The 56,021-nt window shown below is 48.1% G+C and overlaps 2 protein-coding genes across 12 annotated transcripts; both read left to right on the top strand.

Annotated features, from left to right (window-relative positions):
- The first annotated feature begins 5,529 nt into the window (after positions 1-5,529).
- On the top strand, positions 5,530-28,375 carry SGK2 (serum/glucocorticoid regulated kinase 2). Of its 9 annotated transcripts, none has more exons than XM_036418123.2 (15): positions 5,530-5,705; positions 10,288-10,484; positions 11,606-11,671; positions 12,172-12,221; positions 12,705-12,762; positions 12,946-13,029; positions 14,273-14,401; positions 15,340-15,452; positions 15,712-15,748; positions 16,651-16,737; positions 18,156-18,251; positions 19,703-19,858; positions 22,147-22,236; positions 25,836-26,041; positions 28,006-28,375. In XM_036418123.2, the coding sequence occupies exons 3-14, from the start codon at positions 11,630-11,632 to the stop codon at positions 25,998-26,000; spliced, it is 1,107 nt and encodes a 368-aa protein (XP_036274016.1). In that variant the 5' UTR covers positions 5,530-5,705; positions 10,288-10,484; positions 11,606-11,629; the 3' UTR covers positions 26,001-26,041; positions 28,006-28,375. The 9 variants fall into 9 exon arrangements, with proteins under 9 accessions (XP_036274016.1, XP_036274011.1, XP_036274012.1 ...); XM_036418118.2 differs by having other exon boundaries at positions 5,531-5,705; positions 14,270-14,401; positions 25,836-26,035; XM_036418119.2 differs by having other exon boundaries at positions 5,531-5,705; positions 14,270-14,401; positions 27,977-28,375.
- A 1,781-nt stretch (positions 28,376-30,156) lies between these two features.
- Positions 30,157-53,515, top strand: IFT52 (intraflagellar transport 52). 3 transcript variants are annotated; one of them, XM_036418112.2, is made up of 14 exons: positions 30,157-30,313; positions 32,972-33,096; positions 33,729-33,816; positions 36,922-37,051; positions 37,344-37,419; positions 38,785-38,856; positions 40,575-40,701; positions 41,763-41,849; positions 43,741-43,809; positions 44,380-44,534; positions 46,288-46,375; positions 47,011-47,119; positions 49,045-49,190; positions 50,122-50,391. In XM_036418112.2, the coding sequence occupies exons 1-14, from the start codon at positions 30,293-30,295 to the stop codon at positions 50,167-50,169; spliced, it is 1,341 nt and encodes a 446-aa protein (XP_036274005.1). In that variant the 5' UTR covers positions 30,157-30,292; the 3' UTR covers positions 50,170-50,391. The 3 variants fall into 3 exon arrangements, with proteins under 3 accessions (XP_036274005.1, XP_036274006.1, XP_036274007.1); XM_036418113.2 differs by lacking the exons at positions 49,045-49,190; positions 50,122-50,391 and adding an exon at positions 53,504-53,515 and having other exon boundaries at positions 47,011-47,187; XM_036418114.2 differs by lacking the exons at positions 30,157-30,313; positions 32,972-33,096; positions 33,729-33,816; positions 37,344-37,419 and having other exon boundaries at positions 36,920-37,051.
- Positions 53,516-56,021: the final 2,506 nt, after the last annotated feature.

Genomic DNA, 56,021 nt, shown 5'->3' with positions numbered 1-56,021 from the left:
ACTAAATCTGCACATAGCCAGCATGGTTCAGTGGTTGAACGTCGACCTATGAACCAAAGGGTCACGAGTTCAGTCCCCAGCCAGGCTGTGGGCTCCATCCCTAGTGGAGGGTGTGCAGGAGGCAACCGTTCAATGATTACCTCTCATCATTAATGTTTCTTTCTCTCTCCTTTCCTCTCTGAAATCAATTTACATATATATATATATATATATATATATATATATATATATATATATATATATATTTTCTCAACCAGCCAAGGCTGCTATAAAAGAAAAAGAAACATTAAGAGACAAGATAGGACTTTGGGATATTTAAAATGTGATTGCAAAGATAAAATAATTAAACATGTGGTGAAAGATAAAGTTGAGAATATTGCCCAGAATATAGGGTTCCCCCCACACACACACACAATGTATACACACACTTTGAATAATTATAAAGACAGTGTTCATTGAAATACATTTCATTTTCAGAATTGAGCTATCGGCTGTTCAAGTGTGTGTACACTTTTTGGGACACCCTGTATATAGCCAGGTTACAAACTTTTACCTCTTCTGCACCCTTCCTCAGGAAGCCATTGGAAGATGTACTCCATCAAAATGAGAGGGTAAGAAAGAAAAAAAAATAAAGGAATATCCCAGGAATACAAGGATAGTTCAACATAAAATCAATCTACATTATGCACCACATTACTAGAATGAAAGGGGGAAAACACATGATCATCTCAATTGATGCAGAAAAATCATTTGACAAAATCAACACCAATTCACAATAAAGACAGTCAGAAAACTAAGAACAGGTTATAAAACAATAAACACAAAAAACCCACAGCTGACTTTATACTCAATGGTAAAATACTGAAAGGTTTCTACCCAAGGTCAGGAGCAAGACAAGGAAGCCCACCTTCATCTCTGCTATTCAGTATTGGACTGGAAGTTGTAGCCAAAGCAATTAGATAAGAAAAATAAATAAAAGGTGCCCACATTTGAAAGGAAGAAGTAACAACTATCTCTATTCATAGATGATGTGATTTTCTAAATAAAGAATCCAAAAGAAAGCTGCTAGAACTAGTAAATTAAGTACAGTTGCAGGGTGTAAAATCAACACACACAAAAAATCACTTATATTTCTATATACCTGCAACAAACAATCCAAAAAAGAAATTAAGAAAGCAATTCCACTTATCATAGCATCTATAAAAATAAAATACACTGGAGTAAATTTAAACAAGGAGATGAAAGACATATACTGAAACGTATAAAATGTTGAAGAAATGAAAGAAGACCTAACTAAATGGAGAGACACCCATGTTCATGGGTAGGAAGACTTAATATCGGTAAGATGTCAATACTACCCATAGTGATCTACATATTCAATGCAAACCTTATCAAAATACCAATGGCATTTTTTTGCAAGAATAGAAAAGGTGATCCTCAAATTCATGTGGAATTGCAAGGGACTCCCCAAAACCAAAACAACCATGAAAAAGAACAAAGTTGGAGGATTCAATCTTCCTTATTTCAAAACTTATTACAAGGATAAAGTAATCAAAGTAGTCTGATACTGGCATATGGACAAACATAAAGACCAATTGAATAGGATTGAGAGTCCAGAAATAAACCTATATATCTATGGATAATTGATTACTTGATTTTAGATAAGAGTGTAATCTATTCAGTGGGGGAAAAACAGTTTCTTCAAGAAATGGTGCTGTGACAACTGGATCTCCACATTAAAAAAAAATGAAAGTTGAAAAAAACGAAGTCCAATGCCTACCTTACACCATATACAAAATGAACTCAAAATAGATTGACTACCTAAATATAAAAGCTAAAACTGTAAGACACTTAGAAGAAAATACAAAGGTAAGTCTTTATGACCTTGAAATTGACAATGCATTCTTGATGTGACACAAAAAAACAACAAGCAACAAAAGAAAAAATAGATTAGTTGAACTTCATCAAAATTTTGTGCATCAAGGACATTATCAAGAAGGCCAAAAGACAACCTACAGAATGAGAGGAAATAGTTGCAGATTGTATATATGACAAGGGTTTACTATCCAGAATATATAAAGAACTCCCAACCCTGGCCAGTGTGGTTCAGGTGGTTGGAGTGTTGTCTCACACCGAAAGGTCATGGGTTCAATTCCCAGTTAGAGCATATGCCCAGAGTTTTGAGCTTGATCCCCAATAGGGGGTATGCAGGAGGCAGCCAATCGAAGTTTCTCTCTCCCTCTTCCTTTCTCTCTAAAATTAATAAAAACATATTTTTAAATATAAATAAACAACATTAATAATAAAGAGGAAAATAGGCCCCAAGAAACAGAACATGCATCAAGAACAAAGACAAAGGGAATTTCCAGAGTGATGGCAAGGAAGGGCTAAGTTGACAACTGAGCAACTCTCCAGGTGAGAACCAAAAGATGAAAAAAAAACTCAGAAAAACTGAAACCTATGTATTACTGTATGAAGAGGATATTTTCAGCTGTACCAGAGAGCTTAAGAGACAATTAAATGTATACTAGAGACCTGGTGCACAAATCCGTGGGGTTTGTCCAGTGCTCGCGCCTGTTGGGGTTCCTTGGTGTAGCCTGCAGGGATTGAGCCAAAACCGGCAGTCCAATGCTGCCTGCTGCTCCTGCTCATCCTGGCCTTGCTGCACCTGCCATCGCCTCCCGGTAGGCTTGCTGCTGCCGCGAGCCCTGCGTCTGGCGCCCATCAAATCAGCTGAGCGGCACTCCCGCTGTGGGAGTGCACTGACCACCAGGGGGCAACTCCTGTGTTCAGCATCTGTCCTCTGGTGGTCAGTGCACATTATAGTGACCAGTCATTTGGTCATTCAGTCACTTAGGCTTTTATATATTTACTAGGGGCCCAGTGCACGAATTCATGCACCTTGAAAGGAACTGTGGGCCGTGAGGCTGCTGTAGGCACAGGGGCGGGTATCGGCCCATCCTCTGTGCACCTTTCCTGCCCCTCCCACCATGGCCTCTGGTCCCCTGTCTGCTGGCAACCCTGCTCCCACTGCCACTGCTCCCAAGTGCTGATGGCACCAGCCCCACGCGCACCCCCTGATGGTGCGGAGCATTTGGGGCCAGCACAGGCAGTGGGTGTGAGCAGCGACTCCAGCAGTGGGGGCAAGAAGGGCCATCACCAGCAATGGGTGCAAGAGGTGGCTACTGGCCCTGATTGCCCCTCAGGAGCAGGGGGACATGGAGAAGCCCTGAGGGGCAATCGGGACCAGCAGCCACTGCTCACACCCGCTGATGGTGCTGAGTGCTTGGGCTGGCACCAGGCACCGGCAGCAGGTGTGAGCAACGGTTTCAGTGCCGGCAACAGGTGCGAGCACTGGGAAGGACCGCAGCATGTGGGAGCAAAAAATTTTCAGTAACCATCAGAGGCTTGCCCCATGACAGCTACTGATGCTCCGCCTTGGTCTGGCACCCCCACTCACCTGCTCCACCATCCTGCCGTGGCTGATGTGTGATCACACATCATAGCTCCTGGTTGTTGGGTTGTTTGGTCTATTTGCATATTAGGGTTTTATATAGAGATATATAGATGTATATGTATATGTAGTCAATATTTCAAACCATCCAATGATGCAGTTATTAATTCACTTTAGGAAAGGCAGAAGTTGGGTTTGAATGGAAGAGATCTAAATATTTGTTCCATAGTTGGAAAGAAGAAGCCACTTGATAATTTTTAAAACTAAAAGGTGGAGAAATAGCAGAATAATCATGTTATTTAGATACATGCAGGTAAATGCCAAAACAAGCAGCTAAAAAAAGTGAGGAATGGGACAAAGCACTACAGCAGCGTAGTATTCCACTGTGTAGATGTACCACAGTTTTTTAATCCTCTCATCTGCTGATGGGCACTTAGGCTGTTTCCAAATCTTAGCTATGGTAAATTGTGCTGTGATGAGCATAAGGGTGCATATATCCTTTCTGATTGGTGTTTCTGATTTCTGGGGATATATTCCTGGAAGTGGGATTACTGGGTCAAATGGGAGTTCCATTTTTAATTATTTGAGGAAACTCCATACTGTTCTCCACAGTGGCTGCAGCAGTCTGCATTCCCACCAGCAGTGCACGAGGGTTCCTTTTTCTCCGAATCCTCACCAGCACTCGTTATATGTTGATTTGTTGATGGTAGCCATTCTGACTGGTATGAGATGGTACCACATTGTCATTTTGATTTGCATCTCTCGGATGATTAGTGACTTTGAGCATGTTTTCATGTCTCGGCTTTCTGTATGTCCTCTTTTGAAAAGTGTCTATTTAGGTCCTTTGTCCATTTTTTGATTGGATTGTTTGCCTTCCTTTTGTTGAGATGTATGAGTTCCCTATAAATGTTGGATACTAGACCTTATGGGAGATAGCATGTGTACCCTATACAATTCCGTGGGGTTTTAAAACCTGGCATTGGAAGTGCAGGGAGGGGGGGTGGTGGAGCAGGACAGGACAGCTCCAGAAGGGGCAGGCCAGGGCTCTGCCCTGATTTGCTTGGTGCACTTGGGCCAGCCACTGCCCCTTTGGGCGGAGGCCAGTCACATGCCGATGGGTGTGCTGGTGGAGGCGGGGACCGGGCACACAGGGCTCCTCTGGGCGCTGTTAGAGCTGCCAGCTTTTAAAGCGCTACCAGGACTGGGAAGTTGTTGACATGTTAATGACACGCAATTGGAGAAAGCAGAGTGGCACTCAGACCGAGTTGCCTGCTGAGGAGGGGTCACCGTGTGGAGCTTTTCTTACCTGTCCAGCAGGCCAGGCCCTGTCCTTGCCCTGGGTTAGAACCCTCCGTCTGGGCACCTTCCAATCAAGCAGTGAAAGCCTTCCCTCCCTGGGAGCTGGGGAGAGCCGAGTCCTGCTTCCTGGGACTTAGGCCTCCGAAGGGCAGAGCGGGGCCTGGGTCTCAGCCAGCTGTGGTTCTCCCCCGTTGATGCCCGGACAGCGCCAGCACAGGAGGGCTCTGGGCAGCAGGCTTTGGCTCAACACAAGAGAGTGCCAGAGGTGTCAGGCCTGAGGCTGGCTCAGGTGGGCATGAGCTGTCCCCACCCCCACCACACGGAGGTGTCCATGACAGGCTGACCACACAGGCTGGTGGTCCTGTCAGGGACTGGCGGAGGGGAGAGTTGTGTGCAACAAGCCTTTTGGGTGGTCAGTCCCCCAGGCTCTAAAAGGGAAGTGATTCAGCTGATGGAGCCAGGGAAGGCGGTGTGGGAGAATCAGCATATGCGCTGAACTGGGGAGGGGAGGGGAGAGTTCAGACACCAGAGGCGGGACGGTGTTGAAAGGGAGACCCTCCGTGAGGCAGGCTACACACCATCATCACCAATTTGTGTGAGGCTCCGGGAGCTGGAATCGCTTGCCCAAGGTCACATACGTTGTGCAGTAGCGTCTAAAAGTTCAGAGGGTCCCCAGGGCAGGGCCCTTGAGGAGCCAGAGGGTGCAGCCAGCATGGTGAATCAGGTCCAGTGGTTAATTAGTAACCGAGGCCCTGTGACCCGCTCTCAGCTGGCCTCGCTGGGAGGTTGAACTTGAGCTGGTTCGCAGTGTGAGAGAGTGGATGACAGGTCACTCCTGACTGGGAAGGTTGTTCCAGCGACTCAGGATTGGGGGACCATGCAGAGAGACGGGAGGGCAGAGCTGTGCTCGGGGCTGCTCCCCAGGACCTGAGCTGGGACCCAGAGTTTTCAGGTGAGAGGCTCAGCTGTGGGCAGGACACCTGCCTGCCAGCCTGCTGGTCTGCCAAACCTACTAACTAGTTACCTAGCCAACTTTCTCCCTAACTACCTGGTTCCTTCCTTTCCCTCCCAATACCCTTCTTCCTAATTCCCTTTTCTTCCTAACTCTCCTCTCCCTCCCTCCCTTGCTTCCTTCCTTTCTAATTTTCTTAACTTCTTTCCCCCATCCCTCCCTCCTTTGCCTCCTTCCCTCTCCACTCTCTACCTCTCAGCTACCTAATTGTCTTCCTTCCGAACTAACCAATTCACATTCTCACTTCCTTCCCACTAACTTCATGCCTTCCTTTTCTAAATCCCTAACTTCTTCCTAAAACTCCAGGCCCTGGAATCAGACCTGGGTTCAGTGACATCACTTACTAGCTATGTGGCCTGATCAAGTCCCTTCACCTTCCCCAGCCTCCGCGTCCTCCTCCTTCAAACAGGGACAGCGATAGTTCCTAACCCATGGCCTTGTGGGAACAACGTCAAGTCAAGCTGCAGAGAGGGATGACGAAGCCTTAGGAGCAGAGAGCTGCTCAGATGTGGGGTTCACCGTCCAGGTGGTGGGGGAGGGAGAGGGTGTGTGCCGTGGGCATGTCGAACTCCCCACAGGACGTGGAGATTTTACACAGAGGTACCAGGATACAAAATAAGCTAGCCCACTGTCCCCTTGGGCCATGGCCCTCAGTCTTTTCTCTGTGGCTCACACCGATGTCTTTCTTGTTGGGAGCACCTACCATTTTGAAATCTGGTTTGCTTGTTTCGCTTGACACTGTAGCACCTCTATGTTTCTGCGTCCATTTACACAGGCTTGTGTGTCAGTTTTGTTTGCTGTTGGGTAATATTCCATTTCACATATGTCCTGTCACTTATCGATTCATTAGTCAAGTATGTAGGGAGCACCGACGGCCTTCCAGGCCCCGTTCTGGATGCTGCGGTCCACAGTGGACAAGGCAGTCTGCCCTCCTGGGGCCAATGTTCTCCTCGGAGGCAGAAAACAAACAGCGCTGCGTGTGAAGGCGTCGGAGTGACGCGTGTCCCGAAGTAAAACTCAGCGCGGGAAAGGGGAGAGGCAGCGGTGGGACTGGCTTTGTAGAGCGACCAGCAATCCTGGTTTGCCCAGGACCTTACCGGTTTTATCTCTGAAATCCCACACCCTGGGAAACCTGGAAGCCCCAGACAAACCAGGACAGGCGGTCACCGGGAATCAGAGAGGCCTGAGCGGGCACCTGTGAGCAGAGGCCCCGGTGGGGTCAGCGGGAGGCCGCTCTGCAGAAGAGCGTTCCAGGCGGAGGGAGTGCGAGGGGCAGGAGGCCAGAGGACACGCTGTGTGTCTGAGGAGCAGCCAGAAAGCCGGAGAGGCTGGCGTGGCGTGAGAGGAGAGCATGGAAACGGGGAGCGGGGAGGCAGAAGCCGGGGCGCGGGAATCTCACAGGCCAGCCTGAAGACTTCGGATTTTGATCCTCCAAGCGATGGGAAGTCACTGGAGTTTTGAGCAACCAAGTCATATGATCTGATTTACATTTTTAAAGAGTCACTCTGGCTTTTGGTGGGAGGATGTACTGGGTAAAGATAGAAATAGAGAAGCAGCCCTAGCTGGTTTGGCTCAGTGGATAGAGCGTCGGCTGGCAGACCGAAGGGTCCCGGGTTCGATTCCGGTCAAGGCTCCTCCCTGGCCCGACCCCTGGTCAGGGAGGCAACTAATGGATGTGTTTCTCTCACATTGATGCTTCTCTCTGTCTTTCTCTCTCTCTTCCACCCTCTCTAAAAATCAATGGAAAAACATCCCCAGCTGAGGATTAACAACCAAAAATAAAAAATAAAAATAGCTGAAACCACTTGGCTCAGTAGATAGAGCATCTGAAAGGTCCTAGGTTCGATTCCGGTCAAGGGCATGTATTACCCTTGGTTGTGGGCACATCCCCAGTAGGGGGCGTGCAAGAGGCAGCTGATGGATGTCTCTCTCTCATCGATGTTTCTAACACTCTATCCCTCTCCTTTCCTCTTTGTAAAAAATCAATAAAAAATGTATTTAAAAAAATTAAAAAACTTAAAAAAAGAAAAGAAATAGAGAGTCGGCAGGGCAGTTATTGCAGTGATCCCCGCAGCGGTTGCAGCCCTGGGTTTGGGGGCGCCCTCGGAGGCTCGATCCTCAGGGGTTTCTTGGAGGAATGGGGGGGGGGTAAGGTGCCAGCTTTTCAGAATGAATTCCAGGTTGCCGGCTTGAACTTGTGAGTCGGTGGCAGTGCCAGGGAAGAGTGGAAGGAAAGTGCGTCAGGACTTGTTTCAGATCGTTGAGTCTGGGGTGCCTCTGGACACCTCACCCGTGTGGGTGTGGGTCAGCGTGTGTGTGTGTGTGTGTGTGTGTGTGTGTGTGTGTGTGTGTGTGTGTGTGAAGGGTTGAGGAGCATTTAGCTATTTCAGTCCAGAATTCAGGAGAGAAGCGGGACAGGGGAGGTACGTTAGGGAATTATCAAGTCCACTTGGTGCTCAAAGCTGTGAAAGTGCTTAAACTCAACTCGGAACAAGTGTGGGCTGAGCCCTGGGCCAGGCCAGTGTTTAAGGTGAAAAGAGGAGGCGAATCCGGCCGGAGAGATGGAGGAAGAGCAGGCAGTGAGGCGGGTGGGAGCCCAGCAGCCCTGAAGCCAAGCGGGAGCAGTGGGTGTGTCAGGTCCTCTTGAGAAGCTGAGCGAGAGGAGGGTGGAGGGTCCATGCCCGGCCCCGGCACACGGAAGCCCCTGTTTCAGCGCCGTATTGGGGTGGAAGCCTCTTTGTAATGGGCTCAAGAGAGAACAGAAAAAGGCATGGAGACTGAGTTCAGACAATTCTTTTAAGGAGTTGAACTGAAGCCCTGACCGGTTTGGCTCAGTGGATGGAGCATCGGTCTGCGGACTGAAAGGTCCCAGGTTCTATTCTGGTCAAGGGCATGTACTTTGGTTGCAGGCACATCCCCAGTGGGGAGTGTGCAGGAGGCAGCTGATCGATGTTTCTCTCTCATCGATGTTTCTAGCTCTCTATCCCTCTCCCTTCCTCTCTGTAAAAAAATTTAAAAAATATATTTATTTTGAAAAGGGGTTGAACTGAAAAGGGAACAGTGCAATGGACAGCACCCGGGTGGGGATGTGAGGTCAGAGGGAGCTCTCACAGCTGGCGATATTCCGAAGGCCTGGTGGTGGAGCAGTTAGGTTATTATCATCACTGCCATCTCTTCCCTGTTCTAAGCAGTGCTGCTTGTCATTGAAAAGCAATGTCCTTGTCTGCTCTGTGTTTTGTCAACATGACACCCTGCCCATCTGTGTGTTGGTTCAACATTTCTATTTTGCTGGAAGATGTAGGCTCTGTCTGACGTTGTTCACGCGGGTCTCCTTGGCTGGCACCTCCGTGCCAGGCTCTCAGAGCCCGCAGAGAACTCCTGGGGCCACCAGGCTCAGGTCCCTCCCTGACCAACCCCCGTGGCTCCAGCCCCATAAATCCCTCCACTGTGGTGAGTTGCAGAGGTCTGAGTGTGGCATGTGGCAGCCACACAGAAAGTTCCAGAACAGGGTCTGTGCCAGCCCATGTCAACTGCGTTCCCTAGAACATCCCTCCTGAGCTCCGGGGGAGAGGAGAGACCCAGGAGTACCTAATTATCACGCCAGGGAACAAGAACTCCATGAGCCACGTGCTGGCTGGGACCGTGTTTCCTGCCTCTCACATAGTCGCAGAGCAGTGGGCCATTCAGGCCAGAGTCCTGGAGGGGCCAGCAGGGAAGGGCTTCAGTGGCCAAGGACTTGGCATTCAAAGACCAAGGCCCGCCTGGGCTCCAGGCTCCTCTCAGGTTCTTGGGGGTTGGGGGGGCGAAGGGCTCTCAGCTGCCATGGTGGAGGTCCTGGGACCTCATCTTCAGTCCCAGATGGTTTACATCAGGCCTGGGTATACCGCGGGAGTATGTCTTACAGACAGGCACCTATACACACACACACACACACACACACACACACACACACGGGATTTACCAACTGCACCAATGCGAATGCAGACACACAATAACCTACATACACACATGTGGTCACACTGTCCTGCACATGTATCCATAGACACCTATACTCATCTGCGGACTCACACATGTAGGCACCCAATGCATACACACCAACATATTAACACATAGATAGATACACACTGACACACTGCACAGAGGCTCTCTGAGGTGCACACATATGCACACTGAGAACATAACAGAGTTGCATAGACACACAGAAAAAAAATCACACAAACAAGGTCCCCATGCCACACACTCACTACAGAGCACAGGCAGCCATCTACACGGACTCACACACTGACACAATACTTTGCCATACAGGGACACACAGACACACCAGATGGACACACAGGCTGAAGCACATCTTTACACGAAACACCTGCACGTACACACACACACACACAGACACACAGACATGCTGACCCACACCCACATGTCCTAACAAGCCCGGAGTCTCCCGGGCTCCCCTGCAGCTGCTGGTCACCCCCGGGGGAGCCGCTGTCCCCGAGGGAACCAAGGTTTCCCATCCCGTCCTTAGCTCTGCTGGGTCCTGCATGACATCAACGGCCCCCTCGGTGCTGATGCTGCCGGGAGTTCCGAGCTGGGGCCAGGCCGGCGCCAGGCACAGACACTTCAGCCCTTGTTGGGAGAACAGAGAGAGGCTGTCCTGTCCGTTGCCCGTCCTCCGGCTCCGATTGCGGGTTCTCTCAAAGGCCGCTTCTCAGGCCGGTGCAGGTATGTGGGGCCGGGGAGGCCGGGCCCGGCAGAGGGGCCGTCAGAGTCAGCGCAGGCGAGGGGGCGGCAGCATGGCAGGAGCACGGGCCTGGGGCACAGGCTGCGCTCCCTATGGGTCACCTGCAGCTCGCTGTCTCAGGGCTCCACAGAGCTGGGGGACTCCCTCCCTTCCCCTGTGGCCACTTTCTCAGCTCCCCAGAAGGCCACGGGAGGGGGCCCCCTTGAAGGATGGGCAGTGTCCGCCCAGAGAGGCCAGGCTGCAGCCCGGCCCCACAGAGAACCAAGGCTGTGGTCTTGGATGCACAGTACCCAGCCGTCCCCACAAGCAGCTGGGGTGTCAGATGAGATATCAGCTCTTGGCCTTGACCTCCCAAGCAGGGGTGGGGCTGTGGGGCCCTGGACATCCTGAGTCAGGGCCGAGCTATGCTCGCCTCCTCCGGCCTGCAGGGAGGGGCAGGGAGGACACGGTGCTCCCTCCTCTCCCCGGGCCTACGCCAGCTGGTGTGTTTAATCTCCGCTAGACCCCGGCCAGTCTGAGCCTCTCCACGGCGCCATCCCAGGCCCCCAGGGCGGCGCCCTTGCAGGGGCATCAGGCAGAAGTCCTTGTGGCGGGAGGTAGCACAGAGCCCGTGGGGGGACTCTCTACAGGAATTCAGGGTTACAGCATGCTTGTCTGAGAGCCTGGGGACCCAGCCTGCCCCGCACAAGCTGTGTGATCTAGCCCTCCTTCCCGCCTGTGAGATGGGGGAGAGGGTGCACACTTTTATGCTCTGCCAGAGTCCTTCCAGGCCTAGCCACCCTGGACTTCTGGAGCCGCCCTGGCGCACAGGGACCTTGCTCCCTTGGCTGTCCTTGAAAAAGGCTCAGCCTGGGAGGAGCCGCCCTGACCATGCTCCTTCCTTCCCTCCCAGGATGTCTGACTGGCGGGGCTGGGTCCGGTGGGTACCCTCTCCCGTCCCAGGCAGGGGCAGCTGGCCTCTGGGGTAGGAGAGCTCAGGCTATGGCCGGCGCGTGGACGGGGCTGGGGAGGGAGGGATGGTGAGGGCAGCGGTGCTTGAAGCTCTAGGTGAAGCTGACTCCCCAACCGGCTCTCTCAGGCCAGCTCCTCCTTGTGCCCCCAGCGCCCACCCTGTCACTGTTACAGAATGGACTCTAGTGCCAGCCCGGCGGGGACTTCCAGTCCACAGGTGAGTGGGTCTTGATGCCGCTGCCCACCAGCAGGGGGCTCACTTCCTTACACGGCCCAGGAAATTATAATATGCCAGCACCCATCAGGAAGGTGGGTCATCCCAGACAGGACTGGCGGGTCGACAGGGGTCACTCTGAGCTCACAGAAGCGAGCCATTTGCAGGATAAACAGAGAAGAGACTTGGGCAAAGGCTTCAAGAAGTAAGTGGGGTGGGACAGTCATGGGATGGGCCCCGAGGAACAGCCTGTAAGTCCTTGGTCAGCACTCTCTGGGCCCGTTTCCTCACCCGCACCCCTGGCATGACAGCAGCCTCCACGGGGGTTGGGAGAAGCAGGTGGGATGGTGGAGGGGAAGCCCAGGGGTGGGGAGGAGGGTAGAAAGAAGGAAGGAAGGAAGCAGGTAAGCTAGTAGATGGATCAGGGCCCGGGCCCAGAGAAAAGGGAGCCACGGAGTAGGAACCCGTTGACATTAATCTCTTCTTTCTGTAAATGTTTTCAGCCTTCACGGGCCAATGGGAACATCAACCTGGGGCCTTCAGCCAACCCAAAGTGAGTTCTGGTCTCCAAGGCAACTCTCCTCCCTGGCTCCCCTCAGGCCTGGGAGTAAAATCCAAGGTCTCTGGTCTACCTTCAAGCCCCTCTGTGACCTGAGTTTACCTCCCACGAGGGCCCAGCCTCCGCCCATGCTGAGCCCTGGGCCTGGAAGGTGCCCCGAAGTCTGCATTGTTAGCAGCTCCCTGCCCTTCAGCCTTTCTCAGGCTCTGAGCCGGCTGCCGCGCCTCTGTGCAGCTGTGTCGGGTTTCTCCCCACCTTACCTGCTGTTTGCCTGATCGTGAGGTCCCCAGGTCAGGGCCAGTCTTACAGGCCCCTCTGGGCTGGGAGGACATGTCGTTCTTCAGTGGGGAGGGGGCTGGGCTGCAGGAGAGCTCCCTGCATTCCCCACCTTCAGAGTGAGAAGGAAGTCTGACCTGACCTCAGGATGGAGCTTCACAATCTTGCAAACACTGACCCGAGTTCTCCCCTCTCCCCCAGCGCCCGGCCCACCGACTTCGACTTCCTCAGAGTCATCGGCAGAGGCAACTATGGGAAGGTGGGTAACGTGGTGAAGTGGGAAACCCAGGCCTCCCCCTTTCCAGCCTCCTCCACCCCGTGCCTGTCGCCTGCATGTGCAGAGAGGGCGCTCACAGCCTGCAGATCCAAGGATGCAGGGCCGGGGCTGGGGCCGCCAGAGGCGTGCTCCCCAGCGGGACCTGGCATTTCTGCTTCCGCTCAGGTCCTCCTGGCCAAGCGCAAGTCCGACGGGAGGTTCTATGCGGTGAAGGTGCTGCAGAAAAAGTTCATCCTGAAGAACAAAGAGGTACCAGAGCTCAGGCATAAGCGTTTCCTCTCCTATTCCCCGACTCCCAGGCTCGGCGGCTTCCCCAGGCGGGTTCCACCGGTGAAGGGCCCATGAGCTGGTGCAGAAGGGGGTCTTAGTCGGGGGCCAGGGGTGCCTGGATGCTTACCATTTTTTAAAAAATATATATATTTTATTGATTTTTCACAGAGAGGAAGACAGAGGGATAGAGAGTTAGAAACATCAATGCTAGAGAAACATCGATCAGCTGCCTCCCACACACACACACACACACACACACACACACACACACCCCACTGGCTGGGGATGTACCCACAACCACGGTACATGCCCTTGACCAGACTCGAACCTGAGACCTTTCAGTCTTCTTCCATCCACTGAGCCACACCGGTTTTGGCTGCTTATCATTCTTAAGAAAGGCAGGCCAACCACGCCAGCCACAGGCTGCAGGAGGAGCCAGTCCCAGCCCTGTGCCTCCCTCCGATGAGATTTGGACCCCACAGTGGACAGCCCTTCACCCTGCCTGGGTGCCCGGCACTCCATCTGTGCAGAGTGGGGTCACACCTCCTACTCTCCAAGGGCCCTTCCGGCCACAGCCATCCTGGAGATCCAGATGCTTTAGCTCACATGTGTCAAACACAAGGCCCGCGGGCCAAATCCGTCCCGCCAGGCCTTGCAATGTGGCCCGCACCGCGCTGTCATCACTGCACTCCGCTGCGTTTCCATCACAATGACAGTTTATGACTGTTCAGTAAACCATTCGGCCCGCGATTTAGGCTGGATTTCAGATTTTGGCCCCTTCTCTGATGGAGTTCGACACCCCTACTTCAGCTGATTCAGGTCTCTTCACTGGTCACTTTAGCCCCAGTCGGAGAGCGCAGGCCCATAGAGGGCTGGATGTAAAACCAGAGGGAGAGGGAATGAGCGTTCACAAGGACACCATGAGGGTGGGGAGGGGAGGTGGCCTTGCAGCCGGCCTTGAAGGCGGGGTTCTGTGGTCTGAAAAGAGGGCGCCAGGGCAGGGAAAACGGCATGAGCAGAGGCGTGAATGTGGCCTCCTGTATGCAGTGATTGTCTGTTCTTTGCTTGTCACCCCCGATCTGGGGACTGGGGCTACACCCACGTGAACTGACTGGGGCTGAGACTGGCAATGAGGAGCCCCCGGGGGTGTCTGGGGAAGGGCGGGGAGCCCCCCAGCGGGCGGTGGGCGGTGACGCGGCCCCTGCCTGTGACCCCGCAGCAGAACCACATCATGGCGGAGCGCAACGTGCTGCTGAAGAACGTGCGGCACCCCTTCCTGGTGGGCCTGCGCTACTCCTTCCAGACCCCTGAGAAGCTCTACTTCGTGCTGGACTATGTCAACGGCGGAGAGGTGGGCGGGCTGCCGGGCTCCCCGGGCTGGCTCTGAGCCGGGAGCATCCATCCTACACACCTGCTATGTACCAGGTTCAGGAATGATCTCACAGGATCCACACAACAGACCCGCTTTGTAGGGGAGGAAACGAGGCTCAGGAGCTAAGCCCTTGCTCAAGGCAGAGCCAGGACTGGAATGTGGATCTGTATTGACTTCCCCTGCCTCACCTGGGAAGGTCATGAGCTCAGTGGTCAAGGTTTTACAACAGGGGCCACTGGTGGGGATGGCCTGCCGCTGTGATAATGGAGACCTGAGGCCCCCTGTTGACATAGCAGCGCAGCTGCATGAGCTGAGTTCCCTTCTGGCTCTTAGTGAGGCCCCTCAGCGATCCCAGATCTAAGCTCTATGACATCGCATGCCTTTGGCCTGGTGCTGAGAGGGAAGTTTTTGTCCTGCATCCCCAAGGCCCCTGATGGAGTTTTCCATGCTCGCAAAACACACCAAAGCAATGGGCCCACGGGCAGAGCTATCCTGGGCTGAGGGAGGGCATGGGACTTGACCATGATAGTCTTATCACCTGGGTTGGAGGAAAAACCTATCTTTGAACCACCCAGTTTCAAATCCCAGCTCTGCCAATTGCAAGCAGTCACCTGACTGCTCTGACCCATCCCAGATTCCTCTTAGGTGAAACTAGCATCATATTTGATACCTTGAAGGCTGTCATTAGATTAAATAGGAGATGCGAAAGGTCCTGGCTTGGAGCTTGGAACACAGTAGGTGCTCAATCCATGTGAATTAATCTCTCCTGCTGAGCCGGTGGACCCCCACAGCTGCTGTGTGGGGTGGGGGTGGCATGCCCTTTGTTGTCTGAGTACTCTGCTGTTCGGAGAGGGGTGACCTGGGCCGCTGCCCCCCTGCACCCCGGTAAACCCTCTCACCGTGTCCTCCTCCTCCAGCTGTTCTTCCACCTGCAGCGGGAGCGCAGGTTCCTGGAGCCGCGGGCCCGTTTCTACGCTGCCGAGGTGGCCAGCGCCATCGGCTACCTGCACTCCCTCAACATCATCTACAGGTGAAGCCGGCCTGTGCTCAGGGCTGGGCGGGCCCCGAGTCCTGATGAAATGCCAGCGAGCTGGGTTCTTGTCTGAGGAGATGCCCCCAGCGGGGGAGGGAGGGAGCCTCCTCCTCTCTCGGATCAAGTGCCCATCCTCCCGGACTCCCCAGTCACGTCTGTGAGCCTCCGTGAACAGCCCTCCCGCCTGGGCCCCAGGTCCCCACTGTCCTCCCTCAGTGGCTGAGCCATCACAGCATGCTTTTCTCATTTCATGCAGGGACCTGAAACCAGAGAACATTCTCTTGGACTGCCAGGTTGGTGTGTGTGCGTGCACATGTGTGTATGCGCATGATTGCATGTGAAGGTTGTGCGCCCACATGTAGGTGTATGGGTATGCATGCCTTGGGTAGAGATGCATTCAAATATATGTTTTCACATACCCATACATGTGTACATCTGTATATACATGCACACAGACCATGCATGTATGTACATGTGTGTGCACACGTGCATTCAGGAGGTCTGTAGAGGGCAGGGGGGCCAGGTGGAGGCTTGTGGGTTGTGTAAGTCCCTCCATGTCTTAGGCTGGGTTCCCTGGACATGGACCCTGAGAGGAAGCACTGGGTGCAGGTTATGAGGGACCACTCTCAGGAGATCTACCTGTAAGGGGGTGAAAGGCAGGACTGGGCAGAGGAGGACACAAGAGGGAATACTCTTTGGAACTGTTCCCAACTGAGGCAAGTCGGCCGGGCATTGGTGCCTCTGCATCAGTGAGTCATTGGGAGGGACTGCCCCTAGGGAGGGGCATAACTTTGGGTGAGGGCAGTGTCCCAGCACGGGTGGGGGGATGGGCACGACAGCTCCCAAAGGGGAGATGTGGGCAGAGTCCCGCAGTGCCCACTCACTCCACGACCTCCGCCAGCCACCCGCCTGCCCAGCTGCCCACGGTGTGGCTGCTGGGCCCCAGTCCTCTGCCAAGGGACTTCTGCCGCCAGGACATTCTGGAGCCGCCAGTGTAGCAGGGCACGGGTGTGAGTCTGTGACGAGCTGGGCAGACAGGGGAGTGCCATCTCCCCTCCTTGCCCCTGTGCAGCCTGTGCAGGAGCATCAGACTCCAGAGGCGCTGCCCTGGGGGTGGGCATTGGGCACTGGGGTTCGGCCTGGCCATACCATTAACTTAGACCACTCTCCTGTCCCTGACTCCCCTCCTCTGCAGGGACACGTGGTCCTGACAGACTTTGGCCTCTGCAAGGAATGCGTGGAGCCGGAGGAGACCACGTGCACATTCTGTGGCACCCCCGAGGTGAGCTAGAACTCCGAGAGAAGGCAAGCGGCGTGGCTGAGGCTCCAGCTCCTGATGAGAGGTGACAGGTTACAGCTAACGGGCTCACTCCTTCTGCCCGAGCACTCCTCCTGAGCTGCCCGCACTCAGCCTTGGTTTCCTCATCTGTATAATGGGGGCATCAGCTCTGGGGGCTGCTGGGACCCGCCAGCCGCTGCTGACTCTGCCACAGTGATGTCCACCAGAAACAGAAATGCAAACGATGTAGGCAATTAACATTTTCCAGCAGCCATGATAGCCCGTTGGGTTTTCCTGAAATAATAAAATTTTCCAGCAGCCATGTTTAAAAAGTAAAAAACAAACAAGTGGAATTAATTTTAATAATATATTTAAATTAACCCAATATTACACTGAGTGGCCAGATTATTATGATCTCTGAACGCATAATAATCTGGCCACTCAGTGTGTGTGTGTGTGTGTGTGTGTGTGTGTGTGTGTGTGTGTATTAGAGGCTGGTGCATGGATTCGTGCATGCCTGGCCAGGGGGAGGGGACATGGACAGTTGGCCAGCCTGCCTGCTGATTGAACTCCTGGTTCAATTTGCATATTAGCCTTTTATTATGTAGGATTATTATATAGGATATACACTGAGTGGCCAGATTATTATGCGTTCAGAGATCATAATAATCTGGCCACTCAGTGTATATAAAATATTGTCATTTCAACATACCATCAATATAAAATTGAGATATTTTATCCTTATTCTACACTGATGGGCCATCTCAGCCACACTGTAAGTGTTTGATAGCCCATGTGGACCATGGCTGTGGTACTGGACAGCACTGTCCTACAGGGCGAAGTCCATATGCAGCAGGAGGGCCTAGCCTGACAATTAAGATCAGGGCTTGCCCTTTATTTCTGCCCTCTCTCAGCCACAAAGAGCCCGGGGGGTTAACATGTATTATATGTGTCTCAGCAGTAATTCACACCTGTCTGTCTGCCCAGCCACGGCCTCTAGGCAGCCTTACACTCCGGCCAGAGGGTCCCTGGTTGCTTGGACAGATGTCTGGGTGGGGTTGTGGGGCTGAGGCTGTAGGACCGGGAAACTCGTCCAGCCTGGCCTGGGGCAGGGCCTGAGCGGCTCCACTTTTCTCCCTGTGCTTGAAAGTCCGGGCTTCCGATCTCAGCTGGGCCTCCTCGGTCGGTTTTAGGGTAGCCGATGGACAGGTGACCGCTCTGAGCAGGAGCCATTGTCTGTGTTGTGTGTGGCGGGGTGTCTGCTGGACAGAGCTGGCCTCCCAAAGCCCCACAGCCCAGCAGGGGGCATGGCTCGTGTGGGAGATGTCATCTCTTCCACGGTCCTTTCTCCAAGTGCCTTGTTCACAGATGGGGAGACTGAGGCCGAGGGTCTTTCAGACAAGTGTGTTTCCCCTCGACAGTACCTGGCTCCAGAGGTGCTTCGTAAGGAGCCCTATGACCGGGCGGTGGACTGGTGGTGTCTGGGCGCGGTGCTCTACGAGATGCTGCATGGCCTGGTGAGTGGGGTGTCGCTGTCCGCTGGGGACGTCTGGCTCTGGGGAGAGAGGGGGTGGGTCTCTTCCGTTCCGTTCGCCACCTGCTCAGGCTCCTCCAAAAGCTGAACAGGCCACTCCAAGCTAAAAAAGATGACACCAGCCCTGGCCAGGGTGACTGAATGGTTAGAGCACTGGCCCGCGGACTGAAGGGCCTCAGTTCGATTCCTGGTCAAGGACGCATACCTGGGTGGCAGATTTGATCCCCACTCAGGAGGCAACCAATCGATGTATCTCTCTCACACCGATGTTCCCCCTTCCCCTCCCCCTCTTCTCCTCCCTGCCTGTCTCCCTCCTTCCCTCCCTTCCATTCTCTCTCTAAAAAAAGAAACAAATTAATGGAAAAAGTATACTCAGGTGGGGATAAAAAAGAAATGGCACCAAAGTGAATATTACAAGGATTATATGTAGTTTTTCAATACCGTCAGCTCAGCGCTTTATAATACCCTATCTCTTACGTGACTCCTCTTGTGCCTCAAAGCAGCCTTGGGAGGGTGGCTGCAGGAAATGGAATCGTTCTTGATTTCATTAACGGAGAGGGAAACTGAGGCCCAGAAAGGTCACAGTGCTGGTAGGTGGTGGGTCCAGCCCGGCTCCCATCCTAGGCTGCCTGCTTGGATGGAGGCAGCGCAGAGCGGCGCCAGGCCAGGCTTCCCCCTGGGGCAGCTTCGCGGGTATGAAGGAGCAGGCTCCGTGGGGCCTGGAGAAGGAAGAGCTGGCAGAGGCGCAGGGAGGAGGAGCATCAGGAAGGGCGGGCTCTGGGTATGGCTGGGGCCTGGCTCTCTTCCTGGCTCTGCCATAGGCTTTAATCTCTTGGAGCCTTGTCTTCTCACCTGAACAATGACTGCCTGTCTCTAAGGATGGATGTGAGGCTGGGATGAAACGATGAAGGGAGAGCCTGACCTTGCAAAGTGCAAAGTTGGTGCACAAGCCAGGTTAAGAGAGGTGGGTGGGGGATGCTCCAGGAAGTCCACAAGTCTTTTTTTAAAAATATATATTTTATTAATTTTTCACAGAGAGGAAGAGAGAGGGATAGAGAGTCAGAAACATTGATGAGAGAGAATCATCAATCAGCTCCTCTTGCACACCTTCTACTGGGGATGTGCCCGCAACCAAGGTACATGCCCTTGACCGGAATCGAACCTGGGACCTTTCAGTCCGCAGGCCAATGCTCTATCTATTGAGCCAAACTGGTTTCGGCGTAGTCCACAAGTCTTACACCCATGAAGAGAGACTCCTCATTCTTCCCAGAAGCCCTCCCCACCGGGCTAGATGCCCAGAGGTCTCTCTGTCCCTCTCCAGTCTGCCCCGTGAGCCATTGTACAAGGCGTGGTGACCCAGCTTTGCTCCAAGTCTCTCTGAGACCTGTGTCCGCTTGGACATGGATGATCCTGCAGCTCTCTCCCTCTCTCCAGCCACCCTTCTACAGCCGGGACATAGCCCAGATGTATGAGAACATCCTGCACCAGCCACTTCAGATCCCCGTGGGCCGGACGGTGGCTGCCTGCGACCTCCTGCAAGCCCTTCTCCACAAGGACCAGAGGCAGCGGCTGGGCTCCAAAGCTGACTTTGTAGGTGACTTGCTGGAGGCGCCCTGGCCCCTTCCCGCAGAGGCAGCTCAGAAGCACAGGGGCAGGCATCCAGCTGTCTGTAAAACCGAGCACTGCCAAGTCGTGCATTTGGAAATTCTCAGCTGCTGCCACTTGATTACTCCCTCCCGTCTACTTCTATTCAACCAATATCTACTGGGCACCTACTGTGCGCCAGACATTGAACTAGACGCTAGGGATTCAATAGACTGGGTCTCTGCCCTTATTAAAATTTTTTTGGGGGAGGGCAGACAACAAACAAACATTAGATACAACTATTGCAGAGTATGACAAGTATCTACACCAATAAAAGAGAAAGATGCAAATTGACTTACCTTCGTGACATCCACCAGCCAATCAGGAGTTAGTATGCAAGTTAACCCAACAAATAGGAATGGTTAATTTGCATAGGCAGGCGATGAGTGGCTGGGTGCGTTCCACACTGCCCCAGCCACTCAGGGCCTCTGGGCAGTGTGGGAAGGTGGAAAGGCGGCTCCAGCTAGAGCAAAGGCGGTGCCAGCAGCCAGGGGAAGGAAGGCCCAGTCTTGCATGAATCTTCGTGCATCAAGGCTCTAGCCAGGAAATAAATGAGCAAAGAGCTAAGATAGAAAATAATGAGAGGGGGTGAATTCACACTGCTACGGTCAGGGAGGGCCTCTCTGAGGAGAGGACAATGAAGCTGAGACTTGAAGGTAGAGAAGGAACCACTCTTGCAGAGCCGGGAGGAGGCGTCCCAGACACAGAGCAGCATGTGCAAAAGTCCTGTAGTGGGAACGAGGAGGAGCGTGAGTGGTATGGTATGCGCCTTAGGTGTTTTGAGCAGGGGTGTGGTAGGACCCAGTTTGAGTTTTAATAAATTCCTCTGGCTTCTGTGCAGAGTGGACTGGACTGGCTTTCCACGGGTATCTGAGCACTTCCTCCTTGCCACTGCCCAGGCGAGGCACTCAGGATGTAGAGATCAATAAGTCGCAGTCCATTCCCTGAACCAGTTTATTATGTTTTTTACTAAAGCGGCATTTACAAAAAATAACCTAACATTCTCTATGCAACCAAAGACCATTTGGGCTTATACAAGGAAGACCACACTACGCTCCTCCCTAGAACTTGGTTTTCTCTTCCAGCATTGTGGTTGAGATGCATGGCCTAGGAGACAGGCTGCCTGGGTTCAGATCCCTCCTCCACCACTTACACTCAACTTCTGTGAGCCTCAGTTTCCCCATCTGTAGCAATAGCACCTAGCTTAAGCTGCTACAAAAGTCAAATGGATTAAGGTATGCAGAGCACTTAGGCTAATGCTTAGCACACAGTAAGTGCTTTTTAAGTGTTTTTACAGATGGCCCTACATGTCAGATACTGTGAAGTGGAACAACATTCAGGGCGTTTGCCCACCTACCCCTGGACAGCTTAAAGAATATGACTTTCATGAAGATTGGTCCACTCCTTCCAGGTGGAAATTTGCATCTTAAAAAAAATTTGTATGATTAAAAAAAAACTAAAAAAAACCCTACATTCACATAGATCAAAATTCGAAGAATATTTGGAAAAAAAGTCCCTCCAGCTATCCAGTTCCTTACTTTAGAGACAACCAGTGCTACCAGTTTTATGGGCATCTTGGATATGATGGATCTGGCTTTTTAACAAGCCCAGAGGTACTATTCTGATGCAGTGGCTGGAGACTCCTTCTTTGAGAAACACAGCTAGGGAGCGGGTCCTGCTGGGACAGGAGACAGTTGGTACTGACATTGGGTTGGAGGAAAGAAGTGGTGAAGCATGCCCAAGGCTGAGTCCTAAATTCTGGGTCGCTGGGAACCTGCAGCTTTTCTTGGGGCTTTCCTTTCTGAGCCTTTCACAGTGAATTCACCTGTCTATTTTTCTGGTTTGCCTTCTGAAAGAGTCAAAACACATGAAGGCAGAGTGGGGTGGGGTCCCCAAGAGTCCCTGAGGGCAGGTTCTGCTGACTTGTTCAATGACATGCCTTCAGAGCCTACTGGTGGTGGCACAGAGTAGGCGTTCCGCTAATAGATGTGGAAGAAACAGATGTCATGGGGGAAAGGGGTTGGGTTCCTGGTGACCCAGAAAGGGGGTGTCTAGCTGCAGAATGCTGGCTCTATTGTCCCAGGAAACCAGTCAGAGGTACAAGTTACTTTCTCAGCAATGGTTTTAGGGCTTGACAGCCAGCTGCCAATGGAGTTGGAGCGCAGGGCCATGTGGGGCGGGGCGGGGAGAACCCATGGAGAGGGCTGCTTCTGATCGGCCCCCTCTTTCCGCAGACGGAGATCAAGAACCACGTATTCTTCAGCCCCATAAACTGGGATGACTTGTACCACAAGAGGCTGACCCCGCCCTTCATTCCAAACGTGGTAAGAGGTCACCGCGCTCCAGACGCTAGCTTGCCAGGGCCGGGGGCAGTTTGGAAGGGATCTGGGCCAACTCTCTACGGGTGGAAGAACCAAGGGCCCGTAGGCTCCGTGATTTGTCCAAGGAGTGAGTGAGAGGCAGAAGCTGGCCTAGAACCCAAAAGTCCTGACTGCCAGTTCAGCTCTGTGTGCTGAGCCCTGCTTCTGCGCCTTTATTTACATCACCAGTGACTCTCATGGCACAGGCCTGTGCAGTTTCTAAAGTGCTCTGTGTCATGTAGCCCACCCTGTAAAGACATTTTCTCCCCATGGTTTGCTTTTTCCCTAATAAGTAAAATGGCATGTAGTCATTGTAGAAAGTATGCAAAACAGAGAATTTTAAAGCAGCAGGAAGAAAAAGCTTTTTCTCTCACTATCCAAGAGAATAGCTGGCATATTTCCTTCCAGTCATCTCTCTCTTTCTCTCTCTCTCTTTCCCTCTCTCTCTCTCTCTCTCTGTGTGTGTGTGTGTGGTTTACATAGGTCATATTTTATATATACATATATTTCTCCTCCATACCCCTTTTTCTTTGCTAAAAACTATGCCATTATTTCCACAAGTCATATAAGACTTTATAAGGATCATTTTAAATGGCTCATACTATTTCAACCCCATGCTGGTGATATTTATTCAACCAGGCTCCTAACGGTGAACTTTAGGTTCTAATTTTTATTTATCACAATGTACTGATGAACATCTTTAAGTGTTGATCGTTGTCCAGAACTCTGATTATTTCCTTGTGATGGATTCCAGATGGGGAGTGACCAGGTCAAAGACTGTGAATGTTTCTAGGTTCTCCATTCATACTGCCCTCGCTGTGTGTTAGGGAGGGCAATCTATTTCTAACCAGTAGAGACTGTGGGAGAATTCTCATCGTACTCTCTGCAGCACGTGAGGTTGCTTTTAACTTTGCGAATATATTAAGTATAAAATGGCATCTAGCAATGCTTTAACTTCTATTTCTTTGATTTACAGTGAAGGTGGTTACTTTTAAAATGTTAATTAGCATGCTAGTATGCCAAAAGGAACCCCGTTTGAGGTGGACACTGGAGTTCTCTGGGCCACCTCTAAGGGTCAAGTCAAACAACATCAAATCCTCTTCATCTGATCAGTCGGCACAACTCAACACTGCCAGTGTTATTATTCACATCTTTCCTTTGGTGATTTACCTGTTTGAGAATGTGTCTTTGAGTGCCAGATTTTTAAATAAAAATTTTATTGATTTTTTACAGAAAGAAAGAGGGACAGAGAGTCAGAAACATCGATGAGAGAGACACATCCATCAGCTGCCTCTTGCACACCCCTCACTGGGGATATGCCCGCAACCAAGGTACATCCCTTGACCGGAATCAAACCTGGGACTTTTCAGTCTGCAGGCCGACACTCTATCCATTGAGTCAAACTGGTTTCGGCGAGTGCCAGATTCTTGACATCAGTTGTATATAGGGTATGCTCGGTCCATGCACCTGAAAAGTTTCTTTATCTGGGGATATTTAAAAAGATTTTGAGGATAATATTGAAGTACACCCTGGAGAGAGAATAATATGCAAAGTACTAGGCAGGGAGGTAATACAACACAATGCGTGAACTTTAGAGTGAGACACAGTGGGGGTGGGTTCCTGGCTCTGTCACCTATCACTTGTGAGACTTTGAATAAGTTTTTGTTTTTTAATTAATCCTCACCTGAGGATATTTTCTCAATTGGTATTTTCAGAGAGAGTAGGAGAGGGTAAGGGGAGATAGAGAGACAGAGAAATATCAATGTGAGAGAGACACATGGATTGGTTGCCTCCTGTACATGCCCTGACCGAGACCAGGGAATGAACCTTCCACAGAGGTATGTGCCCTTGACTGGGAATTGGACCCATGACCCTTTGGTGCGTGGCCAATGCTCTAGAGTAGGGGTGTCGAACTCAATCAGAGAAGGGGCCAAAATCTAAAATCCAGCCTAAATCGCGGGCCGAATGGTTTACTGAACAGTCATAAACTGACATTGTGATGGAAACGCAGCGGAGTGCAGTGATGACAGCGCGGTGCGGGCCACATTGCAAGGCCTGGCGGGACGGATTTGGCCCGCAGGCCTTGTGTTTGACACATGTGCTCTAAACACTGAACCATGCGGGCCAGGGCTTAAATAAGTTTCAATGTCCTTATTCATTAAACAAACAAACAAGAAAACAGAAAATACCTGCCTTGTCTAGGGCCACACATCATAAAAGGTCCAGGCTTCACATTCTGGTCTTGGAGTGCGAAGTCCTGGGCTAATACCACTGTGTCCTGTGGCCTTTTTGAGAAGCTGGGGCCACGGACTCTGGTTATACAGGCTAAGGCTTGCACGCTAGAGTGGATCTACAGACCTTTCCACTTGCTCACCTGCTTACTTCATAAACCCAGGTGGCTCAGTCTTCTCCACAGAGAGGCTGTATTGGTTAGCTCTTGCTGCGCAACAAGCTACACACTATGTGGCTTAAAACAATTTTTAAATTTCATTATGATTCTATGAGCTGATTGGGTAGTTTCTTTGGCTGGGCCAGGTTAGCTGACTCTACTGGGCTCTCACGTTAGCAGTCAGCTAGCAGGTCAGCTGGCAGTTGATGATCTAGGCTTGCCTCACTCACAGGCCTGGCAGTTGGATGGCAGCTGTGGCAACTGGGTTAACTGGGTTAACTGGGTTCTCTTTCATGAGGCCTCTCAGACTGCAGCACGATGGCCTGGGCTTGATCACATGGCCTTTAGGGCTCCAAAAGCAGCAAGAGAGAACTCCCAGTGTGTGATTTTTCAAGCCTCTGATCGCCTCCCATTTGGTAACATCTCATTGGCCTAAGCAAGTCACATGGCTATCTCTTATTAAAGGGATGGGCAAGAGACTCCACCTCTGGTTGGGGTTGGAGAATTGGTGACCATTTTTACAATGTCCCTCCCAGGTCTTCCCACAAAACAGCTAAAGCAGCCCAGGCACTCTCTACTATATTAACCTAAGTTATACTTTTTATAAGATCTATCAACACCCAAAATTATCTGTTTGTGTAGATGTTTATTATTCATCCTCCTACCCTCTGTATCATATAGGCTCTGTGAAAGCAGGGGCCCACTCTATTTTGTTCTCCTGTATTCCCAGGGCATTCAGTAACTACATGTTGACTAGACTGGTCTTGGGGTTATTGTGTGTAGCAGGCAGGGAGAGGGCTAGGGGGTTAGAGGAATTGATAAGTGGTTGCTGGACCTCATGGAATAAAATAAAATAATGTAGCACAGGCAGTGTTTCACAGTTGGTTGAGCATTGACACATGAACCAGAAGATCACGGTTTGATACCATCAGGGCACATTCCTGGGTTACGGGCTCGATCCTCAATAGGAATATGCAGGAGGCAGCCTAGCTGATGTTTCTCTCTCCCTCTCTCTGAAATCAATAAAAACATATTTTAAAAATAGAAAAAATAACTAATGTAAAAATGCACGGGTGACAGTTAAGTAGGGGTATCCAGAAGGCACTCAGAGGAAAGGTCTAACGTCCCTTTCAGGGTTTGTGGGTTCCTTCTCATCGCTGGCATTTATCCACAGGCAGGACCTGATGACTTGAAAAACTTTGACCCAGAGTTCACCCAGGAAGCCGTGTCAAAGTCCATTGGCTGCACTCCCGACACTGTGGCCAGCAGCTTGGGGGCCTCAAGTGCATTCCAGGGGTTTTCCTATGTGCCGGAGGATGAAGCCGTCCTGGATTGCTAGGAGACAAGTACCTGTGAAACCGCTGAAGACAGCTGGTACCTGTAAGGAATTACCTTCAGCTGCTAGGAACAGAGCCTCGAAGTGCCAATGGCTTATAGTGCTGCAGTGTGCTGTGCTTTTATTGCCTTTTCCTCTTCGGTTCCACTCTCTGCCTTCCATGTTTCCAGGGCATTCTCCCTGGAACTATGGGTGATGAAGCGGAAGACCATGGAAAACACACCAATGACACTGACACTGGAGACCAAAGCTGTGTTTTCCGATGGTCTTAGGAGACCTTGCTAGCGGTTCTCCACCTGAGAACCGCTGCTGTAGAGCCTAAATCCATCAGAAAACAAAGATATTCACATTACGATTCATCACAGTAGCAAAATCACAGTTGTGAAGTAGCAATAAAAATAATGTTGTGGTTGGGGGTCACCACCACATGAGGAGCTGTATTAAAGGGCCGCGGCATCAGGAGGGCTGAGAACCACTGCTTTAGGGTGTCACCCAACATCCTCTCATCTTCCTGTGTTGATGGTCTCTCTTTGCTGTGGGTGGTATTAGACACTTGTTATTAGGTTTGTCCGCTTGGCATCCGAACCCCTTCCTGTATTCAGGGAATCTCCTACTTTATGAGTCTGGATGAGGGGCCATAACCTCCATTTACAGTAGCTGAGATTCTAAATTAGGGGTGTCGAACTCAATCAGAGAAGGGGCCAAAATCTAAAATCCAGCCTAAATCGCGGGCCGAATGGTTTACTGAACAGTCGTAAACTGTCATTGTGATGGAAACGCAGCAGAGTGCAGTGATGACAGCCCGGTGCGGGCCACATTGCAAGGCCTGGCGGGACGGATTTGGCCCGCGGGCCTTGTGTTTGACACATGTGTTCTAAATAGTGACTTTTGCAGCCTCCCTTGCCGCGCGGGCCAGGCGTGTGGCCCAGGATACCTGTGCCAGATTTTGCAAGGAAGGGACCGGAGCCCTCTTTCATGTGGTAGCTGTGGTGACAGCACCCACAAAACTGAGTGTCTGGTGTGGAAGTGGTAACGTGTAAATTGTAGCAGTTGGGACTCAGTGGCAACAGCTGCAATCTCTTCATATCATTCCGAGATATCATTCCCATCATTCCTGGGAAGCCTTGAGTCTTGACCTACAGCTTTCGAATAATCTCAGGAGCTTCTGACCCTCTTAACACCCTCTTTTTTTTTTTTTTTTTTTTGCTTAATTGGCCCCAATCAGCTTTAGAACAGCAGCCTATGCTGAACTAGTTTCTGTGATAGACTCTTTCAAGTCTATTATCAGCTTTTATCCAAACAATCTCAAGGTAGGAACTGCTACTGTCCCCTTTTACCAAGGAAGAAACAGGGTCAGAGTTCTTCCCTACCTTGTCACATAGTTAGTAGGGTCTGAGCTGGGACCTGGAGCCACATAAGCTGACTCAAGGGCTCTCACATGTATCCTTTGTGCAAGTCTGCCTCTCACTGTTAGGCCCAACAGGATGGCTATCAAGACCTCTAGTGGAAACCAAATTTGGAGTTAATCAGAAAACACTAGGTGGTGGGAAATGGGGTGAAGAGGAGACACTGAACTGGAGGCTCATGGTCTGAGCGTGGCTGCCAAGTTCAGTCTGTGCTCCACCTCGCCTGCCCCTGTCTGGTAGGCCTAAGGCCATGGGGAGCCCAGGCCTTGGACAGGGCCGGGGACTAGCGCAGGCTTGGTGACCAGAGCTTCCCGGCCACTTATGGAGCTCCATGTGGTCAAGATTAGTCATTTCTCAAGGTAATTCTGGACAGACCCTGAGCACATAACCTCATCAACTCAGAACGCCTTGCACTTGTGGAATGGATCATGCTGCTTTATGCCAGTGGAAAGGGTTTTCCTTTTCTCAGCCCTGTGGTTCATCCATCACTCCTTCTGGGTGGTATTATTAGCTTTCTTGGCTTTCGGGGAACATCAGTGTGTGCCATGATTTTTATTGCCTTTTCCTCTTCGGTTCCACTCTCTCCCTTCCATGTTTTCCAGGGCAGTCCCCTGCCCCAGGAACTATGGGGGATGAAGCAGAAGAACCTGGAAAACACACCAATGACACTGACACTGGAGACCAAAGCTGAGTCAGCAAGAGCTCTTGTCACCCTTTGGCCTGCACTGAGAATTCTGAAACACTCTGATTCGATTTCTATCTTTATAATGTCTGTTAACTGACAAACGTGGAACATGAGGGAGGGGCCCAAATTCCCCCAACTCCCCAAAGCATTATTCAAGATTATAATTGTCTGGAATGTGCTAGTACTGTCAAAAGTACACAATCTGCTATGGATTAGGAAACCCATAATGACTTTCTGTTCTAAGACTATAAGATCATAAAAATTTCAGAATGGAAAATAAAAATGAAAAACAATATTGATCATGCTATGCCTATGTTTAATGAGCACATTCTGAGTGTTACATGCGTTATCTACAATCCTCACAGTAAGCCAGCCCTTAGAAATTAAACTTCCCTTTATAAATAAGAAACATTTGCTCAGAGAGATTAAGTAACTTGCCCAGGGTCACCCAGGGGGTAACAAGGCACAGCCAGGAATTAAGTTTGGTGGCAGCTGATTCTAAGACCATTGCTCCTTCCACAACTTTCAACAGGGGGACAAGTGCTCTGGACAGAACTCTTTTGTTCCAGCAAACACTGACTCTACATCAAGCAGAAGGATACCAACACTCAAGTGGCACGGCCTACTCTCTCTACGGAGGAAACACATTGCTTCCATTTGTACCCCTCACTGAGGACTGTATTCACCCAAGGTTGCTCCGAAATACAGCATCCCCAGGAAGAGAATTCCGAATCACCCTCCTCCACTTTTTAACTTTGCAATGACAGTAGTTGTGAAAAGGCAGCAAGAGTTTTAAGATCCCTACACTCTCTACCACTCTGTTTAGGTTGGAGATTCTAACAAACACAAACTCAAATAGAAACTGTCCGAAGCCTGCTCTCATTGGGTTGAGTCAGCGAGCTGGTGGCACTGCACCAAGGTCCACAGGTCCAGAGCGCTCCTCTGGGGAGCAGGGAGGCCCTGTGTCCTGGCACCTGCTTTCCCTTTCTCAGGGTGAGGGCTCTTCCGCATCAGCAGCTCCTGCCAGGAACGCTCTTCCCAGCCATTGCCGTAATGTGGTGGTCGGCAAACTCTTTAGTCCACAGAGCCAAATATCAACAGTATAATGATTGAAATTTCTTCTGGGAGCCACATTTTTTAAACGTAAACTTCTTCTAACGCCACTTCTGCCACACTCCAGGGCAGTGTTTCCCAAAGTGTGGTACGCGTACCCCCAGGGGTGCGGGAAGAGTCTGGTGGGGGTACGCGTTGCACCGGAGTTTGGTGGGGATATGCACTGCATCGTGCTTAGCTGCACCTAATTCTACGTTCTCGTGAGTACGAGGGGTACTCAGCCTTACGAAAATTATAGAAGGGGTGCACATCTGTCAAAAGTTTGAGAAACACTGCTCCAGGGGCCAAAGAGCCGCAGTTTGCCGACCACTGCCAATGGATATCACTCTTCTTTCGTATCACTGTTCATCGGGGGCGCCTCACGACCCAGCTCCAGCCCCTTGAAGCACCTTTAAGACAGTTTGTATGTTTATTTTTGGTAAGATTTGACCAGAACTGACTCCTCGCTGGCAGACGCTGAGACGGCGGGGTCATGGCCATGTACCGGGCCTGGACCTGTGGTGCTCAGTGCAGCAGGACAAATCAGAGAGAGAGAACTAGCTCATGTCACCCGTCTCAGCACTGAACCCTCCTTCGGGAAGTCCCTGACCCCCCGGGGAGCCAACACCCACGCGCACCCAAGCTGCCAGCCCCAGGCCCGGGGCTCCTGGCGCCCCGACGCCCTCTCCAGGGCTCAGCCGCTAGGCCCCGCCCCCTGCCCCGCGGCGCCTGCGCTCTGGGGACCGCCCCGGACCGGAAGTCTTTACTATTCTTCATTCTCGGGGTCGAGCGAAGTCCAGGCCTTTGGGAGGGACCTGCCATTTTTACCGATCTTTAATACAGACTGGATACGAAAGACATAATGAAATCGGTTTATCTTTGGCCTACAATCAGCCCGCGTCCTGTCTGGATTTAAGCCCATGCAAGGTAATGGCACAGCCCCACGGAAGTCCCGCCCCCTCCCACCGACGGCGGCTTCCGGTCCGCCGTCGTCACGTGACCGCCGAGGCACGCCCTCGCCCGGGCCACGCCCTCCCAGCGGCGCCGGGCCTGCGTCGTTGCTAGGAGGCCGCGGTTACCTGGCGCGGGATGCGGGGCGGCGTCAGGTGAAGATGGTGGTCACCGGGCCTCAGGTGAGCGGAGCGCCCGCTGGGGCGGGCCCGCGCGGCGCTGGGCGGCCTGGCGCCGGCGAGGCTTCCCGGACTGTCCCGGGGCCCCGGGGCCCCGGGGCCAGGCTTGTGGAGAACAGAGGTCCCCTGGGGTCAGGTAAACTGGGCGCCGATGGAGGCCTGCATCCCGACCCGGGCCTGGGCTGGAGTGGCCATCGCCTCCCGCACGCGGGTTTGCAGAGTCCCGCAGGGAGGGGAAGGGCCCATCCCCTTTCCGAGGAGCCCCGCGCTCAGGAACCTGCCCTGCGGCACAGACCATGGCCGGAGGAGAGACAGTCAGTGCCAGCGGGATCTAGGATGGCGCGGGACTGAAAAGATGCCCCTGAGGGCAGTGGTTCGGTTCGTGATGACACAGCCGTGCAGCCATTCACCTAATCTGGAGACATTTCCTGAGGGAACCGGAGAAAGCAGAATGCGGTGTTGTGTATGCACACAGAAGACAAGCACGCACAGGGCTGGGGTGAAACATGGAAAGATAGCTGTGGTGGGTTCATGGGGGCATTTTAAAAAAAACTGACAAAATGATTTTAAAAAACTGCGAAAGTATGTGAGACTAGCCAGGAAAATCTAGAAATTAAGAGTAATGAGGTGTGTGTGTGTGTGTAAAACCAAAAATTAAAAAAAAGTAATAAGGGGGATAAGCTCTCCAGTACACCAGAAATTATAACATATTATAAAGCTATAGTAATTAAAATAGTGTGGAACCGAGCAGGAACTACAAGCGGGTAAATGTATAAAATTCAGAATAAGATCCAGATATTTGTAGTCACTTATTATATAGTCAAGGTGATGTTTTAAGTCAGCTTTGAGCCTGAGCCGGTTTAGCTCAGTGGATAAAGCATCAGTCTGTGGACTGAAAGATCCCAGGTTCGATTCCAGTCAAGGGCTCGATCCCCAGTAGGGGGCCTGCTGGAGGCAGCGATCAATGATTCTCTCTCATCATGGATGTTTCTATCTCCCTCCTTCCTTCCTCTCTAAAATCAATAAAAAATACTTTTTTTTTTTTTTTAAAGTCAGCATTGGGGGGAAAAAAATCAAAAGCATTGAGAAGTTTGATAGGTGTCGGGCAGCTTTCTAGGAAATTTTGTTCTAGGAAAAAGTAACAAAATTTATTTTCATAGAAATAAATTCCAAATGGGCCATTATTGTTTTATTGATTGATTTTAGAGAGAGAGGAGGGAGAGAGATTGATTTGTTGTTTCACCTATTTATGCATTCACTGGTTGCTTGTATTGCCCTGACTGGAGATCTAACCACAATTTTGGCATATTGGTAAGATGCGCTAACCCAGTGGTCAGCAAACTCATTAGTCAACAGAGCTGCAGTTTGCCGACCACTGCGACTGAGCTACCCAGCCAGGGTCTTAGCATTTACATTTTTTAAAAAGACATGCAAGTATAGGAAGAAAGCATTGTTGGGCGTATTCATAATCTTAGCACAGCAAAATTCTTCTAATTAGGTGATGCAATTCAGAATAAGGAAAAGATGAATACTTTTGACTCAAAAATTTAAAACCTTCTGTATGGCCTGCAAAATTTCACCAAATCAAACAAACAAACAAAAAAGCTCCTTTCTATAAGCTACGTCTAAAGACAATTTTGTGAAAGTATTTGTTTAATGATCAGTTAGAAAAATATTAAACCCAACAGGAAAATAAGGAAAGTACATGAACAAGAAAATCAGAAGAAATACAAGTGGCCAGTATAAAAGTAAAAGATGGCCATCTCACTCATTTTAAAGTGCTAATTAAAACTAAATGGGGATGCCTCTCTTAGGAGAGATAACAAGGATTAGAAATAGTATTAGTATTAGTGGGAGTAAAAGTTATAATGTTTTGTAACTTAGCCATTCAACAGGTAGGAATTTATTCTACAACTATGGGAAGTGCACAAAAACATCATGTTCAAAGATGATTGATATATTTTTAATGTTTTTATTGATTTTTTGAGGGCTGCCTCCTGATTGCTATTGGTAATATTGTTTTACTAGCAAAATTTTTTGGGGAAAAATTTCAATTTGTATATAACTAGTTTAATTATGGTATATCTATAAAATGGAATACTGTGCAGCAGTTTTTGTGTTTTTTTTTGTTTTTTTTTAAAGATCCCTAAGTACCAACATGGAAAGATGTGAAAAAAATATGAAGTTAAGTGAAAAAATTGTTGTAAAATGGTTCATATAATAAAATGCTACTTTATAAATAAAACTACAAGTTAATGAATGTATAAAAAGAATCTAGAAGACTATACCTCCATATTGACCAATGTCACCCCAATAAACTTAATGTAAAAATGAAAAAGGAAAGGAAAAAATAAGACTATACCTTGTGTTAACGGTAGTGAGCAGTAAGGAATCATGGTCTCCCACAGGCATAAGGTGAGGGCAGGGCAGGGCCATGGGATAGGCTGGTGGGAAGGCCAAGGCAAGAGACACTAGGTCACCAGGGTTGGCCATAGGTTTCTGCAGCTCTGCGTTTCACTCTCCACCTTGAAGAACTGCAGAGATTTCATAGGTAGTTGCATTAAATTAGAAGAAGTAGATTCTTTTGTTCCTTTTGGGGTCTTTCTTTTGGACTGTTGGTTATTGCTTTTCTTTTTCTGATCTCTTCTTTTTTTTCCATAGGTAACCATGGAGAAAGAGCTTCGGAGCACCATTCTTTTCAACGCATACAAAAAGGAAATATTTACCACCAACAATGGCTATAAATCCATGCAGAAGAGGCTTCGGAGCAATTGGAAGATTCAGAGGTGATCTTGTGGATTGTTTTCCCTTCCAGATAATAATTGCCTCCTGCTAAAGTTGAAATATTTTGTTTTATTATGTAGGCCAGATTGTTTAGGTGGGAAGAGCTCAATTTAAGGATCATTCAGAAGTAAATAAATTATTAAAGCATCTCTTGGAAAATTGGCAGTTAGCATATTATTAAGTCGTTCCCCAAATCACACAAAAATTATTCGCATTACACATCTACAACTTTTTAAGAGGTTAGAGGTATTCCCCATATTTTAACTTAGGTTATACTTCAATCTAGAGAAAGGAAAAATGAGGATATTTCTCTCTTTTTGTGTGTGGGTTTTTCTTCATGGGTAAGGATATGTAATCACACAAGCTAATGGTAGATGTGATTGCATTGGCGGTTGGAGGATTCTTTCTGCTCCGGCGTAGTTTATCGTGGCTCATAGGAAACACCTGAGCAGGGCGGTGGCTCTGGTGTAGCCCGCGGAGGAGATTCTCTCTGTGGGCGGGGCTGGAGTGGCACCTCTAAGCCCCTTTATTCCCAGGCCTCAGCAGCCTCTGGTTTCATACAGTCCAGAGGCTTGCGTGACATAAATTGGTTTAATTATGGATCTAACACTTGCTTTTAAAATTATATTTGTAGCTTAAAAGATGAAATCACATCTGAGAAATTAATTGGTGTGAAACTGTGGATTACAGCTGGGCCAAGGGAAAAATTTACTGCAGCTGAGGTAAGAAATACCCTTTAAAAAATATTAAAATAATAAATAAATACTTATAAAGGAGAAATATAATGAAATGGTTAGGAGCCTGGGCTCTGAAATCCTGGGTTTAAATTCTTATTTACCACTTATTCAACTATGTGTGTGTATTTGTGTGTGTAAATGTGTATTCAAACAAATGTAAAAAATGTTAACCATGTATTTTTTAATCCTCACCCAATGATATGGCCTTATTGATTTTTTAAATAAAGAGGTGATATAGAGAGAACGAGAGTGAGAGCGAGAGTGAGAGAGAAATAGATTGGTTGCCTCCCATATGTGCTCTGATGGAGAAATGGAACCTGAAACCTAATTATGTGTCCTGACCAGGAATTGAACCTTCCAACTTTTGGTATATGGTACAATTTTCCAACCAACTGAACTACCTGGCCATAACAGCAATGGTGGGATTATAGGGGCTTTTTATTTTTATGTGTTGCCTTCAGGTACTGACGTCATCTTTTTTTTGATCGAGTTGTGATGGTTAAATGAGATAATGCATGAAAAGTGGCAGACATACCCTGTAGGCTCATTAAACATTAGTCACACTTCTTTGCCATATTTTTACTTTGAAAATAGGAAAATTTCATTTTAAATTAAACTGGTTTTTATTTTATTTCATGGAATAGACAAAGAATGATAAATGTAAAACACAGAACACAAATAGCAAGTGTTGGCAAAGATGTAGAGAAATTGGAACCCTTGTGTTCTGTTGGTGAAAATGTAAAATGGTGCAGCCTCGCCGAAACTGGTTTAGCTCAGTGGATAGAGCGTCGGCCTGCTGTCTGAAAGGTCCCAGGTTCGATTCCGGTCAAGGGCATGTATCTTGGTTGCAGGCACATCCCCAGTAGGGGGTGTGCAAGAGGCAGCTGATCGGTGTTTCTCTCTCATCGATGTTTCTAACTATCACTCTTCCTCTCTGTAAAAAATCAATAAAATATATATTTTTTAAAAATAGTGCAGCGTCAAACAGTCGTCCCCCCAAAAAAGTATGTTGGTTCCTCAAAATTAAAAATAGAATTTTCCTATGACCCAGCAATCGTACTTCTGGATATACATATGTCCAAAAGAATTGAAAGCAGGAACTTAAAGAGTTAGTTACTTGCATACCCAAGTTTATATAAGGCACGCTAGCCAAAAGGTGGAAGCAACCCAGGTGTCTATCAACAGATGAATGAATAAACAAAATGTGGTCTATCCATACAATGATTTATTATTCAGCCTTAAAAAGGAAGGCAATTCTGCCGAAGCCGTTTGGCTCAGTGGTAGACCGTTGGTCTGCGGACTGAAAGGTCCCAGGTTCGATTCCGGTCAGGGGCATGTACGTTGGTTGCGGGCACATCCTCGGTGGGGGGTGTGCAGGAGGCGGCTGGTCGATGTTTCTCTCTCATTGACGTTTCTGGCTCTCTATCTCTCTCCCTTCCTCTCTGTAAAAAATCAATAAAATATATATTTAAAAAAAAAAAAAAAAGGAAGGCAATTCTGATACATGCTACAACATGAATGAATATTGAGAATGTTATGCTAAGTGAAATAAGCCAGCCACAAAAAGACCAATACTGTATGATTCCATTTATGTGGTTTATCTAGAGTAGTCAAATTCATAGAGAGAAAGTTAAAATGCTAGCTGTCAGGGCTGAGGGTGTGGGGGAGGGAAGTGTGGAGTTGCTTTGTAATGGATAGAGTTTTCATTTTGTGAGATGAAGAGTTCTATGGATTGTGAATATATATAATACTACTGAACTGTACATTTTCTTTTTTTTTAATTTTTTTAAAAATCAAACTTTATTGTTCATATTATTACAAAGGTTCCTCATTTCTTCCCCCTCCACCAGGTTCCCCCCCCCCCCTGAACTGTACATTTTAAATGGTTAAGATGGTAAATCTGATATGTATTTTACCACAATTAAAAAAACAACAACAACAAAAACCCACAACACAGGAAGAGCCATTCCCACAGAGACTTGGAAAACAAAAGGGAAAGAGGGAGGGTTGTGTGTGCGGGGAGCAGGGAGGTGAAGCTAGGGTGGGCCAGTGTGGTCCTCGGTCTGAGGCAGACCCAGGTCTCTGTTCTTGTATTGGGTGGGCCAGAAAGGAGGTCCACAGGGGAGCATTTCTCTTGTCCTTCTTTTTTTTTTTTTTTAAGATTTTTATTTTATTTTATTTTATTTTATTGATTTTTTTACAGAGAGGAAGGGAGAGGGATGGAGAGTTAGGAACATCGATGAGAGAGAATCACCGACCAGCTGCCTCTTGCACATCCCCTCCTGGGGATGTGCCCACAACCAAGGTACATGCCCTTGACCAGAATCGAACCTGGGACCTTTCAGACCATAGGCCAACGCTCTATCCACTGAGCCAAACCGGTTTCGGCTTGTCCTTTTTTTCCCCTCAACCTAATTGCAAGGCCACCTCATCCAGGAAGGGCCTGAAGAGGTAGCTGCTCGGGTGAACTGAGAGAAGGAGTAGGAATTGCCATTGGGAACATGGACATGACCAGCTGCCCCTCCCAGTGAGACCCTGCGGGAGATGTTTTCGCAGCTGGTAATGGCCTGCCCAAGAGTAACCTTATTTGTTGGGCTTCGGCCTAACTCCAATATAGTTTACCCCTCACCAGCTCCTTCTGCACCTGGGGAAGACAGGGAAGTGACCAGGTCCTTGCCAAGGAGCAAGCAACCTCAGGGAAGTGAGAGTATCCAGAGAGAGGGTCAGCGACCAGTGCCTGGGGACATTGGCAATATCTGGAGACATTCTGGGTTGTCAGGAGTGGGCAGGTGCAGTTGGCATCTAATTAGTAGAACCCAGGGATGTTGCTGAATAGAGACCGGTGAGCTTCCTTTAGCTAATAGTTTCCCACTTTTAGTTTGCCTGTCAACTTGGAAAATGTCACTTTAATTTGAGTATTTTGGAACTTTATGTTTAAAGACAAGCTTGGAAATCCTATGAAGAAAGTAAGTTTTATATACATTTATATTTAGGAGCTTATAGATTTGAAGTGTTTATTTTTCAGATAGTTAAGATCTTATTCATAGCGTGTTTGGGTATATTCATAGATTGTTTTTTTCCTTTGTGTAGTTTGAGGTCCTGAAGAAATACCTTGACGGCGGTGGAGATATCCTTGTGATGCTAGGAGAGGGTGGGGAGTCCAGATTTGACACCAATATTAACTTTCTCCTGGAAGAATATGGAATCATGGTTAATAATGGTAATAGCTATTATTATTAATTTAATAAAGGCAATGCTTTCCTATTTATCATTCATATTGTAGCCCTCTGCGCCTAATAGTACAATGGAAAACCCCTGGGCTGTGAGGTACATGGCCCAGCATTCTGGCCTCGCTGGTAGCTGAACCTTCTGGGCCTGGGCTTCCTCTGTTATAAAGTGAGAGGGAGTGGAACAGAGTTTCAGGGTTCCTTTCAGGTCAGAGTTTAAGCGTCTTTACTAGTAATATCAAACTTGTAATCTGAAATGTGCTTTCCTCTCTTTTCCCCTTAAAGATGCTGTGGTTAGAAATGTATATTACAAGTATTTTCATCCTAAAGAAGCTCTAGTTTCCAATGGAGTCTTGAATAGGTAAGCATGTTGAAGGCAGAAATGTCTTTATAAGTGACTCTCATCTTTCCTACATGAATCTTCCCTCAACTCTTCTCCCCACATTCATTTCACGGGCCCTTTTTTCTCTTTCCCTTTTGTTTTATTTCATTTTATTGTATCATAATTTATTTACTGTATTACTTCTCATCCATCAATTTATATTCCTCCCATCTGTTGAAACCTTACTAAACATTCACCCATTGTCAATTTTTATTTTATTTTATTTTACTTATTTTTTAAAATTTTTATTCTCATCTGAGGATATTTTTCCATTGTTTTTCAGAGAGTGGAAGGAAAAGAGGGAGGGAGAGAGAGAAACATTGATGTGAGAGGGACACACTGACTGGTTGCCTACTGCACTCACCCCAACTGGTGCAGGGGGGAGCGAACCCTTGACCTGGAATCGAATCCCCAACCCTTCAGTGAGAGGGGCGACACACTGACCACTGAGAACACCAGGCAGAGCACCTTTTGTCAGTAGAATGCATTCAGTTACAGCAACAGAAAACCCTGTTCAAATGGGATTAAACACTAGAGAGACTTTATTGATTCGTGAGATTGAAAAGCTCAGAAATAGGCAGATTTTGGATACGGATTAACGAAAAATACATGATGTCTTCAGGGTTCCAATTCCATTTCTCTACAAGTCTCTTGGATCTGCTCTCCTGAGTGTGTGGGCTGAACAGTTTTAACAGTTCTCAGATTCAGCTCCGCTTGCCACACCTCCTGGGGAAAGAGAGTGCCGGGCCCCAGCATTCCCATCAGGAATAGAGCTGCCATTTGCCCTGTTTGAGCTGGCCTAGGCCACAAGCACATCCAGGCCGGTCACGGTGGCAGAGAGCATAGAGTGTCCTGATGGCACAGCTAAGGCATGTTCTCCGGCCTGGAGCCGGGATGAAGTCAGTTTTTCTGATCCATTGTGTCTGAGAACATGAATCAGGGGCCTTAGGGAAGTGGGAAGTGAGTGCCTGCGGGGAACAACATCCGGTGCCCTCTGTGAGCTTTTCTCTGTGTGCAAGATGATTCCACTCTTGAACTTGCTACATGGCAGGTACTCTGCTGGCTCTCATGACACAGAGTCTAGAATACTAGTCTAGAATGTGGGTTTAGAATATGGACCCCCCCCTCAGATCTCAAAAAGCAGGAACTGATCCCTATACTTTAATGTTAACTTTTGCAAGTTTCCCAAAAGAGGTATAGGTGTGTAGTGGGTATATAACTTTAGTTATTAAGAATTGTGTCTTAAACAAGTCTGCAAAGTCCTCACATGTAGTTTATGCTACCAATGGAGGGTGAAATTCCTAAATTGTTTTGGTTGACTTGATTTTAATATTTTTCTTCAAGGGAGATTAGCCGAGCTGCCGGGAAGGCTGTGCCTGGAATAATTGACGAGGAGAGCAGTGGGAACAATGCTCAGTGAGTGTGTTTCTGAGGCTCCTGAAGATGATGCCTTTGTCATTCTAAAGCGTTTTCTTCCAAAATGAAGAGCTTTTTGAATGGTTCAAATTATATGATTGTCCAAACACTGCTGTTCACTGAACTAATACAAGATAATATTGAATATATATAAAAATAGAAAGCAGAAGCAGGTATAATACTAAGTATGGTATTTAGATTTCTAGATATTTTTCATGTATAAAAATATTTAATGACTAGATAAAATTGGATTTATCTGAACTTGTCTCATCTCTTATAGAACATATAGGTAATTTATAATATTTTGCTTTAATAATATCATCTAATTTATGAAGCACTTGCTATGTGAGAGGGATGTATTATCTCATTTAATCCTCACAAACAAACTAGATATGTACCCTGACCCAGAATCAAACCCGTAACCTTTTGGTGTATTGGACAACACTCCATATAACAGGGAACAAGTTAAACTCTTAATAGGGGACTCCTCGTGCCCCTCCTCAAGCCCCCAGGTCTCTAACTTTATGCCTTGGTTGTAACATTGTGTGTTCATTCTGAGAGCACTTCCTTCAAACAACGGCCTTTGCAGACTCCAGCTTGTTTCTAGTATAAGCCCTTTCCACATCGGTTGGCTTTACCCCAGGATCTGCATCCTCCTCTCCCTCCCCTCCACCCCACTTCCTTCCCATGCGTGCGTTGCCCAAGTCACACTGATTCGCTTGCCAGACCCTGAGTCTTCGTTAGGACGGGTCTGTGTCGGAGTGCTCAGTGGGGTAGATGCTTGCCCCTGTTCATGTAAACATGCAGCGGTAACACACTCCTCTAATGCTGGACCTGCATAGAGAGAGCACCAGTCAGACCTGTCAGGAGAGGAAAAGGTCATGCAGAGCAGGCTCATGTGGAGTTCTAGTCCAGTTCCCAGAGGAGGCTCCCTCTTCCCCTCCACAGGGACCACTTGAGTTCTTCTAATTCGTCATTTGATTGACATTCATATTTCTGAAAGTGCTTTATTATCCTGGTAGCTAGAATTACACTAGTATTAATTTTTGTATTAACTAATCAAAGCTTAGAGGATATTTTGTGTTGGATGATGAATTACTGAAGAAACACTGAAATTACCTTTTTTAAAAATTATATTTTTGCCGAAACCAGTTTGTCTCAGAGGATGGAGCGTCGGCCTGCAGACTGGAAGGTCCCAGTTTCGATTCTGGTCAAGGGCATGTGCCTTGGTTGCAGGCACATCCCCAGTAGGAGATGTGCAGTAGGTGGCTGATCGATGTTTCTGGCTCTCTGTCCCTCTCCTTTTCTCTCTGTGAAAAAAGTCAATAAAATATATATATATATATATATATATATATATATATATATATATATATATTTTTTTTTTTTTTTTTTTTTAAGAAGTCCTTATGAAAAAAATAAAATTAAAAATTTTAAAAATATATATTTTTTTATTAATTCCTGAGGAAGGGAGAGGAAGAGAGATAGAAACATCAATGATGAGAGAGAATCATTGATTGGCTACCTTCTTCATGTCCCCTACTGGGGATTGAATCTAAAACCCCTGCTTGTGCTTTGACCGGGAATCAAACCATAACCACCTCCTACTTCATAGGTCGATGATCAACCACTGAGCCATGCCAGCCAGGCTGAAATTATCTTCACAAAGTTTTTATTCATTATTTTTAAAAATTGGAATGTCTCTTTAATGTTTACAGGGCTCTCACCTTTGTATATCCTTTTGGTGCCACATTGAGTGTCATGAAACCAGCAGTTGCTGTTCTGTCCACGGGTTCTGTCTGTTTCCCACTGAACAGACCCATTCTGGCTTTCTATCACTCCAAGGTACAGCCTTTCTTAGACGTGAGAGGATATGTTCTTTTGTTATTGAAGCAGTAAAAGCTACTGTTTTAGGGGGGTACCATGTACAGTATTTTCTCATTGGTCTGCTCAACAGTCCTGCAAAGTGGCAATTCAGCGATCTACATTTTACTTATGGGGATAATTTACTTATGGGGATAATTGATGGAGCAAGCTTTTATCATTCTAAATCCAAAGCTTTCCATTACAGCACAAGGCTATCTCTGTTATAACTTTCTTTTAATTAAAAAAAAATTTTTTAGCCTCACCTGAGCATATGTTTATTGATTTTTTTTGAAAGAGAAAAACATTGATGTGAGAGAGAAACATTGATTAGTTGTCTCCTGTATGTGTCTCAACCAGGGATTATAAACCCGCAACCCTGATGTATTTGGACAACACTCTAACCAACTGAGCTACCCGGCCAGGGCAAATGGATTTATTTCCAATTTTTTTGTGATTCTAACTGTAAAATAGTGCATAAGTTTTTAAATATTTTAGACTGCTTTGTTGCGTATGTTGACAATTTTAGCAACGTTGTGTGAAAAAACTGAAACCTGATCAACACTTTTTAAAATCATTTTAACATATTTATTAATCTAATAGTAAAAAATGCTTTATTTTGATTTGTTTAAAATTATTAATATTGATTTTTTTCATTGCTGTTGTGAATTTTTCATGCTCATGGCTGTTTTCTGTTTGGGTCTTAGTTAACTATTTTTGGTACTGGAAAACGTCTTGAATTCTCTTTGGATTTATCTTTTCCTTTGATTTATCTTCATTTGTAAGATGACAGTGGGAAATGCTATAGAACCAATTCACAGTGTATTTTTGTTAAAGTCCAATAGAAGTGTGTAAACTGAGAAGCAGGTTGGAATGTGGTTATTATCGTAGTTGACATTTCTAGACTGTTGAAATCCTGTTGAGAATTGGCACTTATATACAAGACAGTTGCTTATGTAATTCTGATGATAGGTGTTTGGAAACTAGGGTGCGTGCAGTGCATTATGGGATCCTAATATCTGGTGCTGCTTTGTCATTTGCAGAACCAAGGTGGGAAGCTGGCAGTGCTTGGCTCATGTCACATGTTTAATGACCAATATTTGGATAAAGAAGAAAATAGCAAAATCATGGTAAGCTTTTCCCTTTCACCACATGAATGTATAATGTATAAATGTGATTTTCAAGTCATTTAAGAAAATACTGCCCAATTCATTTTTTCATTTAAAACCAGCTGACCATTATGTGCCATGCACTAAGAATACGAGGTTGAGTACGGCATAGTCTCTACTTTGAGACTGTGTAATGCAGAGATAGCGAGCGTGAGAGACCTAGAAGGAAATCCAGAAGGATGCAGCGAGTGTTTCTGAGCATGCCCACTTAGAGGGGGGCCGATCCGGGGAAGTGCTTGGGAACAGGCCCAGTCAGGGTCTCAAGTACAAAGTTCAGGAACTTGAACTTTGCAGAAAGCCTCAGGCTCCCTTGCAAGGTGTTGAGCAGCCTTGGGCATAGTGAGATCTGAGTTTTAGAAAGACCCTGGGTAAGGTGTATGGAGAGTGGAAAGGAGGAGGCAGCCTGGGGCCAGTGCTGAGGCTGGTGGAGTCAGCAGGTAAGAGGAGAGAGGGCCTGAAGGGAGGTGCTGAATGAGGAGAGGGGACAAGCAGGCACGAGCAGTATTTAGGAGGGGGTATTTATTTAATTATTTTGTTCATCCTCATTTTCCATGATGTTTAGAGAGAGTGGGAGGGAGGGAGAAGGGGAGAGAAAGAAACAGTGATGTGAGAGAGACACATTGATTGGTTGCCTCCAGCACACACCCAGACTGGGGCCAGGGATTGAACCTGTAACCCAGGTAACGTGTCCTTGGTCAGGAACCTAGCATGTGACCCGTCAGTGCACGGCCAACATTCTAACCACTGAGCACAGGGCTAGGAGGGGTCACTGATTGATGTGGGGAATGAGGTACAAGTGTGGCAGCTGCTTCCGAAGAGTGTGAAGGAGACCTGTGAAGGGTGACAGACTGTGCGTGCTCAGCTGTCCATTGATGTGATTCCAGTGACTCACTTCCCAGAGGAAGAAACTTTCATTTTTCATTAATGAAATGCAGTCCTTCAGCCTCGGAGACTTGAGACCTCAGGACTCTAGGTGTTGGGAGATGAATTAAGTGTTTGATTCTGTGGAACCCACATGAAGTTCCATTGTCACTAGACACAGTCTGGGGAGATCTAAGTATATTCTCTGATTTAAGTTCAGACTTTTTAGCACATTAAACAGGGATTGCTTTGGGACTGGGAACATGTTTTAATCAAATCTGGCTTGTGGCCGAAACCGGTTTGGCTCAGTGGATAGAGCATCGGCCTGCGGACTGAAAGGTCCCAGGTTCAATTCCGGTCAAGGATGTACCTTGGTTACGGGCACATCCCAGTAGGGGATGTGCAGGAGGCAGCTGATCGATGTTTCTCTCTCAGGGATGTTTCTAACTCTCTATCCCTCTCTCTTCCTCTCTGTAAAAAAACAATAAAATATATTAAAAAAAAATCTGGCTGTGGTTAGAGGATAGAATGCCCTAAGATAAATTTCCCATTAATGAAAGTGGCATTACAGTGAGGAAAACTTAAGTTTTTATATGATTTCACAAAGAGGAAGATGGTACTCTTTTTTTTTTTTTTTTGAATATTTTATTGATTTTGTACAGAGAGGAAGGGAGAGAGATAGAGAGCTAGAAACATCGATGAGAGAGAGTCATCGGTCAGCTGCCTCTTGCACACCCCCTACCGGGGATATGCCCACAACCAAGGTACATGCCCTTGACCGGAATCGAACCCGGGACCCTTCAGTCCCCAAGCCGACACTCTATCCATTGAGCCAAACCGGTCTCGGCGGGAGATGGTACTCTTATTTGAATCACTGGTTCAGTCTTTTTCCTGTTATCAATTTTTCTTTATTGATTGAATTCTCTATTCCTGCCTTTGACTTTCTCAAATAACCAAGTGTTTAATTCCAGCTTGTTGTCTTTTAATTCAGGATGTTGTTTTCCAGTGGCTTACAACAGAAGACATTCATCTAAACCAGATTGATGCTGAGGATCCAGAGGTAGGAGGTTGTGAATAATTAAAAAGACTTAAATGAAAACTGAGTCCACCTTCTCAGCACCACTTCTACCAGTATGAAGGGAATAGATCTCTTATCTTGTCTGTAAGACAGATGGCAAGAAGTGATGCTTGTTGGGGAGATGAAGGCTGTGTTGTAAAAACTAGTAAGTTAAGTTACATAATTATAGAATTTGTTGGCATGGGAGCCTCTATATGTATATAATAATTGGAATTTTAAAATATGGTGCCTGGTCCAAATTTTCAAAATCAGTATCTGTAGAGTATTTACTTCTTTCAGAAATATGAAGGCTATAAAAATAGTTTTTTCATGAAAGAAGTCATCTGACGTGAATCCAGTGACATGGATACAAGCATGAGTAATCGGAGAGGTGGATTTGGCCAGCATTGGGGGTGAGGGAAGTGACTCGGTGGCTTATTTAAGGGTGTTGTCGGTGATCAGGAATGGTGGAATCTCTTGGCAAGAGATTATAAATACTGCAGATTTAGACCTGAGTCACTGGATTAAATTCTTCCTTCTAACCTGCTGAAAGGAATCCTCTATGGCTTTCAGATTTCCGACTACATGATGCTGCCCGACACAGCCACCCTGTCCGAGATGCTCCGAGTGTGTCTCCAAGAGGGTGACGAGAACCCACGGGACTTCACCACCCTCTTTGACCTGTCCATTTACCAGCTGGACGTCACCTCCCTCTCCAAGGTCATCAAGTCAGTACCGCGGCTCCCTGGGCTGCACTGCCTTCATTCTCAGTGTTTGGATTAAAACATGAGCCTGAGCCTGGGGAGGGGGTTAGGGTCACCACAAACGTGTATGCAGAACACATTCTCAGGTCTAGGATGAGGTCGACAGAGAGGGCTGGGATATCGGGGTGCGGGTGCTGACGCAGAGGGAACAGCTAGTGTTGTTAGCCCTCACTGTGTTTCAGGAGCTGTATCGGCCTTTTAGGTGATGAACTTGTTCTGGTTTGCCTCGGACTGCCCTGGTTTTATTCATTTATTTTTAGTTTTGTTTGTTTGTTTGTTTTAAATATATTTTATTGATTTTTCACAGAGAGGAAGAGAGAGGGATAGAGAATTAGAAACAACGATGAGAGAGAATCATCGATCAGCTGCTTCTTGCACATCCACCACTGGGTATGTGCCTGCAACCAAGGTACATGCCCTTGCCCGGAATCAAACCTGGGACCTTTCAGTCCGCAGGCTGACGCTCTATCCACTGAGCCAAACCGGTCCCGGCTATTTTTAGTTTTTATTTATTGATTTGAGAAAGGGGGAGGGAGGAAGAAGGTGGGAGGGAGGGAGGAAGGAAGGGAGGGAGAGAGAGAGAGAGAGAAAGAGGAGAGAGAGAGAGAGAGAGAGAGAGAGAGAGAGAGAGAGAGAGAGAGAGAGAGAGAGAGAGAGAGAAGGAGAGAGAGAGAAACATGGATGTGAAAGAGCATTGATCAGTTGTCTCCTGGAGACAGAACCAACCACAATTGAACTGGCAACTTTTTTTTTTTTTTTTAATATATTTTATTGATTTTTTACAGAGAGGAAGAGAGAGGGGGTAGAAAGTCAGAAACATCAATGAGAGTGAATCATCGATCAGCTGCCTCCTGCACACCCCCCACCAGGGATATGCCCACAACCAAGGTACATGCCCCTGAGGGAATCAAACCTGGCACCCCTCAGTCCGCAGGCCAACGCTCTATCCATTGAGCCAAACCGGTTTCGGCTGAACTGGCAACTTCTTAGTGCATGGGATGACACTCAACCAAGTGAGCCGCCAAGGCCCTTGATAACTATTTTCACGCCTGGTGGCTAAAACTGCCTGCATATTCAGTAAATATTTGTTGAGTAACTAAGCACACAAATGTGGATGTCATACAGATCTATTCAGCTACTACATGCAGACTTCAGATTTGAGTACTGTTTGCTGATGGTAAAAACAAGTAAGGTTCAGCCAGCATGGCTCAGTGGTTGAGTGTTGACCTGTGAACCAGGAGGTCAAGATTTGATCCCTGGTCAGGGCACATGTCCAGGTTGTGGGCTCCATCCTCAGTGTGAGATGTGCAGGAGGCAGCCGATCAATGACTCTCTCATCATTGATGTTTCTATCTCTGTCTCTCCCTCTTCCTACCTCTGTGAAATTAGTTAAAAGAGAAAAAAGCAGGCGCCTTATTAAAAACACAAACAAACAAAAAGCAAATAAGGAAACAGTGAGTTGAAAGAATCAGTGTTCATTGGGTAACAATAAAAAGCCTTCTTAGGAGAAGCCTGATGTAAAACTTTTCCCTTTCACTTCTCAATGAAGTTGCACTCTGTGATGCTGTAGAGAAGATTCAGGAAAGGATTATACATTTTTCCTATAGAAGTGCTGAACCGCCGATTTGATGGAGAAGAGCACAGTATGATCTGTTAGATGCTCTTCGCACAGTGTCTCTCATCTTGATCCGGCTCATCTTTCTTCTTATTAACACAGGGCTTATGAGCAGCTCAACGTGAAGCATGAACCGCTCCAGCTCATCCAGCCTCAGTTTGAGACCCCGCTGCCTGCCCTGCAGCCGGCGGTAAGGTGTGCTCGGGGGATCCCGCTGCAGAAACCCACTGTGGGCCTCCCTGTGGATCCCGAGGATGGATCCCCCAGGTGCTGTCTGTGCCACTCCTCATGGAGGGTCATTTCTCTGGCTCTCACCATGCAGTCACCAAACCTACTAGCATTCTACAGAGACTTTTATTTGGTTTAGTTCCCAACTGAGAAATCAAGGGCATAGACATTTTTGCTGTTAAACATTTTCCATGTTGGGTTGGAGGCATATGTGAGGATTTTGAGGAAAAGAGAGGAAAAGTGTCGTGCTGCAGCTTTCTAGGCAACAGGCACTCAGACTCAGCACAGTTCTGACAGCCCGGGGCATGGCCATGGCATCAAGGTGATTTCCCAGCATCCCAGTCCAGCAGTTACTCAGCTTGTTTTCAAAAACTGATTTGTCCCACCACATTCTGAAATATTCTGAGCCATTTGGCTTCATCTTGGTAGCTTGAAATGGCCAAGTGCAAGTATTTACATCACAGAAAAATCACAAATGGGGAAGGGCAGGAAGAGGCGATGGGTGGTGCATTTGTTGGCCCCTCGTTCCCCTTACGCCTCCTCACTGCCAGGTTGGCTTTGGATACGCTCTTTCATGACAGACCTTATTTCTTCTAGGTTTTCCCTCCCAGTTTCAGGGAATTGCCACCTCCTCCCCTGGAGCTATTTGACCTGGATGAGACCTTCTCCTCTGAGAAGGCACGGCTTGCTCAGATTACCAATAAGTGTAAGTTTAGCCAAATGTTTGTTTGTCTTCTTTTGTGAGTTTTATTTCATTGTGAACTTCTGAGAGATGTTGTGAGAGAAAGCTTAGCATTTATTTAGGGAGAACAAACTATGAACGTGAGTGTAAAGTTAGTTTTTGTTTATTTCATGTAAATTTCTCTCCAGGCCAGTTAGCTCAGTGAAGTATTATAGAACATGGTGCTGAGCAGAAGCCCAGTCTCAGTGGTAATCCCTGTAGGAACTTAGTTTGACTTGTCCGGTGACCACAGAGCTGGGCTGCCACATAGCAAATCTAAGATGCTAGTCATAGGAGCAGTTAAGTAGGAAAATGCAGTCAGGGCCAGAGGAATTACAGAGACTTCAAATGGGATCCTTCAAAGGGATCCTAGAGAATCAAGCTTGCCACCTTACATGTGGATGAGGAAGTGAGACCCAGTCCACACAGCTGCATGGGGAGTGGTACTCCTGACTCTCAGTCCAGTGCTCCCCCTGACGTACACGGCCTCCAGCACAGAAGATGGGCCTGCACACGTGCTGAGAGGCATCAACTTAACCATTTGGAGGCAGAGGCCCCACTCCTGGGAATCTCAGGAGATAAATGAGGGTAAACAGATGACTACTACATTATTTTCTTCAAAAATAAAATACAGTTGGGAATGATTTTAGAATTCACTAGCAGGGGAATGGTAGTAAATTGTGCCACATTCAATGGATGGGACAATATGCAATCATTATAAAAGAAGTTTTAAAGGCCAGGGAGTGACACTGATAGAATTTAAGTGAGAATCCTAAATTAAGAAAGCAAGATAGAAAACTACATGTCCAGTAGAATCCCAGCTATGTGAACAATTGTATGTTCCAGGAGTATGCAAAAATGAAAATTGTTCTGTATCTCTGTTCTGCACCAGGCACTGTGGATAGGTGCTAGACAATCAAAAATTAGCAAGACATAGTCCAGTAGCAATAATCGGCCAGTAATAATGATGTAACCCAGCATTTCCAATTCCAGCAACTTATCCTACAGAAACCCTGGATAAATGCAAAACAAAAAAGATATAGCTATAAAGATACTAATTGTAGCATTCAGAAAATTGGCAACCGTCTACTAGTCCATCAGCAGGGGGATTAGTTAAAAAATACAAAAAAAAAAGTGGAATATTATACATCTATTAAAAGAAAGATGTAAGCTTTGACATGGAATCCCATATTACATGGTTAAATGATGAAGGCAACTTATAGGACTATTATAGTTCGATCTCTTTTTTACACATATGTAAATATATAGGCATAATGGGGCAGTAATTACCCTAGGTAGTATTGGTGGGGATAGAGGGAGTACAAGAGCTGTATGATTTGAATACTTTAATTTTAAAAATTAGATTTCAGTCATAACATTTAAAAAGGGAAGTCACGGGGGGGAAAAGAAATTACTGTATAAGGAGGGCAGAATGGCTTTCCATCTTGATTATGAGGCTGCTGAGATGACTTCACAGAGATATGCTGATGATGGAATATTGGGTGATTTTTTTCCACTTTAATTTCCACTTAATTCCTTTTCAGTAATGTTGCTATAGTAAATGCTATTTAAAATACCTATGTGCCCTTCTCATAATGGTCCTTGCTCATTCAGAGAATAGTAATTTTATTTCCCACTGGTTGCTGTAGGAATGCTAGGTCTGGGAATAGGAGGGCCAGAGCCAGTCTAGCTTTCTTCTCATTAGGAGTGCCATACTTTTAGTCCTAATTTATAAAAGCAGCACGTCAGAGACCTTTACAGTGTGTCCTGCGGTCACATTACCCAAGGAAGAGGTGAGAGATCTTGGGAGATATAGGAACCTGACAGGGGTATCAAAATCACAACAAGTTTGTTCTTGGGGAGGGGCAGAAGGTAAGGGTTAATAATCTAACTGCCCCACCTGTGCTTAGGTACCGAAGAAGACCTGGAATTCTATGTCAGGAAGTGTGGTGATATTCTTGGAGTAACCAATAAACTACCAAAGGACCAACAAGATGCCAAACATATCCTTGAGCACATCTTCTTCCAAGTGGTGGAGTTCAAGAAGTTGAACCAGGTACAGAGTCTAGAAGGCCCACGACTGTGTCAGTGTCATCCATCAACTGCGTTTTATCCCCTTCGTTCATTCTGCAAGTATTTATAAGTAACTACTAAATGAACATAATAATCCCAGTACGTCACATATTATGCTGGGTAAGTGCTGTGCTATTAAAAAAGCAGAGCAGCGTAACAGTGGGCTGAATGTGGCAGAATTAAATAGGGCGACTAGGGTAGGTATTACCACAATGCTGATACTGGAGCAAAGACGTGAAAGCGTTGAAGGATTTAGCCATGCAGATAGTGGGGGATGAGAGTCCCAGGCAGAGGGAAGATCAGAGATCATAATAATCTGGCCACTCAGTGTATATAGTTAGGAATTTAGATGCTGAGTGGAAAGACTAGTCCAGGTCTGAGCCTTTAGTGGCAGTGAATGGCACTGCTGGGTACTCATACTGTATGCCTCATGTGCCCGGTATAGTGCTGGATGTCAGAGGGCAGGACCTATGATATGATCTGCGTGCAGTGGGGCAGATGGGAATATGTGGGCATTTACAGTGCTCTAAGATAAATGGCATCCGGAGGTGAGCTGTTGAGATAGCTGCTCAGCACTGAAATGTGGGATGGGGCTCAGGTAGATGCCCAACAGCACTTACCCTGGTGGCAAGGCAGGGACAGGCCCCGGCCCCAAGGCCAATTCTGATGGGTCTTTGCATCAGCACCTTCGATGGTATTTGCTCCCTGCTTACTGTGGTGGGTGAGGGGCGGTGGTCTAAAGCCCTGCCCGGCAGTAAAAACTGGACTCTTGGGTTTAAAACCAGAGATAACCTACTGGTATGTGTCCCGATTAATGATGTTCCCGAATCTTTAATCCAAGTCCAAAACACTAAAGATCACATTTCAGACTTTGCCCTGAAATACTAAAATATATGTCTTATTCCCTCATCCAGGAACATGATATTGATACAAATGAAGCTGCATTCCAGGACAATTTCTGAGGACCGTGCCTCTTGAAGCATTTTCTGCCTCCTTATTTGTAAACTTTTTCTATTGTTCCTTAATCCTTTATCAAAGTTGTCCATCTACTCTTCTATGAACTATGGAAGGGTTGTATATCTTCTGTAGTGCTAGATAGGTAAAACATTTCTTAGAAAACCCTTATGTAAGATATGTTCCATTTTTTAAATTAAATGTGATTAAATCTGTACTTTTATAATTTATGAAAGTCTTTTCTTTCATCTCCAGTCCTGCATTTGTATTTATTTAAAAATATTTTTATTGATTTCAGAGAGGGAGATCAACATCATTGATGAGAGAATCATTGATCGGCTGCCTCCTGCACTCCCTCAACTGGAGACAGAGCCTGCAACCCGGGCCTGTGCCCTGACTAAGAATCGAACCATGACCTCTTGGTTCATAGGTCAACACTCAACCACTGAGCCATCCTGGCTGGCTCTTCTTTTTTTAAAAAATGTTTTTATTGATTTTCTTTCTTTTTTTTAGAGAAAGGGTGAGAAAGGGAGAGGGAGAGAAACATTGATCGGCTGTCTCCTGTATGCAGTGGGGATTGAGTCAGCAACGTGGGCATGCACCCTGACCGAGAATTGAACCAGCAACCTTGGTGCCCGGGTTGATACTCAACCACTGAAACATACTGGCTGGGCCAGACAGGCAAGATTTGGATCCTGACAGCTCGGTGGAAGTATTGGAAGATGGGGGTTCTGAAGAGTGAACTGTTTTGAACATAAGATTCCAATTGATATGATAATATTAATTAATATAACCAGTAAATAGCTGAAAATCCCTAACTGGGGCTTAGAAAAGATAGTGTCTCAAGATCTGAGTTCTCATGGAGTTGGTAATTGAAGCTATGAGAATAGTCTGTCAAGGAGTTAACATTTTTGGAAATCTAAAAACCTTGGGAAGAAAGGTTCAAGTCACATCCAGAATTTCAGGTAATTCGGTCATGTTCAAGCCCTGTTCACAGACTTCCATTCTCTCCCTCCAGCCCTCGTGCAGGTCTCAGTGGAGCCGAGTGGGAGCAGGTGCTGGGAGGGGAGCCCCTTGGCTCAGAGGGCACAGTCTGGGAGCAACGGGAGTGTTTGGGAAAGGTAGTATTTACAACACAGTAAAAACAATGTACTCAGCGATAATCTCCCAACCGAATGCTCTTCTCACCCTGTGCGCTTGACGCTTTTGCCATCGAGAGCTGCAGATGTTTCCTCCCTCTTAATCTGGTACTCTGGTGCAGTGGTCAGCAAACGGTGGCTCTGGAGCCGTGGTTTGCCGCTCCGTTGACTGAGTTTGCTGACCACTGCTCTGGTGGAAGTGACACACATCGACTTAGGACATTAGGTCTGCTCAGGCTGTACAGCTTCCCCCTGATTCTTTACAGCCACAGGCTTCCAGGCCAGAAACAGGAGGCCACTTGGGACAGACTACCTACATGGGTCCAAATGACTCCTCCCAGCATCCAGTCTCCCGTAGTCTCCGAGTTGTCCTGAAGCCCCAGACATCAGGGAGTGGAGATAAGCTGTCTTTGCTGTGACCTTTCTACCCACAGAATCCATAGACAAAATGGCAGTTTTAAGCTTTGGAGTAATTTGTTATGTAACAACAGATAACACGTACCAAGGATCGTTTTGGATCTATCTGGATCTAACCCAAAACTTCCCTTTCCAAAGGGGACAGAGGCCCATCACCAAAAACCCACCACAAACAACAAAAAGTGACAGCACCAGTCCTGGCAGGTAACAGCATGACAGTAACTCTTGGAGATTTTACTTGTTGAACTCAAATACCTCTCTGATCAGAGAAACATTAGTGTCAAAAAGAGGATGTAACACAAGAAAGGATAAGTGTAGGTGCCAAAACATCTTTCCTCTCCCCATGAGCAAGGAGGGACATGGGTGGTATCTGATGATTCATAAATTTACTGTGGCTCTCACTAATGTGGAGCGAAGGCGAGTAAAGGACCACTGCAGCACAGACCAAAGTAAAATTTAGGGAGCCTTTATTAGCCAGCCGGCCAGCCGACCGGCGACTGCTCTGCCTCTCTCCACGCAGGGAGACCAGAGAGCAGCAGCGACCCTTGGTGTAGGACCGCTTTTAAACACATTAACCACATCCTGTTTTTGCAGAACAACCCAAGACAAAACCGTTTTTCCCAAGCAACGTCAGGGTCATGCCATTGAGGACCATGTTGTTCAGAGGGTCATCCTGTTCTTCAGAAAGCTGACAGTGAGCTATGAAAGAAGGCCCACGTGCTGGGAAGGGGCCATGAGACCGCATCTCAAGGCCTGGCCTGGCGTCAGCACTGACAATCCTGTCTGGGGCATGGTCCACCGCCTCAGTAGAGCTCAAAAATGCCCACTCTCCAACACGAAGTTACTTTTTACTTACAAAACCAAATGTTAGAAGTTTTAAACTCTTCTGTAAAAGGTCCTAGGGCTGTATGCATGCATGCCTTAATGACATTTAATTTAAAAGATTGTTAATAAAAACATGTAGGTGATACCTGAAAACGGACTAACGGATGAAGAACACGCATTTCATCCCCGTTCCCAACCCTTTCTCCAGCCCATGTTACCAACTTCTCCCGCGGCCTTTCAGAGGCGATAATACACACTAATCACACCAACATTTAACATGAAGCCTGCCCGTGCTTGCTCCGAGGGCTGCCTGCGGCCCACAGTCTAACCCGGGAAGAAATGACCTTCCAAGAACTGCAAACGGTGGCCGCGGGCGGGCAGGGCACTGCGGGCTCGGGCCGGCCCGGGGCGGCCGGCTGGCGGGGAGCCGTCCGGGCCGCCCGGCGCCGAGCGGAACGGGGTCCGAGGCCCCGGGCCAGGCCGGGGGCCGTGGCCGCCACCACGTCCGAGGCCGGGATGGGCCCGCCCGCTGCCCCGCAGCCCCGGGCCCGCGGCCCGCACGGCCCCGCACGGCAGGCGGGAGGCCCCCCGGCGGCGGCGGTGCGGGCGGCGGGCCCCGGGAGCAGCGAACCGCGGGAGACGCCGGAAGCGCCGGCTCCGAGCAAACGGCGCGGGCGCCCTGGTGACGTCAGGCGCCGACACTCCCGTGAGGCCTCGCGCGGCGCGCAGTCCGAGCGCGTCCCCGGAGGGCGCCTGGGAGCGGGGTTCGGCCCGCGGCCGGGCGGCCGGGCGTCGGGGGCTCGGGGACAGGCCGTGCCTCGGTCCCGGGTCCGGGTCCGGGTCCGGGTCGCTTCCTGGGCCTCGGAGGACAAGCGCCAGAGCGGCGGAACTGTCCTGAGGATCAGCCGCGGGTCAGAAAAATAACCGAAAGTAACGTCGTGCCGAAACCGGTGTGGCTCAGCGGATAGAGCGTGGGTCTGCGTCCTGAAGGGTCCCAGGTTCGATTCCGGTCAGGGGCATGTACCTTGGTTGCAGGCACATCCCCGGTGGGGGGGGTGTGCAAGAGGCAGCTGATCGATGTTTCTCTCTCATCAATGTTTCTAGCTCTCTATCCCTCTCCCTTCCTCTCTGTGAAAAATCAATAAAATATATTTAAAAAAAGAAGAAGAAGAAGAAGACCTGCACAGACACTAGAACCAGACAGCCCAGCTCTGGATCCCTGCTTTGCCTTGGACCAGCCGTATGACCCGGGGGAGGCCCGTGGCTCAGTTTCCCCATCTGCCCAAAGAAGATGACCCTAATGCAGCCTCATAAGGTTGCTATGAGAATTACATGAATTAAAATTTGTGAAGCATACAGAACAGCAGTGGGCGCAGAATACAGTAAAAGCTACGTTTTAAAAATATATATATTTTATTGATTTTCCACAGAGAGGAAGGGAGAGGGATAGAGAGCTAGAAATGTTGATGAGAGAGAAACATCCATCAGCTGCCTCCTGCACACCCCCTACTGAGGATGTGCCCACAACCAACGTACATGCCCTTGACCGGAATGGAACCCGGATCTTAAAATCCGCAGGCCGACGCTCTATCCACTGAGCCAAACTGGTTTCAGCGTATCTATGTCTTTGATAAATCCTTTTACAGATGAGAAAACAGGCACAGAGGAGTTAAGAAATTTGCCTAAGACCACACAGCTAATCAGTGATGGAGCTAGGAATCAGACCTCAGGAAGTCTGCTTCAGAGCCTGCACTCTTCAGTGCTATGCTCTAGTGACGAAGAGGGGAAGTCCATGTGAATCACTTTATGGGGGAAGTGGTTCTGGAAGCCCTGAATTAATAGACGTGGAAGCATCTAGCACTTAGGATGTCAGTGCTTCCCCCTCGCCTGTGTGGCTCGATCGGTCTATCGTCCAGTACCCCAGAAGGGGTGGGTTCTATTCACACTTGGAGCCTAAGGAAAGATGTCAGGGTTTCTTCTGCTGTGGTAAACAAAGTTTTCATCAGCTGGCTAGACTGTCCCCAGTGTCCGGCAGTTTCTGGAAGAGGAGTCCGAGGCATAAACAGGGACCAGAGGCTGGGCTTCAGCCGGGTCTTCCCAAGCTCCAGCTAATTTACTTTCAGCATGCCTTCCAGGGAGCTGGGTGTGGGAAGTATCAAAATTACAACTTAAAATGGAAATCCTTGCTAAGCCTCTAGGAATTTAAGCACATGATAAAGAGAATTGGACTCAACAGTTGAAATGGACTCACTGGGCAGTTGGACATCCCTCTCACAATCCGGGACTGCTGGCTCCCAACCGCTCGCCTGCCTGCCTGCCTGCCTGCCTGATTGCCCCTAACCACTTCTGCCTGCCAGACTGATCATCCCCTAACCACTCCCCTGCCAGCCTGATCAGTCCCTAACCACTCCCCTGCCAGCCTGATCAGTCCCTAACCACTCCCCTGCCAGCTGATTGCCCCCAACTGCCCTCCCCTGCCAGCCATCTTTGACCACATGGGGGCGTCCATCTTATGTGTTGGAGTGATAGTCAATTTGCATATTATCTCTTTATTATATAGGATGATTTTTAGAGAAAGAGGGAGAGAGAGAAACATTGATAGGTTACCCTCCTGTACATGCCCTGATCAGGGATCTAACTGGGAATCAAACATGAAACCTTTGCAATGGACGTAGCTCCAACCAACTGAGCCACCCAGCCAGGGCCGTTTTACCACTTATGTATGTATCATAATCAAAGGGGAAGCTATAAAGGAGTTAGATGAAATCCACTAGTGACAGATTGAGGAGGTGGGAGGGAGCAAAGCAGAGAAATCTCTGGGACTGATAGGATAAAAAAAGGAATAGACACTTTTGCATTTGTGGGTATAGGATAGTGAACAGCCAACAATTCATATGATAAAATAACAAAGGGGATTGTGGTCTCTGCTGTAGTGGGTGGTTGTGCACTTAGGGGTTTGGGGGAAGCTGGGGGCGGGGGAGGGGGGAGAGAAGGAAATTACCTTGACATTCTAAAGGTATGTTTTTGTAGATGCAAAAAGACAACAGACAGGCCCAGGTAAGTTGAAGATTGACCTGTGTAAGGGAGAAGCACTGCCCTAGGACATGACTACCCACTGTGAACTGTTTTAGTTAGAAAGTTTCAATTCCAGACCTTCCTGTGCCATTACTTTCCGTTTCTGAGTTTGTAAGGCCGCCCTGCAGGCCTCTCCTGAGCTGGTCAGGTTTAGAACATGGCCCCTTCCCACCTCCACTCCCCCTCACCTCCACCTGTACCACCTGCGCCACCTGCACCACCTCCACCACCACCGCTCAAGTCAACAAGCAGATTAGGGGCAGTGGACCCCAAGGATAACTACCCTGTTTCCCCGAAAATAAGACAGTGCCTTATATTAATTTTTTTCTCCCGAAGTTGCGCTAGGTCTTATTTTCGGGGAAACACGGTAGGTGGGAAGGAAGCGGTTCCTTTCCTTTGGGTGG

The sequence above is a fragment of the Pipistrellus kuhlii genome, unplaced genomic scaffold (assembly GCF_014108245.1).
Source record: "Pipistrellus kuhlii isolate mPipKuh1 unplaced genomic scaffold, mPipKuh1.p scaffold_m20_p_6, whole genome shotgun sequence".
Lineage (NCBI taxonomy): Eukaryota > Metazoa > Chordata > Mammalia > Chiroptera > Vespertilionidae > Pipistrellus > Pipistrellus kuhlii.
This window is presented reverse-complemented; position numbering and strand designations above follow the sequence as displayed.

Bases quoted from the DNA above. Each gene is read 5' to 3' on its own strand.
- SGK2 (XM_036418118.2), top strand. From the start codon at position 11,630: ATGGACTCTAGTGCCAGCCCGGCGGGGACTTCCAGTCCACAG. The intron at 15,453-15,711 runs GTGAAGCCGGCC...CATTTCATGCAG, and splicing joins TCCCTCAACATCATCTACAG to GGACCTGAAACCAGAGAACA. The intron at 19,859-22,146 runs GTAGGTGACTTG...CTCTTTCCGCAG, and splicing joins TGGGCTCCAAAGCTGACTTT to ACGGAGATCAAGAACCACGT.
- IFT52 (XM_036418112.2), top strand. From the start codon at position 30,293: ATGGTGGTCACCGGGCCTCAG. The intron at 38,857-40,574 runs GTGAGTGTGTTT...TAATGTTTACAG, and splicing joins AGCAGTGGGAACAATGCTCA to GGCTCTCACCTTTGTATATC. The intron at 44,535-46,287 runs GTCAGTACCGCG...TTATTAACACAG, and splicing joins TCCCTCTCCAAGGTCATCAA to GGCTTATGAGCAGCTCAACG.